Here is a 70,827-nt window from a genome sequence, read left to right as displayed (position 1 = left end):
GGCGTGCTATGAGTATGGAAATGCAAATGAATAGAGCGCAATACCTTCAATAGTACTACTCAATATGCGTTGCACGTCGTGCAACATAATCGTCATCTCTCCCCAAGGCATGTGGAAGGTGTTCGTATCCGGCTGCCACCTCTCGACGAACGCAGATATCAAAGCACAATCGATGTGCTGGTGCATAATGACCGGTAGTCGGCCGAGGGAAGTGGCAAGTAGAACATCGTTTAGCGCATCGGACATATCCTTCAGTCCGATGATGGACTCCACCGGTCTCTTCCTAATACGGCATTCTAGAATCGGAGGCGTACGCTCGGAGCCGTCATAAATAAGTTTAGCTATGTGCCCGCCATAGCTAGGGATCAGTCGCGTATCTGTCGGCCCACCGGGCTGGGGTGATGTCACTAACCAGTCCGTGTTAGTGGACTGTGAGGGCTGATTATCGACAAAACTACGTCCTGCGCGCTCAGATGCGGCAGAAGAACTCGGGCCGCCCCGCGCAAATCTGCCGTCGGGGCTGCGAACAACAGCCCAGTCCACTTGGCGACACTCAGTACCTTGGAACTGAACATCATCAGCATCATTATCATCATCACTATAAACCCCCCAACTACTCTGGAGGCTGTCAGCCTGGTCATCAATAGGAGTACGCACTTGGTTCAGCGAACTCGACCTTTGGGCCTCACTGTGTCTGACAGCCTCTTCATGCCTAGCCCTCCTAGCAGAACCCGTCACCCCCCTCTCATGCGGGTCCCCTTTAAGTAAAGTAGTCCTTGAACTATTACCTCTCAACAATTGCCTAAAAAAACTTTTCCTTTTTCTTGATTACCAGCCATTTTCTACAATTTTTACAGTTTTATTCAAAGATAAATAATAATTTAACAACAAAAAAATTAACATACAAATTTACACTAATAATTTATAAAACAACACATGAACATATTTATAATAATAAAAAAAATAACAATCACATTAATAATAACATAATTAATTATAATAACATTAACATATATTTAATAAAAAATTAATACAATCACAATAATAATAATAACATTAACAACAATAATAACATACTTCAAAATTTAAATTAATTATTCCTAAATATAACGAAAAAAAAAAAAATTAAAAAGGGAGGCGCCCAGATCTGGGCGCCTCCCTTTCAATTTTTTTTTTCTTTTGCATTTAAAACAATATATAAAATTTACTAAAAAATATAAAAATTACACATTACAACATACAAATTTACAATAATAATTCAAAATTTATATTAATTAATCCTAAATACACGAAAAAAAAAAAAATTCAAAACGAGGCGCCCAGATCTGAGCGGCTGAACCCCGGTTCAGGCGCCTAATTTTGGGCGCCTGAACCGGGGTCCAGCCGCCCAGATCTGTGCGCCTCCTTTTCATTTTTTTTTCTTTTGCATTCAAAACAATATATAAAATTTACTAAAAAATATAAAAATTACACATTACAACATACAAATTTACAATAATAATTCAAAATTTATATTAATTAATCCTAAATACACGAAAAAAAAAAAATTCAAAACGAGGCACCCAGATCTGGGCGGCTCTACCCCGGTTCAGGCGCCTGATTTTGGGCGCCTAAACCGGGGTCCAGCCGCCCAGATCTGGGCGCCTCGTTTTGAAAATTTTTTTTTTTTCTTTTGCAACTAATTAAATTAAAAATAACTTACCTCAATTAATAATTTGGGGATTGTACTTAATTTTTGCTCCGAGATTTAGCTTTAGTGAGTTGTATTTAGTTGTAGTGAGAATAATTTTAGGTGGAGTGTGGTATATATAGGAATTTCACCCTTAATGGCAATGTTGTTAATTTTTTATAAAGTAAGGGTAAAATGGTAATTTATTCAGGGGGGTGGCGATAAAATGAAAAGAGTGGCGGAATATAAGGATTGGGATTTAAAATTGAAATTGAAAATTTCGTTGTTTTTCTTAGTGGGAACGAGATTTTAGGAAGATTAGGGAAAACGACTTTAGAAAGCTAAAGTCCCACTCCCACCCCCATATATATTTTTGGAGAGTAGTGGTATTTGAATTGAGACTTGAGGATTGTGTAAATTTACATATTTATCATTAATAAAAGTAAAGGAAAAAAATAAATAAGGTTGAATTTTGTAATTTGATACTCCTAGTTTTTAAAAGTTTATACATATTAACGGGCAATTTCAATTTGTTTGTTTATATTAGAATAAGTAAAAAAGTAATTTTACGTGAATATCCTTGTTAGTTTATAAAACTAAGAATTTGCCCTCGATTGATTTCTATAAAAATTAATAAAAGTCTTAAAAATTTTCTTTTCTCTCCATTCATGTTTAAATTTTCTATCACTATTATCATATTTCTATTTTTTTTCCATTACTATCATCAAATATTTATAATTATTTGATATTTAATTAACAATCCCACTTTTATGTCATTTTAAAACTCAATTTATGGCATAAAAAAATTCTTCTTGTTCAAAAATAACGAATGAAACAAATTAGAAATTCATCTTTAGTTACATTTACTTTCTATAACTATAAATATAAGATTTTCTCATTCAAATTTCGTCTCATTTTTACATGTGAAAAAACAATTAGAAAGGTAAAATATGGAAAATTTGAAATTTTTAAGTCAAAAAATCAAAAAAATGAACCAACTAATTCAACTTTAAAACTTATTCCAAAAGTAAATGTGAAATTTTCAAATCTGAGGTTTGGGACTGTTCGCAGTTACAAAAACAGGTTAAAATAACTGTTCGCAGTTACTAACTGCGAACAACTATTTTGTCTTTTTTGACCTGTTCGCAGTAACCCCAAACCTCAGATTTAAAAATTTCACGCTTACTTTTGAAATAAATTTAAAAGTTAGATTATTTGGTTCAATTTTTTAATTCTTTTGACATAAAGATTTCAAATTTCTAAAACATGCTCCCTAGAGGCTGGAAGTTCCTCCTTCGATATAATGCCTCGGGCCGTAACATTTTTGAGAACTCTTGAGCCTGAAAAAAGCCGCGGGCTATTTTAATTGGACTACACATTGAATTATATGGGGCTGAATTTTGAATATAATTTGGACATAAATATCAGGTCGTAATCAAATAAACCTCCTGATTTTAGAGAAAATTTTGTATGAACTTAATTAAGACTATTTATAGTAAATTTTGTATGAGACCGACTCACTATAAGACAAGTTCAATAAAAATAATCTCACTGTGATGAGACCATCTCATTTGAGAATTTTTGCATTATTTTAATGTATACCAATCTTAAAAGATAGTAAAATATTAAATATTTTTACTTAAGAAATATAATTAAGCACAATTATCAAAAAACTTGTTATTATTAGATTGGTGCATACTAAAATAGTATAGACCAAGTCTATGTTGTCATTTAGAGTACATAATGGTCATCGAAAATTATAATTAATTAAATTAAATAATTAATTTAAATAAATTAATTTGAGAATATCCCAAGGTTGCAAAGTTTCTGTTTTGAGCAAAAAGTAGTAATCACGGATTGTGAAACAACTCGCGGATAGCGAGAAAGAAAGGAAAAACTAATGTTTTGTGGGAGTAGCAGGTCGCCCGCGAGTTTCACTCTGTGTTGCGGGTTTTTCTTTGTAAATTTAGTTTATCTGTTTTGTTAGTTATAATGTAACTACCAACGTTAAACATGGTTAATTTTAACCAGATATATTGGGATGGATTGATTGAAGCTAAGGACGACATTAGTTCGTGAATCGATTTTGTGTTTTATAGAGTAACATGTTTCTTCGTGAAATGATGTAAACTATTCTATAAATATGGAAGGCTTGTGTGGTTATTTTCTACATGCAATTTCTGATTTCTTTTCTTCTCTAGCACTTTACATCGAGAACTTGCAATCCTCAATTGTAATTTTCCGTATCTTCTTCCATTTAAGTTTCTCTTACATCATTCTAAATTTTGTGTGCTAGGAATTTAGTGTAATTCTTTGTATCTTAGAACATATTTCCGGTTTATTACCAAGCATCGTAGTAGGGAGGAAATGATGTTTTAGAAAACAACATCTCGCCTAGAATTAATATCAAGTTCAAACAAAATCTTCTTGTTACTTTGTTCAAATTGAAGATCATTTTCTCGGAGTTCTCGGTGGTGTACGTAAGTATAGTTCTTGATTGTCATATGTATTTTGTTTTCTACTATAAATTTATAACTTTATTTTATTGTTTATTTAATAAATTAAAGTAACATTTTACAACAGTCTATATAAGACTTTTACCATATTTTATTAGTTTTTAAAAATATAAGCAAGATAGAAAAAATCATGTATTAGTCTAAAGTCTAAGAACTTTCATTTCCAACGTTGTGATAAAGACTTGATTCTCACTAACTGAAAATAAAAAATCTATGATATACACTTTTATCCTTGCAAATATTTTTTAAATTTCAACATACATCAAAATTATCAAATACTTCTAATTTAAAGAAACGATGAAATATAAAAAAGGACTAACATAAAGCAATAAATAAAAAGGGATTTTTCAGTCTTGCAAAATTGCTAAAATAACTTTATTTATGTTGTCATTTAGAGCGTATAATGATTATCGGAAATAATAAATTATTAAATCAAATAAATTAATTAAATAATTAATTAATTGGAAATATCCCAAAATTGCAAAGTTACTAATTTTGTGGAAATTTTTTTTCACGGATCGCAAAAAGGCTCGTGGGTCTCGAGTTTTCAAAGCAAATTTTCTGTTTTGGAAAAAACACATTTCACGGGTCGCGACTTTTTTCACTGGTAGCGAGTTCGCGGGACGCGAAGTTTTTCACTGGTCGCGAGTTTCGTGCTGATTTTTTTCAATGTTTGTTTTTTTCGCTTTTGTTAGTTATACTATAACTACCTGCGGTTAATATGGTTATATTAACTGAAAAATTGGGATGGATTCATTTAATATTGACATTGGTTCGTGAATCGATGTTGCGTTTCATAGAGTGACATGTAACTTCGTGAAATGGTGTAAGCTCATCTATAAATATAGAAGGCTTGCGTGGTCATTTACTACATGTTATTTCTGAATTTCTTATCCTCTCTAACACTTTACATAGAGAACTTGCAATCTTCGATTGTAAATTTTTCCGTTACTTCTTTCATATAAGTTTTCTCATGTCGTTCTAATTTCCTTGTGCTAGGAATTTACTAATTTAGTGAAATTTTTTGTATCTCAGAACATATTTGCGGTTTATATTCCCAAGTACCGTAATAGGGAAGAATAATGTTTTAGGATAGAGCATCTCGCCTAGAATTTATATCAAGTCACATACAAATTCTTCTTGTTACTATGTTCGATATATGGTAATTAACGATGTTGAAGTTCACATTCAGTGTATATTAAGCAAAGGTTTGAATTTATCATATGTTTTGTAACCTACTAAGTTTATATAATTTTATTTTATATGTTTAATTAATAAAATTAAAATCACAAATTACAATAATTTATTTAATGACATTCAAAAGACAAGGTATGGCAAGGCAAAAAATAATGATCAATACTACTATTGTTTACCAACAAAGAAAAAATGCTAACTCCACTCTCAAAAGCATAGGAGGTAATGAAAATACGTCATACAAGTAAATTAAGTAATTTTTGTGTTCTAAATTACTTCTTAACATTAGAAATATTATACTATTCATTCATTACTCTTAATTTGTAATTAATTTTTATTAATCAATAAGTTAAAACATAGATCAAGTGAAATATTATTTGATCTATCTCAATGCAAAGTTTATTTATTTTTATTTTTTTTGAAAGTACCCACGATACAGTTAATCTCGGCCATAGGGTTAGGGGAAGGGAAAAGAAAGGGAGAAAGAGTGTGAGATGCACGTAGTAAGAATCGAAAAAAAAATTCTCCTAACCAAGATGGAGAAGTATACCAACTTATCCAACACATAATCCTTAATGTAAAGATTATTAATATTAAATTTTTATAATTTTTATCATATATAATTAGAAATATTAATAATTAAATTAATATATTTGAACTACGTGAAAAAAATAAATGCTCCACCTATTTGGAAACTGAGGAAATATATTTATTGGTTTATTTAGTGATATCACTTGCGCCTTTTAACCTAAAATGTGGGAGTTCAAGTCCCATAGATTGTCAAAGAGTTGACCTGTTTAATTTGATTTAGATTACCTAATCCACTTAAAAATTTTTATGCGCGGATAAATTATTCATCTTATTTGAAGAAAATTATTTTTCAAAATGACAAATGACAAATGTCATTTTTAAAAAGCCTTTAACTAATGAAATTATTTTAGTGGATAATAATTGATATGATAAAAATATATCCCTAATTTAGAATTGGGTTTTTTTAAATTGGAGTTAAATCATTAATATTAGTAATCATACCATATTATACATACTAATAAAAATATTGAAAAATAACAAATGTCATCTTTTAAGGAGCCTTGACAAATAGAATTATTTTAGTGGATATTGGATAATAGCTAATTGCATGAAAATATTTACCTAATTTTTTATTTGATTTTTTTAAATTAGCAATAAATTATGTAAAATATTTATATAATTTATTATAGCAATTCTATTTGCATAACCTAGAATTCGATATGTTTGATTGAATGAAAAAGTGACGTATTCCATAAATAATTTTAAACAAAATCAATATTTAATTTTTTTTCCAAAAATTATTTATTTAATAAATATAATAACGATAATATATACTTGTATTATTCACCAAATTTATATTTTTATATATTTTATACTAATAAATTCATATCATAAACAAACAAAGCACAAATTACATTTATGAAGATTTAGAGAATGCGGTGGATGTGATCACGTGGACATATTAATACAATGCATTGAGCCACAATTCTACATGCGAAAAGCTAATAAGAAGCACGCTCCAACACAAACACTTAAAAGTTACAACTTACAAGTTACAACTTAGTCTCTGGTCTCACAAAATTGAATCAAACGGAAAGATAATAACTTATTAAAACAATGGTAGTCCACATGAATTTTTTTTCTCTATTTATTATGATTTTCTACCATCTCAATTTGCATGTCTAAATCATTTGTATCATTTTTTACTCGTGTCTTCTAAATCATCTTAGGTCTTCCTTACTCTCTTTTCAAGTCTTTAGCAATATATTTTCTATCTCCCTTTCTAGCTGGCTGAAACCTTTTCTCTCTACATACTTAAACCATTTTAAAATAATTCTTTTTCATCATTTTCTCAATATTTATAACTCTTAATCTTTTCAAATATCATTCAATCTTTTTCAATCCACACGGATATTCGGACTCATTGTCAAAAGCTATGAGCATGTGTAGCATAAAACCACTTGACATTATTTCCAATTCTATTTTCAAAAACCTTTTACACTATCCGCCACTCTAAACTACTAAAGAATCTCTGCCAATTTATTATTGGTGATAAACGATAATAATACGAATGATTTGTATTGTGAATTATAATATGAAATGTTATCTACCAAGCCATTCTATTGTTAAAAAAACTTTGTATTAGAGTATATAATATATTCTAACATTTGGTTGAGTTGGTTCCTTAGTATGGTATCAGAAGCTAACGTGACAAGAGGTCATGGATTCGAATCTTAACCACCCCTCATTTAAAGTGGAATATTCATCACCTATGCGCATCTACATTTCTAGCCCAATGGGTTCTCGTGTGAGGGAACGTGTTAAAGTATTTAACATATTCTAGGGCCTCAACCATCAGTTTAAGTTTTTAATTGAATTGAAAAGTATTTTTGGTCAATCACCACCTACAGTCAGTCTTCTGAGAGATGTTTATAAGGCACAGCCTATTAAAGCTTAATGCCAACTCTTACTATACATTTTTCTTTATAGGTTAGTCCAATTGGAAATTGTCTCTATAAGAGACCATCTCTCACAAGAATTTGTGCGCCATATAATATTATACTTAGAGTTCCAACTTCAATTAGAATTGCAAATGGTACATGGGAAAGCACTTGGAAGTTGAGTGTAGATGAAATACGTGGAGGTTTATAGTTCGAAAGTTTAAGGTAAGCTAACGCGTGGATCAAAAGGTTTAAGTTGAATTTGGGAAACCTTTTTTTAGGGTGGTTATTGGTGGATGTTTTCCTCATTCACTTGTCATACTTCACTAAATTAAAAGTTTTAAATAATCATACCTTTTTTTGTTGTCCAATGTGGCATCTTCTTATACGTCCAAATTATTAACATACTACCTCCTATTCAGCTGAATTGTCCCATTTTTTTTTGGCACTATTCACTTATCACTCTTAATTTGTATTTTACTCTTAATCTATAAGTTAAAACATAGTCATATGGAATCTTGTTTGATTTGTCTCAATACAAGGATTATTAATATCAACTTTTTATAATTTTTAATTAAGCATAATTTGAGATATTAAGAGTTAAAATGTTGCCTCGGCAAGTGTGAAAAGTCAAATGGGACAGTTCAGCTGAATAGGAGGGAGTATTTATTTACACATAGCATTTACTTTTTTTAAAAAATTTTAATGTGACATCACCATCTTAGTATCAGAAAAGCAATTGCTTATAATGTGTCATCTTTAAAATAATTTGATTATGTGTAGTACTCTAATTATTTCAAACATATTTTTATTTTTCAAAGTTATATATATATATATATATATATATATATATATATATATATATATATATATATATATATATTGGATTTAAATTAATATTAAACAAAGTCAATTAAATTAAATTAAGTTTAAACTTCCATGTTAAAACAAAAAAACATATTATTAAAATATTGTGCGTTAACAAGGGTTTAACAGTAGTTAATTATTAATAGAGTTCCATAGAAGAAGATAAAATTAGTTTAATTAAGTTAGTGGCAATATTGAGAATAATAATTTATAATCAAGTTGTACTGAATAAAACTAAACTTTACTGATTGTAATTGATTTTTACAATTAAAAACAATTTTTACTCGTTAAATTTAATTTTTAGTAATTATTTATTTTTTTAGCTAAACTAAACATGCCCTAAACTTAACTAAATCAAGATGACGGGTAATACTCGGCTCTCTTTGTCTCCACTTGGACAACAAAAATTAAGTTCAAACTTGAGACATCTTACAAAACATTCGATGCAATAGCATATATATTACACTTGTTATTTAACTTAATTAAGTAGATTTGAAAACCAAGACCTCGCTCTTATAACAGATGTGGTACTCTAACGATTTGTTTTATACCTATATGATCAGAGTAGTTTTATTTTTTTTCCTTTATGTCACACTAAGCATAACCATTTATTAAACAGTTGATGCTTAAGTAAATCAAACTAATAAATGAGAATTATATCTGGTCTCAGTTAAAAGTCTTACTCTATTGTAACAACAAAGCTAAATATAATGTAACACAATAAGGAAACAAAATGGGAGATATCACTACCTTACAAATTTTGTAACTGTGTAATAGACTAGTTATTAATTATTATTACGCTTACCAACGGGAAACTCGTTGTGAAAGAACTCTTATAAAGTTAATTTGTGAGTAACTGATCACAATTCACAACATCATGAAATGCATTTTAAGTTTTTGACTAGGCGTTTTTTTAAAACAGTTTTTATTGGAATATAATTTTAAATTTTGAAATTATAAATAGGATTGAGTGTATTTGGTAAATAATTTTTATATTGATTTTTTGACTTTCGATTTTTTGATTATAAATGAAAGAGAAAAAAATTATTTGATAAACTAACTAGCTTTAAAAAAGTGATTTCAAAAATGAAACCAAAAAGCTATTAATATTAGCTTTTTATTGTGTTAGAATTTAGATAATGGGACTGCACAATTTAAACAAGGAGAAAAATAGGTAATTCACGTACAAATTTAAAGAAGATTCACTACTAAAATAAATTGGCATTAGTAGAAGTAGGGTTTATTGCCTTTTCTTCCTCCAATACGGGACAAGTCATATCTAGATAATAATAGGCACTTTAATACATCCCATTGAGAATGAACATTTAATTTAAAGCAACCTTATCGCACGTTTTGTGCAACTCTGCTGCGGTTCAGTCGCGTGTTTTGTGTGATTTTACCGCGGTCTGGTCGCGTGTTTTGTGCTACTAGGTCCATTTACGCGTGTGCTAAAAATCAAAGCAAACTTCAAACGATCGTCATTTTTTGCTTGATTGACTGAGCTGTGCATATAATATATTACTCTCTCCTATTCATCTTAAGTGTCCCATTTACTTTATGCACTCTATCCAATGCACTTATTCAATCCTTAATATATCGAGTTATGTATAATTAAAAATTATAAAAAGTTGATATTAATAATCTTTACATCAAAACGAATAAAATAAGATCCCACATGACTATGTTTTAACTTATAGATTAATAATAAAATGCAATTTAAGAGTGATAGATGAATAGTGTCTCAAAAGTAAATGGGACACCTAAGGTGAATAGGAGGGAGTACTATTTTATCCATTTTTCATCACTATTTAACCAATTGTTTCACCTCTATAACAATCAAATTGCTTTAATAAGCTATCAATGTTACTTAGTTTTCCTACTTCAACTTTTATTTATCCCCTTAAATATTTACATTCAATTCAAGCTAACTTAATTATAAAATACTCCCTTTACCCCTCTCAATTTGTACCTTTTTCTTTTTTTGTTTGTCCCACTCATTTTGGACTCTTTCTTTTAAATCTCACCCACAAACTTATTTTTTCTCTTCATTTTAACAATTTATTTATGTCATTCACTTGTTTTTGTCTTATTCTCCAATCAAATTTCACTTTTTACTAAATTTCATTCAATATAAATTAGGTGTAATCTCATAAGGACGGAGGAAGTATTTTCCAACTTACCCTACCATAAAGAACATGAAGAGATAAAGGCAAGCCACCTCAAGGGAAGATAATTTTAACTTTGATTATAAAAAGCAAGTGTTAACTAGAAGGTCCCCAAACACAAAAGACCTCCAAAGAAAAAAAAAAAAAAACTAGTGGTTTTCCTCCGCTTGACACTTCCTTACTTTCTCTCTCCCTCTGTTCATTTATACCCACAATTCATTACCTCCCTTGCCCCTCTCTTTCTTTCTCCTCCTTTTGGGCCCACACTACTTAAACCTTCTCTCTCTAAATGGCCTGTGGGCTCTCCGTCTCCGGCAGTTCCCAGGCCCAATTCCTCCCTCCTCTGCCCAATTCCTTAACCGGACCAATATCCGTTTACCTCCGTCCGACCCGCCGTCAATCATTGGGTTATACGGCGACGAGGAGAGAGAAACGACTCACAATTTGCTTCGTTCTTGAAGAACGTCAGTTAGCGAGCTTTGAAATTGAAACAGAGAGTAGAAGTACAAGTACTAGTGGTAAAGATGAGGGATATGTTAACATTACCACTATTGATACTGAAAACGGTGACAGACAAATTGCAGCCGCTCGATTATCAGAGAAATTAGCAAGGAAGAGATCTGAACGGTTCACTTATCTTGTTGCTGCTGTTATGTCTAGCTTTGGTGTTACTTCCTTGGCTATCATGGCGGTTTATTACCGGTTTTATTGGCAAATGGAGGTAAAATTATTTGAAATTTGAATTTTTTTTCTTAATTTCATAGAATTTTAATGTAAATTAAATTGAATTGATTAATTATTTTTTCTTTTTTTTTTGTTGTTGTGGTTTTGGGGTTTAGGGAGGAGAAGTGCCTGTAACTGAAATGTTGGGTACTTTTGCTCTTTCTGTTGGAGCTGCTGTAAGTTACTACTACTAATTTACTATTTTTCCTTTATCTTAATTAATATTTGTCTTTTTTAATTAATATTTAGTCATACGTTAATCAAGTGATCGAGTGTTCTTTAATCCTTATGATTCTTATAGTCCATTTAAATCTTTTGGAATCTTTGGTATTGAGGAGGTGAGATTATTGCATTCTTATCCGAATTAAAATAAATAAAATAATTGATTATCATTTAGTCGTAATTGGTCAATTTAAATTAACATTTAGTGATAATTAGTTGTATTCTAATGTTAATTAATTATAATCTTACTTTTGTTAAGTCTGCACGTAGCAATTTTTAATTTGCCACCGACCTATTTAAGAATTTTTAAATTGTTTTATTTATTTAAAATTAAAAAATGTATTGAATGTTTATTATGAGATGATTCTAACTTTATTTATTATATAAACTCATCAAAAGACTCTAATTAGTTCATTAAAAAATACCAAAAAAGTCAATTTTTGATCTAAAAAGAAAACATTCTTCCACATAATTGTAATTAGTAAAACATTAGCAATTACGTGGACGAAATGTTTTCTTTTTGGGAAGTAACTTTCCACAAGTTTTTTATAAAATCAATTGTTCCATTTAGCTAACTATTGTAGATTTCAATTATAAAATTTTAAATGAAGAATTTAAGAATGACAAAGTATGGAAAGTCATTCTCAAATTCTCAATTTTAACTAGCTTTAATACAATAGTAGAATTGATACAAATCTAAATTTGGTTTTTATTAATTTACCAAACACTAAATTTAAGTCAATTGTAAATTTCCAAATGAAATCCTTATTCCCAAACATAGCATAATAGAATTATCCTTCATTTTTTGGTAATTTAAATATTTCGACTAATACGTATGAAAAAAATAATCATATGAAATTTTATTTTATTTGCCTTATCACATATATTTATACTATCAATTTTCTATAGTTTTTTATTTAATTATGTACAATTTTAAATATAAATAATTAGATTAATGCATTAGATTGCATAAAAGATATTTAGACTTAATGGATGGGTGATTTGTGAAGGTTGACCGTTGAGTCATAGGGTACTAATTAATAACGGTTATTGTAAGTGTTCTTCCATTAAAAAGGGAGAACCCCACGCTAAAAACACTTCTATTTTTATTAGTACGGCTAGGATGACAAAATTAATTCTAATTATTGTACGTAACGATTTTACCGTGAGACATGACTCATATTTAGGTTAAATAATCCGGTAATATAAATTTTTAGTTTATGAGCTTCTTATTTTGAGGTTGTCTCACCGTGAGATGGTCTCATACAAAACAAGCTGTAAAATTAATTTCAGAGCTTATTCTTATTTAGAAAAAATGACACATGCTCCAACTATTATATGACTTGATTTTCTATTGATTATAGATTTGTTGAAATTGCGACTTAAATAACAATTTTGATTGAAATTTAAATGGTGGAATTTGAAGAGTGCTGTAGGTGGATGGAAAAAGGCGAAAATTATCTTATCATATAATACATTTATCTTTATTCTAAATAATTTTTATAAAATTGATACAACTTACGACTTAATAAGTGATTTTTATTAATATAGCATGCATATTTCATGTTTTATAATTTGCATATATAAAACCTTTTATATACAATTTTATTTAGGATTCCTAAAAGTCAAGAACTAAATGAAGTATAACTTTTTAATTTTCTTGCTTGGTTTCCTTTTTAGGTGGGAATGGAATTTTGGGCAAGATGGGCACATAAAGCTCTCTGGCATGCTTCTTTGTGGCACATGCATGAGGTTCATCTCTTCACTTTTTCTTGTTTACACCCCTTCACAATGTAGAGCATTAGCAAAACAAATAGTATCATGTAAAATTTAATTTTAAAAAATATAATTAATTGTTTTATCTCCATTATGATCTTTATTTTATACCCTTTTTCATTTTTTATTTTTCCGAGGATAGATTAGAGAATTTCTACCGGTAGGTAATGAGAATCGAATTATTGTCACAACTCACAAGGGTGAAAGTGAATACCCTTGACCACTAGGGTAACCCACGATATTCTTTAACAACCCATTTTTGATTATTAAACTAAATAGCACATTTAAGAAAATCCAATTGGTATATTTATTACGTGGGATATAGGATACAAAACTATTAGCTAAAAAAAGGCTGAACAACAAACCTTTTTTCATTTTTATTTTTTTGGAAATAGGATAGGGAATTCCTACATAAGTAGTGAGAATCGAACTCTTATCACAAATAAAGACTGTACTCTTATCACAAATAAAGACTGTCAAGAGGTGAAAGTGAATACGATCAAGGCTAACCCACGATTTTTTATAATAAACCATTATTGATTATTAAACTAAATGGCACATTTAAGAAAGTCTAATTGGTAAATCTATTTTGTGGTGTATAGGATACAAAACAATTTAAATGCAAGTATAAGGTATCATAAGTGCACTAGTTTGTACTTTGACCATATGGACCATGTGAACTTATGTCATGCATATTTAGACTTGTAGTGGTTTACAAGTTGCAGTTACATACAAATGAGCATATGTGTACCATATTAATTTGGAACTTTGTGGTTGTAGTCTCATCACAAACCAAGAGAAGGACCTTTTGAGCTGAATGATGTGTTTGCCATCATAAATGCATTTCCAGCTATTGGACTTTTGTCTTATGGATTCTTCCACAAAGGCCTTCTTCCTGGTCTCTGCTTTGGTGCTGTAAGTTTACTTCTCAACCCTCCTTGGAGTCAATTTACTTATTCATTACATTATTGTGTTGCTCCAACTCTTCATTTTACCTCAAATACCTTTGTGTCAGAACCTTGACACTCGTATATAGGTAAGACACTTGAAGAGCAGGGGTAGATCCAAAATAAAATTAAACAATGTTAATGTATTAAGTTTTCTTTTTAAAAAATGTTAATAGTAAGGCCTAAATGTGGGACAATGTTGTCATACACAAATACTTTAACCAACTTAAAATGTACACTTATTAGCATATTTAAAGATATAACTTTTTTAAATGTTATTAGTTGACAACATTAATAAAGACTACATCCACTCCAAAGAATTTTTCATAAAATAGACAAGTTGAACGTTGAAGATATATCTGCGCCCGATATGTATATACTAGTTTGGGTAACATGGTACGATTATACTAGTGCTCTCTCCCCTAGGACTCAAATTGTCTCTTAGAAATGTGATCCGAAGTTGACATAAGGACCATGTAATTCAGGGGGAAATGTAAGTCTGGCTAATCTGATTAAAAATCCTATTAATATTGAATTGTATAATATATAAAAATAGAAAAATTGTAGTTGAGTTATTCTATACATATGTAGCGATGAGCGTTCGGTCATCGTATACTGGTAGTTTTGTATTATATAATATTTTTGCACCTACATGTTCTCTCAATTGTATTCAAGGGCGGATTCTGACCCGTCAATGTTGTCAACTAACAACATTCAATTTATATAAAAAAACCATATACTTATAAATATTAATATATGTACTGGCTAAGTTGGTAAGAGTTTTGCTAAGTGACAGCACTGACCTAGATTCAAACCACATGTAGCACTTTTTTCTTTTATATCATCAACATCATTTGATTTTGTTCTATATGAGCCCCTGATTGTATTCAAATTGGATGAAGACCTTTATATGGATTATTCACACTGGAGTTGACATTTGAATTTATGCAGGGACTTGGAATAACAGTATTTGGGATGGCCTATATGTTTGTGCATGATGGTCTTGTTCACAAGAGATTCCCTGTTGGTCCCATTGCTAAGGTTCCTTATTTCAGAAGGGTAGCTGCTGCCCATCAGGTTTGCTCAATAACTTTACCTCTTTTTTTTTGATAAAAGAACAGAAAGGTTAGCAATTTGACCATTAACTATGCATAAAGTCGTATGTAGACCAGGTTAATAGGCAGGGCGGTTTGGAACAAGTGAGCTCTTAAATGGGCCAATCCGGATAACAATAATATCTCATTACGTCAATATCATTATGAACTTTTACCTAAACAAGGTTTAAGTGGTCTGATGTACGCAATTTTATCTTTTTCGTAACATTGAAAATGTTTCTTAATAATGATAATCATCATCAACCTAATATCCTGCTAAAAATAGGGTCTATATGAGGAAAGATGGCGGACAATTCATAACCGTACTTCCTTCAAAGAAAGAACATGTTTTTTTATTAATAACAAACTTTATTTGTAGTTTTACAATATTTTGATAAACATGATTTTTCTTCATTAAATTATTTTCAAAGTAAAAAGATGTACTTTACTCTTTAATAATCGTTTTTCATTGCTAATAATAAATCAATGAATAAACAATAAAGCAAAAAGATCTTAATTTAATTTTTTAATTCCACCCTTTTTATCATAATCTTGAGGGAGATTTGATTCTCATTAGCCTTTCTATATTTTTAAGGGTTCAATGCATCTCAAAGATGTCCTTACTAAATTTAGAAACTCTTTTACCTAAACTTACTAATAGTAGAACTTCAAACATGTGTTAAACTGTGTTATGTTGCTTAAGTCTCAACTGCTACATATATTTAATGATTAATTTTTATAACTGAATCTAACGGTCAGTGTCTTCTTTGATTTTGATGTCTGGAATGTCAGCTACACCACACAGATAAATTTAATGGAGTACCATACGGCTTGTTCTTGGGACCAAAGGTGGGCCTAACCTTTCTTTTTTTTAGTTTGCTTGATTAAATATAGTTGAGTCATGATTCTTTTTACCAATATTATTATATTTATGTCCAAAAAAAAATAATTAATATCAGATAATTTTTATCTTATAATACACATATTTATAATATATATTAATGTCTCAATCCACAGTTAAGAATAAGATAAAATAAAAGGATAATAATACTACATTTGTAAGAGGAAATAAGAAAACAAAATAAAAGGATATAGATAACATGAAATAGTATATTTTGATGCATGATTTGATGATAAATTCTAAAATTTATATGTACTAGGTAATATAATTCTAAATGATTCATAGTTTATTATTTAAATATGTCATTATTAACAAACGCCCAAGATTTTTGATATAATTATATAATTGTATAATTGTTTTTCTATTGTCCAATTAGTAATTACTTTTTAATTATGTTTTATGTGGTGTAGGAGCTAGAAGAAGTGGGAGGGCTTGAGGAGTTAGAGAAAGAAATTAGCCGTAGGATCAAGCTATCCAAGGGCTCATCAAGATGATGTATGCTAGATTTGCTCCATTTTCCAAAAACTAGAGCTTTAGTCAAAAAGTTTTCTAAAATCTAGATTTCCTTTGAAGGAAGGAAAATAGGAGTATAAATTAGGATGACTTACATGTGCATTATTTTACATGTATAGCTGCAGATTTTGAGCCCTAATATATCATGCCCAAGTAAATTTTGGGTATGAACAATGATCATTGATCATTGAGTTGTATAGATTTCAAAGGGCAGAGGATTGTATTCATAGCTGAATTATGTGTCCCTTTTTGTGGCTTTTTGAGGAAAAAAAGTTATCAAACAAGTTTTGTGGTAATATTATCATATATGTGCATGATTGATGTGTTAATGGGCTAAAGATTAACTTTTAATGGGTTTGGATTTGCGTTTGAGAGACGTCTCTCGAAAATACAGTCTCTCAGGAGATCCGCTGTAAAGTAAAATGACTATAATCATATACACATCTTATTTATGTGAAGTTGACAAGTTGTACGTGATGTTTGCTATTAAGAATCAATCAAAAATAATTTTTTTTTAAGTTTTCTCATTAACGAGGATAAGTTTGCATAGGTCTTACTCTTACATAGTCTTGGGTAATGGAATGGAATTGATGTGTTACATTAGGAACATAATAACGGTCCAAGTTAGCAAACGGAATCTAAGAATTTTCTAGTTTTAGCTCATTTATGTGCTGAATTTTCTAGTTTTGGTCCAAATGTATACCTTATATCTTCAAGCGTTAAAAACATGTCCAAATTCATAGATTTTCTTGTGTGAAGACAAACAAAACTTTAAACAAGTGTAAAATACAATGAATAGACAATAAAATAGTATGAGAATGGACAATATAAATACTAGAAGGGAGCAAATAAAGTGTAATAATTATTGTTATTATTTGTAGTCTTACTGATTTTTCTAAAGCATATTGAGCTATCCTAAATAAAGATATAAATCTGATAGTTACTAAAATTGTAAGTTGATAATAATTATAGATTATGTTGAAATTCAACAATATCACCACAAATTAAAGGTAAAGGACGAAATTTTGGTTAGGTGTTCTTATCCCACATATTCTTTTCATTTGTCTTATTTATCATTGCACACTTGTCGATAAACTAATTCAATTCTTAATATTTTTAACTGCGTGTAAATCAAAATTATAATTTTGAAACTAATAAACTTTACAATGAGTTGAACTAAACAAAATTTCACTTGACTGTATTTAATTTAACTTATACTCCCTCCAATTTTACTATCATCTTTCCATTTGTTTTTGCGCATATGTCAATATTCAATGTAGTATTTTAGTTGTAAATATCTATAATCGTACGTAATTAAAAATAATAAAAAATTAATTTTCATAAAATTTATATTAAAACGAACAAAATAAAATTTCACAGGTCTACATTTGACTCCATAGATAAAAATAAATTACAAACTATAATCAATAGGTAAATTATGTCAAAAACAAATGAAAAGATAACTATGAGAAGGAGTATTTAAGAAAGGTATGAGAACGATCAAGACAATTTCCCAAACACAGATATATTATACCTTTGATGTTACAATCCACTATAATTAATTTGTATTTACATTGATGATTGAAATCTAGTAATAGTATAATGGAAGTGTACGTTTCAATATGTGGTAGAATTAAAATAAAAATAGAAGGAAAAAAAATAAGTTTTTTAAAAAATGATTAAAATATATTTAAAATAAAAATATTGTAAAGCTATAAAAAGAACTAAAAAAAATCCTAACAATTATTTAGGATTGGTAATTAAATTAATAAACTTTTTGACAAGATAATAAAGGCTTTTGACAAGATAAGGTAATTGAGTTCTACTTTTTGACAAGAACTAAAAAAAATTGATTGAAGAAGTGCTGCCGTCTCATTTACAGCTAATGAATAAGAATTGACTCCAGCTTCATTTCCAATCATTTAATCATTTGTGTATTTATTGAATTATTTAATTTATATTATTAAACGTATGATGTTAAGTTGTGATAATTTATCACATAATTATTTTGTGGGTATATTTTTGTGGACATACTTATGGGGCACATATGGGCTCGGGCTTGCAAACTCTCGGTAATAAGCATGGAGTTGCATACACACTTATACAATATTCATCCTTTTCAAAATTCATATGATATTAGGAAAACTATCCATCAAAAATTATACACAAATCTATTTACCAAAAAATTACCTTTGAATGAAAATGCATCGGAGTGTTCGGTACTTTTTTATGTATAAGAGTCACAAAATATATTAAATATAATCAAATTATAACAGTGTAAAAATTGATTATAGTGCTAGTAAAAAACAAAAAAAATTATTGTAACTTAAGGGGGTGTTTGACATATGAAAATGGAAATTATGAGACTATAATTGAGACTTAGAATGAGACTTTAAGATAAGATTTGAGTTGAAACTTTGAAAATAAATATCTCATGTCCTTATTTGACAAATGATAAAAATAAATAAAAAATTAGATAAAAATTGATTATATTTGCAAAATTATCCTTATAACTTTTACATTTCTTTACTTTCATTAATAGCAAAATTATTATTTTATAAATTCTCTAAGTCTCATCCCTAAATATCACCCTTCTTTAAGACTTTTTTTGTGAGACTTTTTCTTTTTACGTCTCAATTCATCTCCAAGTCTCATCCTTTGCAATTTTCCAATTCTCTTAAATAAATAAGAAACTTTTTATAATTTTACCTTAAAATTTCAATCCCTAACCTTAATTTCTTTTGCAAAACGCAACCTTAAAATGATTTAAAATAAAAGACATTGTTATTTCTCATTATGACTAATGGGAAAACATGAAGTGGTCAACGCATTTTCTGGCTTTCTGCCTGTAGTGATGTCTTCTCCACTTACATATAATTGCATGTTTTTAGTGTACGTGTAAGGAGATTAACTATTTTCCTTGCACAAATTATGAATTGTATACCCACTTTAATTTTTTAACAAAAATATCTCTAAAAAGTCAATATGGACCATCTTAGCCAGGGGCGGACCCAGCTAGGGGCAAAGGGGGCGGTGGACCCCCCAATCTGAAAAAAATAAATGAGCTTTAAAAAAAATTTTCCGTCGCTAATTCGTCGCTAATTTACTTTTCCATTTGGCGACGATTTTTTGCCCTCGCCTTTCCGTCGCCACAACCGATATCCGAAATTTTGACCCCCCAATTTGAAATTCCTGGGTCCGCCACTGATCTTAGCAAAGGGATCATGCATTATCAAGTATTATTATTGTTCCTCTAAAAAAATATATAGTTGAAGCGGAAATAGTGATAGTATGGTGGTTGGTCGGAAATTCTTAAATTTCCTACAAAATAATATCAAGAATTACTATTATTATTATTATTATTATTATTATTATTATTATTATTATTATTATTATTAAATTCTTAAGTATTATTATTCTTATATTGTTTCTACTGGAGCAGTTCTTTTAACGTTAAAATTAGTACTCACATATTAACTCACATATTACCAGTGGCGAATTCAGAGTTGAAACTTATTAGGAGCACAATTGATAAAAAAAATTCAAAACATCATAATATATATAGTTAAACCTAAAAAAAAAGATATTTAAGAAAAATTAATTATGTTTTAAATAGGTATTGAAAAATGTAACTGCATTTAATTGACCTTTATTATATATCTCTGAATACATATTAAGTGCAATTAAAACTACTTATTAGAAAAATGAATAGCACAGCTGGTATGGGTCTTGCCTCACAACCCATAGGCTAAATTAATGACAAACTTAAATTAATGACAAATTTAAATAAAAATATATTAAATAATTAAAATCTTAAAGAAATTCAAAATTTTAATTATGGGCTTTTAGATGGATTAAATTCCATTGATTGGTATTACAAATTTAATTAAATTTCTTAATATTCATGCAAAATAATCTTTATTGGCATTTCTAAATTTCTTAATTTATATTTAAAATGGAATTCATAATTTTACTTTTAGGGTACAGAGCAAACAAACATTTCTTCTGCCCTACCCTAAATACGACCCTAATTATACTTGATATAGTATGGAAAATTTAAGCGTTGATGATTTATATATTAACCACTAAAGCATAAATAATTTCAACATATGATAATTGGGATTAGTATAATACAAAAAGCTAATGCTAAGCAATATGAAAACATAAATACTAAAATGCTTCCCAATCTGAATGATATTTTTAAAGCTTAAACTTGAATGATTTAATTTTTAATTGAATTAATTTTTTGAGATTATATGAAAATGTATATGGTGATATTTTTAATTATTTTCATTATCACTATTTAGTACTAATAATCAAACGGGTCATTAAGAATTTACTTTCAACTTTAAAATACCAAAAGTAAAGTCTAAAAGGCACTAAGCATTATTTAGTAGTCGTATTTCACATTTTGGATAATGCGTTGTATTATTTTCATTGATGTTAAGAATTAAATTCAAACTTTGTATTGTGATTATATTACTTGTTTGGAATGTCTGTTTGGATCTTAAGATTGTATTTTGTATTTTTTATATTTTTCATATATGCTCGTTTACTCACGGATTCCGCTCGCTAAGAAAAATGCAGATGACAGCAAAAAAAATAGATTCACATTAACAGGTGAACTTTTGAAATTTTAAGTTTGTAGACAAATATTTATAAGCATGCTGGATTTGTTATCCTCTAATTGCAATGTTAAACATCATTAAAATGTTGAATAATGCTTTCTCCGTTTTATTATACTTGCTAATTTCATTTATATATTGAATTATACACATCTAAAGTTATAAAAAGTTAATATTATGAAAGTATATGATTAGATGATTAAAACAAAATCTCACTTGAGTATAATTTTACTTACACATTAGCCACAATATACAAAGTAAAATTAAATGATAAATAGTGCTCAAAATAAAAATGGAGCAAATAGGAAGTATTTGGGAACGTAGTAGGGTGACGTGTAGGTGTATTTATAAGAGCACGATTAGGTAGGTTTCCATCTATCGAATTATCTGAAGTAGCTTTTTGTATGATCGTGATGCTTAGCTAACTTTACTTTGTAGATAATGCTGTTTTTCTTTAGAGAAAATTACATTTATTTATCCAAAAATCATGCTAAGTTGTCAACGTCATCCCGGTATTGGTCGGCAGTGGGTACTCGGTTTTGTTGATGTAACATTATTATTACTTTAATTTGACATTTTTGCTTTAGTGGATTATCATTTATTTTATTACATTAAAATTATTGTAAAACTACTTATCTTAAATAACAATAATAGGAATATCCAATTTTAGCAATTATATTGCTAGGTTCAGCGTAATCAAGGGCTATAATAAATAAAGACTAATTTTTTTACTATTATAACTTTTATTTGAAAAAATAATAATTTTGACAGATAAAAGCGAGAGGATAAATTATTCTATTTGATCACTTTCATAAACTAAAAAAATAAACCCATTTGACTAGTATTGTGTATTATTTTCTCGTTCATAATTTAATTTATAGATATTTTAGAGTCATTGTAATTTATTGATTTTTTTTAGAATGTTTTTTTCCATTACCGTTAAAAGCCAACTCCTTTGATATAATCATAATATGCAATTCTTATATATATATATATATATATATATATATATATATATATATATATATATATATATATATATATATATATATATATATATATATATATATATATATATGATTATGAATATCTCTAATTATACATAAACTAAAATTTATTAAAATAAATTTACTATAATTATATATTGAGACAAAACTAATAACATTCCACATAATTTAGTTTTTGGAAAAGATAATTGACCGAAAAGGTCTAAGCAAAATTTTTGTAAATAGTATACGGGCTTTAATAATGGGCTGAAAAATTAGAAATGTATATGTTTCAATTATTGATTGGGCTTTCTTGGTTTAGGTGATTCGATGTTCAAGACTTTCCACAACGTTTGACTCACGTCGAACTATGTCTCTCATTAGTCATTATAAGTATAAAAGGAACAAATTGTTGTATGAGACCATCAAACTGTGAAATATGTTCTGTGTACCATACAGTAAATAACAGCTAGTCTCTTGAAAGACCGTCTCTTTGAGAGACGTATTTCAAGCCCAGCCCGTTAAAAAATTAATATCTACTTGCCGTATTCTTAATGCCTACGTATATTATCCTTAATGCTTACTTACCGAGTTACCGTATCCTTAATGCCTACTTTCAACATCTTAAATGTCTACTTACATCATTCTAAATATCTACTTACAATATTTAAAAAATATATAATAGATCAGCCCAATTAAAAATGATCTCTCAAAAAAATCGTCTCTCATGAGAATTTGTGCAGTAAACAATGAACAGAAATAAATCTATTTAGTGATACTGAGCCCGACCTGAGGCTCAAATTAAACATTGAACCTGTTCGTCCCGGTTTTTTTGGGCTGACCCGTGAGCCTACGGTTCATTTTATTGGGGTTTGGGCTTGAATGAAATAAGCCTTTTGATTTTTGTGCAGACTTGGCCTGTGTTTGATTATGTTCGTACTTTATTTACAAATTAAGGTATTTCTGTGCGATTAATTTTCTCACGAAATTCATATATTAATAATTAATATTAGTTAATATCTTTAATTTATATATAAGGTGAGTTTCACGCAATCCAATATACTAATTTAATCCTTAATATCTCTAATTATGTATAATAAAATATTATAAAATTTTGATATTAATAATCTTTGCAATAAGACGAATCAAACAAGATTTCATTTGACTATGTTTTAACTTATAAATTAAAAATTGATCACAAATTAAAAATGATAAATGAATAGTATCATATTTTCTAATGTTGCAACTAATATGGAACGGAAGAAATATAAGAATATGTGCAACTAATTTGAAAACTTGTAGAAGAATGGTTTAAAAAAAACCAAAAATAGTAACATAAAAAATTGTGATTAACAAAAGTAAATGATAATTAATAGTATTTTTGTGAGATATGATAATTAATAGTATAGATGATGGAGGAGAATATATATAGATGATAATTAAATGAATTTTCATAGTTGTATATTAGTAGTAAACAGAGTAGTAAAATCTTTTTTTAAAATCGAAGTCAAATGAGAGACTTTGTTCCTATTTGATATTTTGATTTTGAATATTCACATAGATTATGAAAAATTGAATTTTTTAGATGGTAAATATATTATTTTAATAAATAATAAATTTAATGAAAAAACAAAAATTATAAGCATTAAAATATATATTTAAATAAAGTTAGTAAAAAAATATTAAGCTTACAAACATTAAAATATTAAAAAAAAGTTAGTGAAAAATGTAATGACCATAAATATTACTCATAAAAATATTAAAATAAAGTTTGTTAAAAAACGAGAGACATAAGCATTAAAAAAATATTAAAATTAGAGTAACTGATGATAATTAAGTCCGAAAAATAATATGGATGAAAAGATTCTTTTAGCCAGAAATAAGAATTAAAAGTGTATAAAATAAAAAATGAAAATATAAAATAGAATCCAAAGAGACAATAATCAAGAAGTGATGACATTAGCAATCAGTCCGTAAGTTAAGGTTGCTGAAGATTGAAAACTTCAAAACATGGAGTTTAATTCTATGAAGATCTTGGAACCTCATGGACGTGCATGCAATTACTCCTACATATTAACTTTAAGAATAACATCTTGCTTTGTTGGAGTTACCAAGTATTATTTCTCACTCATTTAGTCTTTTTTGTATCATTAGAAATTAGAATTAAATAAAACTCAAGACATTGTAATTCAAAACTAATGGAAAATAAATACAACAAAGGAGTACATTTTTTATTGCATGCTTTTTCAGTCCCATCGAATTTGAAGTATTTTTCATTTTGATTCATCCTACTTAATTTGCATTATTTTTATTTTTGGACAATGATCCACCACTTTCTTTTAATCTCATCCATACACTTTAACTCTTTTTAAATTTCATCCACACAATTTATTTTTTCTCAACATTTATTACCATTTTTGTTTAAAATCTTCCTTTTTCTCTTTGATTAAATTCTATGAGGACATTTTACTAGGGAAGTCAAAGCTTTTGTATTAAAAAAAATAACTATAAGCGACCTATAATAAGAACTCATCTATAATAAAATGGTGAATCGGGTTTTATCTCACAATAAATACCACCAATCTTAAATAAGATCCGGAAATTGATTCTCACCCAATTATCGTTCTCATTCAGTCATCTCGCTTCATTAGCCTACCCCTTAAAAAAAAACAAAAACCACTTATATGTAATGAAATTAATTATGTCCACGTATGGATTTTATGACTTGTTTTCTGGGACGAAAAGAAGTTGGGATAGACTAATTCAGGAATTAAATTGATAAATAAATACTTCAATTAATTTGACAATAAGTTTGCTAATACAATCTATAAATTTTGATATCTTTGACTATTTTGCATTTTATTTTACTAAATTTATCGATCTGTTTCAATCTGCTGGACTGCTATGTACTATTTTACTACTATTTTTCTTTACATCTTATAACCATGAAAAAGTATGTTTTTATTTATAGTGTACTCATTTGTATGTCACTCTCATATAACAGTCATTACTTTTAGCTAAAAATTAATAGAAAAAAAAAATTAGATTAAAAAATAAAATAAAAAAAAGTAGAAGTAGATGATAGAAATATGTTGTTAAGATGGAAAAAAAATATAAATTTATGGATAGAATTAAAAAAGAGCGAGATATTAACCATTTCAAAAAACAAAATGGTACAAAATCAATAAGATAAACTTAAATAAAAAGTAGTGAAAAATATCAGAGACGAATAAAGTATATTATATATTATTAATCCCTCCTATTCTAATCAAATTTTCTATTTTATTTTGCGCACTTTTCGGTGCATTATTTTAATATTAAATATCCTAAATTTTGTTTGGTTAAATGTTATAAAAAGTTAATATTATTTAAACTTACATTGTCACGAATGGTCAAACAAGTTAAAATCAAATTTAACTATGTTTTAATCTATAATTTAAAAATAAAATACAAACTAAAAGTGATTGATAAATAATACTAAAAAATAAATTTGACATTTAATCATCAATCATCAACAATTCAACATTATGTTGCTCTAATGAGTCTTTAATTAGCCCTTTAATAATATAAAGGCGGCAAATCTTGTCAAACTATATCTTCACCGTCCATATAACTTTGATCATTTAATTTACATATACGAGAATTTAAAAAAAATAAATTAACAAACACAATAAAACATAAAAACTTGATCAAATTATTAAATAAATGTGATGAAAAGTTCTTGAATCAAGAAATGATGCTTCTTTGAATCCTCCATGATTAGTAAAATTGTACCAACTAAACTATAACATGAAGACGTGCATAGGTGGGTCCCTTTGTTTTTCCCATTCAATGGCATGAGTTTTGCTGTTGTTGTATTACCAATTATCATCATCTAATTATGTATCCTTGAATAGTTTTTAGAGAACATAAGACAGCTTTAAATTGTGCAGAAAGGACACCTAAAGTTTTACAATAACTCAAGAAATTGGTATGTTTCACTACTCTTTGCTTCATTTGATTGTCTCTTCTTTATTTCAATTCAAGTTGTTTTACATTCTCCTTGTTTTTTTACACTTGCAATATTGATCAAACTCGTGTGATTTGTAAGAGATATTTTGGTTTTTATCTAAAATGTTGCAAACTCAAAAGGATACACTTTGTAACATTCATCAATGTTCATGCAGTTATTTGCATTGGTCATCAATGTTCATCATTGGCAATAGATATTGTTATTTGTTGGCTGATAATTGAAATGTTTAACCAGTTGATAGCATTGAGTTTTTTGTTAGTTGTTTAAGTAGTTAACTATTATATAGATGCGGGTATGAATTACTTATTTAGTGTTGCTTTATTTATAAAAATAAAAATAAATCAAACAATCAAAAATCAATCAAAAAAGTTCCTAGCTTTTTTATTTTTGTTTAATTGCAACTTTTGAGTATTAGAATGAATCATCAAAACTTGTAGATGAGTGTTTATTGTGATTGGCATTGTGGTGCTTGATAGACAAGAATTCAGGACGGTTGTTTAATTGACATTTTTTGCAATTTAATATTATTAGAGTTTTTAATTAAATGATTTAGATTATGGTGTAAACAAGCTCGAGTCAGGATTGTCTCTTATAGTTAAATTTTCTCTAAGAGAGAATTTGGTATTGTCAGTGTTATAGAAAATATCACTTCTCTAAGCAAATCTTGAGTTTGATTTTCACTTAACTTTCTCATTTTCTCGACTTATCTTATAATAAAAAAAATTAATTCAAATAAACATTTGGAAACTTCAGCCAAAAAATAAAATTTGTTCAATGCACAGAGTCAATAATTGTTCAGTGTCAAACAATGGCGGAGAGGAAAGCCGGTGATGATGGTCAACTTCTTGTTGGAGTGGCGATTACTGGAAGCCGTAAAAGCAAGTATATTCTCAAGTGGGCATTGGATAAATTCCTTCCAGAAGGCAATGTCACCTTTAAACTCTTACATGTGTACCCCAAAATAACTGTTGTGCCTACACCAAGTGAGTAGCAAATCTCTTAATTCACAACATTTTAACACATTTCCAAACATGGAAAGGATTTCATGGTCTGTTTGATAGTCGGTAATAAATGGATATTTACGGCCCGTATGGTTAGTGGTACTAAATGGTGGTAATGTGAATGATTTATAGTGTAAGTTTTCATCAAAAGTTTCATATCATTCCATGATAATGAAACGAAACTTTGATCACAAAAAATTTTTTTTTACAAATTTTCATTACCACCTAATACCACCTCTCCCAATGGTAATGCATTGGAATGAATTTTATGAAGAAAATGAGTTGATTGACGTTGGACAAGTATAGCCATCAAGGTAGCCAAGAGATTTTTCAACCAAAATTACACTAATTTTTCATTCCCATTACCACCATTTATTATCACCTATCAAAGGGGCCGTTAGTGTAATATTAGTTAAAAAAAATTGACAAAGTTTAATGATATGTTTCTTCTACCGTAAACATCTCATTTCTTGTACAAAATTCAACATTTAATAAGTAGTATTAAGTGATAATGAAAAATTTTTAAAAGTTAATTATGATTAAAGTTTCACTACTATGAAAATATGACGGTATATTTTATGCAAATTTAAACCAAAAATCATATTCATTACTGTCATTTAGTACCAAAAATCAAACGGACTCTTAATGTCTTAAAAATAGATAGACAAAAATCTAGAAAAATCTGACTACTAAGTTGAAGTTTTTGTATCGATTGTTTTCAGTGGGAACTTGGCTACCAGTAGCACAAGTTAGAGAGGATGTGGTAGCTGGTTATAGAAAAGAAACTGAATGGAAGAAACAGAAGAAGCTTCTTCCATACCAGAAAAATTTGAAGGCACAAAAGGTATAATTTCTTCATTATGTTAAAAAATATAATTTTTGATGGAGCCAAATATTTATTATCCTTTGGTATTGTATACAATGGATTATTTTAGAATAGTTCATTTAGTAGTTTCAATTTAGGTAGTGTTTTGAGTGATTAGTGTATTAATCATTAGTTTAAACTTATGATTTATCTGATTTATTGAGACATTGATATGGTATCAGAGGAAAGTGACACATGGGTCACGAATTCAAGTTTCACTCATCCCTCATTTTAAGTAAAATATGTGTTGCATAAGAATTCTAGCCCAAAAGACTCTCATACTATGAAAGAGTAAACATATTTATGCTTCAACCATCAGTTCAACCTTATGGTTGAACGAGTCTACTAACATCAAATATACAAAAATAGTACCCTTATTAGAGATAACCAAATGATTATTTCGAATCTATCCTTATAAGCAAACATATCTGCAACTTCACGTGATTCAAACTTTTTATTATCCTAATCATTTACAAACCTCTTGAAAAGTGCAGATAAAAGCAGATATTGTACTACTTGAATCAGATGATGTAGCAATGGCATTGTCATTAGAGACAGCTAAACAAGCAATAAGACATCTTGTTATTGGGGTTTCAAATACAGGCATATTTTCAATGTACTAAACAAACAAGACATTATTTTAATTATTTTACAATTTATTTAATGATAAATATGCTTACTTAAAATATTTTCTGCAGGAAAAATTTATCACAGCTGGTCAGAGGAGAGGATTTATCACAAGTGATCTCAGAAAATGCACCAAGTTTTTGTTCAGTTTATGTTGTTGCTGATGGAAAACTTCAGCAAGTACGTCCTGCGGATTCAGAACCGAATGTAATCACCATGGATGAATCGAGTAATTTGTCAAGCACATCGACTGATAGTTCTTCTAGCTCGTCTTCACTTACTATAGGTGGGTCAGTTTGCACATTCCATTGAAACATGTTCACTATTTTTGGTTTGTTTTGCAAATGATTGTTGGTCGAGTTGTTCACTATTTTAAAAAAAGAAACTATATGAACAGCAGCATATAGTGCAACATTATATGATGCGGTTCTCAACGAATCGCTTTATATAATGCCTTTTATGCTAGGTTATAAACCAGAGCAGCAAATAAACTAATTTACTGTTATTACAAGTGCTAGGGGCCTAAATTGCAACATATAAGACCCTAAAACCGTAGTAGATGAGGTTTTTTCCAACAGTATTCCTATATGTTAAATTAGTTGTTAAGAAGATGCTTGGTAAAAGTCAATTGTTAGATTTTGGTTTTAGCTTGTAGTGTTTTTAAGTTGGTTTAAAAAGTCAATTACCACACAATTTTTTTAGTTGTTTCACCGACTAAAAAGACAAAAGTCAAAGGTAAATCAAAATCTTAATTCCAAAAGATTAGAGTCAACTACATGAACTAATAAACCAGTTTCACCTGTCATGCACATGAATTCCTTTTCAAATATCCATTTATTTGGGCTATCTATATATTTATTTGAAATATTGGGAGTCAACCTTTTATAACTAGCACAAACTGCATCAAGAGTTGAGGACCAACTTCCCACAAGCTTCGAAGCTTGTCAACTTATGTAAACTTTAGGTGTCATGTGAATTTGCCTTAAAAAAGACACAATGCAAAAAGAGAGCAAGGCCTTAATGAAGAAAAAAAAGCTAGTCATTTTGACCCACTTTGAATGTTGTACAATGACTTTTGAAAGAAGTGTAGATATCAGTTGATAATTTGAATAAGTTGGAAAAAACAGTCTTTTGTATGATTCGATTATTTGATTATGAAACGAACTAATTAGTCACTTAAAATGTGTATTCAATTGTGATCTTATATGCTGTTTCTTTGATCGTTTGTTATTCAACAGGTCGTCTTTTAAAAAACATACCTTCATCACCAAGATGTGAGTATTTTAACTAGCTATATACGTATAAAAAATCTTCCCATACCTAGACCCTGGTAAGAAAATCTAATTGTGTCTTGTTTCGACAGATCATGGAGGCTTTGCCGTTGGTTCCAATTCCTCCAACGCCTCTACTCAACCAACACAACCCAAACCAAACCAAAAGCCCAGCAATGGAGCTAAAGTATTAGCAAGGGAGACGATAGAACTTAAACATTACGCGTTCAAAGATACAAACTTCAATTTTGGCAATGCCAGTGCTCGGAGTCATAGTTCTAGCAGCGACTCTGGATCATGGGTTTCTGATCGAACTACTCCTGAAGGTTCCTTTGCCGGAAATCAATCTGATGCCCCGTCCCCTATAGGCACTCCGCCTCCAAGATCTTATCTGAGTACTCCACCTACTACAGGTGGAATTAATCTTGTTGGAACTCCGCCAACAAGTTCTTATATGGCCACTCCTCCTGCAGTTTCACCTGTAGGAACTCCGCCAACAAGATTGTATAAGGCCACTCCTCCTGCAAGTTCTCCTATAGGAACTCCCCCAACAGGTTCATTTATTGGCACTCCACCTGCATTCTCTGGTGCAGGAACTCCACCAGGTGGTTCATATGTTGGAATTCCCCCTTCATTCTCGAAAACAGCTTCTCCCTCTGTTTCCTTTTTAGGCGTTCCAACTGCTTCAGAAATAGGTGTTTCTACCAATCAGGTATTACAACATCCTATAATGCCATAAACGTGATCAATTAGACTTTTTTTCTTATATGGTTCTTTGACAGACTTACATTATCTGGTATATGCAGACATCTGAACTAGAAAAGCTAAGGATGGAACTAAAGCATATAGAAAAGATGTACGAGCTGACTCAGAATGCTGCGATTGATGAAAAGGTAAGCTCTTGTTGAACAACATGTAGTTTTAAATACTTATACGTTGTGTCTCAACTCGTCATAAAGAAGAATCTGGTAATTTTCCAGCTGAAAATCTATTTTTTTTCAGAATTGAAAATCTAGCTTTTACGCTTAAACAAAAAGGCTCTTTTTGATACACTTTTTCTCTAATAATCAACCAACACTCAACAACTATTTTTTGCCAAACATCTTCATAGCAATTGGTGTAAACTAGCTTGTCAGCCTATACTTCGAGATGGTGAAACTAAGTAACAACTTCAACCAACAATTATTTACCAAACAGTATAAGAAGTTGCTTACATGGATTTTTGGCTAATATTTGTTTCAAATTGTAATCAGTTTAGATTTAGTTCCTTATCATAAAATATCAAGAAAGTGCGATATATATTTTCATGTCCTGCTTATGTTATTTCACCTTTGTAGTTCCTCTTTCCACTTGATCAGCTAAATGAAATAAGCAAGGAGCGATTGGAAGAAGCACTAAAACTTAAAGAGGGAAGGGGTAAAGAGATAGAAATTGGCGAGAGAAGCAAATCCGAGACACAAAGTGAAGCCAAAAATTCATGGGAAAAACCCGAAAGAAACAATCACACCGACAAAGCAGACATTAAAGCTGCTCAAGAAGCGGAAGACAATAGGAAAAAACTTACAGAGTTGTTTGCAAGTCCTGCAGTTCATTACCAGAAGTTCACTTGGGAAGAGATCCTTGCGGCTACCTCATCGTTATCAGAAGAGTTTAAGATAGGCGTAGGTGCATTCGGGACAGTTTACAAGTGCAAGTTACATCACACGACTGTCGCGGTTAAAGTCCTCCATTCCAAAGACAGTGTCACGAACAAGCAATTCGTTCAAGAGGTACAATAGATTTTAGAATTTTATAAACAGATATTTTTTTGTCTTTTTGAATCTGCTACATAATTTCAATCGAAGTTTGAGTTTTTACATATAATGTAGCAGACTTAAAGAGAGTGATGTAGTAGTGTGTTTTTCCAATTGTGATCCATATGATACCCAAAAAAAATGGTTAAAAATGGTGCTATAAACTACTATCTGATCTGTTTTTATGATGGGTGTTTTAACAGCTCGAAATTTTGAGCACAATTCGTCACCCACACTTGCTGCTGCTGCTTGGTGCTGTTCCAGAAGAGAGTTGCCTTGTATACGAGTACATGGACCATGGAAGCCTTGATGATAGATTGTTCCGGAAGAATGATAAACCTCCTCTACCATGGTACGACAGGTTCAGAATTTGTTGTGAGGTGGCAGGCGCGCTTGCTTTTCTACACAGCACGAAACCAAGACCTATTATACACCGAGATCTAAAACCAGCTAACATCTTGCTCGATCATAACTTAGTTAGCAAGATTGGAGATGCTGGTCTCGGAACAATGATCAATGTAGAGCCCACTAATCTGTCTTTGAAAACAATATACAAGGAAACTAGTCCGGTTGGTACACTTTGCTATATTGATCCGGAGTATCAAAGGACTGGAAGAGTTTCAACTAAGTCGGATATTTATGCCTTAGGAGTAGTGATCTTACAAATATTAACAGCAAAACCTGCTGTTGGGATAGCCTATTTGATTGAGGATGCTATAGATGAAGGTACTTTGTTGGAAGTCTTGGACCCGGAAGCTGGCGAATGGCCAAATAAGGAAACACTTGAATTGGCTATGTTAGGACTACAATGTGCTGAGCTTAGGGGTAGAGATAGGCCTGATCTGAGGGAGAAAGTTCTTCCTTTCCTAGAGAGATTGAAAGAAGTGGCTGATAGTGCCCGGGAATCAGCCTCAAACGCTCAATCAGCAACACCGGCACACTTCATCTGCCCCATTCGTAAGGTAAACCTATCACCCCTCCACCCTCGACAATTCAATCAGTTAAAAAAGTACTTGGTAAATGGCTTTGAAGCCAACTGGAAAGTTGGCTATTATCAAAACCAAAGGGTTAAAACGAGTCGCTTTTTGTACTGGCTTTTAGCCTTTTTATTCACTTTTTCTCTAATAAATAACCAACAAATATCTTTTACCAACCATTGCCATAATGCATTCTATACATATGACAATTAAACTCCACCTAAGTTGACTAACCAGCCAATAATCTTAGCTGGTCAAACCAACCAACAACTGCAGTCAATTGCCAAACAAATCCATAATGTTATCATAAAGATAAGGTTATATACGTATGACATAAGTCTAGTTACTAGCATTAGAGCAATAGAGTATTGTTGTTATCAATCTTATGTTTCCTAACATCGCATTTGCAAGTTTCATATTGCTTTGATGCTTTCTAATAGCTCAAAATGGCTCCAGCTAAAATTGTTAAAGAGACACAACCCAAGATCTCATAAAATCCCATTGTATAACAGGATATCATGGAAGACCCATATGTAGCAGCTGATGGATACACATACGATCGCAAGGCAATAGAGCAGTGGCTAACAGAAAACGACACATCGCCTACAACGAATCAAACACTTCCTCACAAGTTCATTATGCCAAACACCACCCTACTTGAGGCTATTAAGCAATGGAAGTCCAAAAGACCCGCGAAATGAGTAATAGTACTCTTAGGATCGGAACTAAGACTACAATGTAACGGCTTGCGTGTTTTTGTGGAAGAGAGCATTGTGTATAGTATATGAAACTACAGCAACTACAACTATTCTAGACCTTCAATGGTCTACAACAAAAATTATTAACAAAGAGAATGTATATGCTAATATGAATGGCTTTCAAGATGATATTCTTGATATTGTGTACGAGATCCATCTCGCATTTGATGGTTTTATTTGCTCTCTTTTTCCTAATTCCACCACTGTTAACAACTGACTAAAATAAATGGTTAATAAAATGACCTATAACAAACTCGTTTTAGGTATTTACGAATAGTTGATAAAGGGATCCTATAACATTTCATTATTCCGATGTCAATCAATGGCTCTCACTTAGGTAGGGCTGCTTGGGATGAGAATCGGATGTACGCAACCTGAAGTTAATTTGAACGTGCAGTGGGTGCAAAATTAGCCTCAGTCCCAGTAACTTAAGATGAAGAAAAACAATCAAAGCATTTTCGAACATTCTATCCTTCAATTGTGCCAAAATCCACAAATTAAGTGAAAAATCTGGACACGTCAAGCAGGCACTGGCTAAACAGTTTGCTACCTACATTGTTCCACTCAGGTTTCCTCATCTCACATTCAAGCATAAATCGAAAATATAATAAACCTCGACATGTATCTTCTTGGATCGTTAAATTCATAGTATTATATAGTTGTTCAATCACCAAATAATCCCATACCTAACATCTGAGCACAATCCCAAGTTCTTCAAAAGTATCCTCGATTATAACTAAATTGTCCAAATTTGCTTCATCCTTCAAACAACGAAAAGAAACCATGCTTCTTAGGCTGGTATTCAACCATAAAAAAGGTCACAGAAAACGCTAAATCTATCAATCTATCCCATCATAAAAACATGCACGGAGATATGAAGGTTTGGAGAGCAAGATAAGAAGAAAGCCATTCTCATCATCCACAATTGAATTTAAGGCAAAAAACAAACACCACTCCAATTTTTTGTTCTTGTATATTGACCAAATCTCGCATAGCAACCTAAACAAGTACCAAAGAACTATTATCTTATTCTCAGATTTAGTAAAAAAAAAATCCCTTACAAAACATCCTTCATATAGCTCATACCATACTCATTATTACTAATCTAATCACGCCTAGCAACCTAAAAGAGAGCCAAAGAAATATTGTCTATATACTCAGATTTAGTGCAGAAAGAAATAGATGTCTTACAAGTTACAAATATATTTGTAACATGCGCATTATGAAGGATAAGGCCGATCAGACCTTCGGCTTCTCCAAATGAAGTACAAGCTATAAGCCTCGTGTTGTGTATGTAGAGAAGCCACATCATCAACTAAAAGACATCCACGTCCTGGATATCTATAATGTTCGAGCTCTAAAATTGGTCTCACTCCAAGTAACATCACGTATAAAAACAATCATACATTCCACAATATTATCCACTACATAAAACCTTTAACCATGCCATACAGCAGTGTAACATAATTTGCCGGCTAATATGCCTTTTGAATTCGGAATTCGTTCAAAATTGTTGAAAAAAGCCTAAAACCAACCATGATTCACTTTTTTCGAGTCATGATTTGCGGGGAGATTAACGAATCATGTGTCATGCGTCATAGTTGCTAATTACATAGATTTGTAACACAACAAGCAGGCCGTGGCTAGACTAGTAGACTACTTGTATGACAGGCTAAATGTGAAAAATTATATGCCAACTACATTATTTCAAACAAGGGATTCCTCGACAATCATCATCCCTAACATTCACGCGTAAATGGAGAGAAGAACAAATCTTACAAGCTTATGTCTTTCTAGGGCCATTGAAAATTCATCATAGATAATACCGAAATTAATCTAATTAAACAGCATGGATATATGGCAACAAGCAAAAACAAATATGTCAATCAAGGCCTACTAATGGATCAAGAAACTTAACCATATAGCAATACACAAGTAACAGAACATTCCATTAAACAAAAGTAACCAGAGGTGCAAATTTTTTCAAAAATCTAACTACTTCCATTAAAACAAAAGATTGCAAAATCAAAACCATATTGACTTTTGATCAAAGAATCCATACCTAGCATCTGTACACAAAATCCCAACTTGCTCTCAAAGTATCCTCATTTATAACTACATTGTTCAGGACTCAGGTCATCCACCAAATAACGAAAAGAACCCACGTTTCTTAGGCTGTTCTTCAACCATAACCGCGGTCATACTATCCTGTTCTACAAGCCTCCAAGCAGCTTGCTCGAATGCTAACCCGGCCAATGTAGGAGGCCGATTCAAAACCAAAGGATACCCACGATTCGTGCTACGAATAACCTCTGAATCATCCGGAATAACCCCTAAAAGTGCCAAGCCTAGCATTTCTTGAACATCCAAAACCGACATCATATCCTCCCCTTTAATCATATCAGTCCTAACCCTATTAACCATCATCTTGATATCCTTAATTCCATCACATTCCAGCAATCCAATAACCCTATCAGCATCCCTCAATGCCGTAATATCCGGTGTGGTAACCAAAATCGCCTCATTTGCAGGTGTGATAGCAGTAATAAACCCAGCATCAATTCCAGCAGGACAATCAATCAAAATGAAATCAGGACAACCTTCATCTCTATGTTTTAATGCATCAACAAGCCAAATTAGGGCTTTTCCCCCAAACCCTAATGGTAATTTAGACCTAGGTTTAGAAATACAAAGAAGCTCAAAGTGTGACCATCGTTTATCCCTAACTAATGCTTGATCAAGTCTACAATCGCCATTAAGAACTTCAAGAGCTGTATAATTGACACGATTTTCAAGACCCAGAAGCAGATCCAGATTCCGAAGACCCACATCAGCGTCAATTGCAACTACGGAAAATCCATGGCGGGCAAGTGAAATGCCGATATTTGCAGTGGTGGTAGTTTTTCCGACGCCTCCTTTACCGGAAGTAATGACGACAACTCGTGGAGAAGTGCCGGAAAATTGGGGTTTTCGATTGTATTGAAGGATTGATTTGATGGTTGGAAAATATGGTTTTTGAGGAAAGTAGGGTTTAAAGAGGGGTTTGAAGAGAAATGGGTTGGAAGAAGGAGAAAGGGAGGAAGTGGAAGAAGGTGGTTTTAGGGATAGCATTGTTAAGGATTGAGAATGAAAATGGTGGATTGAGATTACAAGTTAGAGTTGAAATTCATGTTTGCTGGGAAGATAAGTTGGAGTAGGCAAGAAGGTCCTCGATGTTGTGACAAATATTTGTCCAAAAGACTATCAACACAAAAATATCATGAACTAGTACATGGACTTTATAATCTAGGGAAAAATTGTCCAAATTAATATTTCCTCCGTTTTGTTTTATTTGTTCTTCCAATTTATTTTTTATTCAGATTTCAACGCAAATTTAAAAGTCAAAGTTGTTTTAATTATGAGTTTTTAAAAATTCTAAAAATTTAATATTTAAAAATTATATATTGAGACGAATCTATCAAGATCTCACGTGAATATGTTTTTTCATATGGATTGATGAGAACCCGTAATCAAAGTTCGACACTAAAACTCGTAAATTCTATTTGAGAATAACATATGTAAATTGAGGGAATATAATTTAAATTTATTCACTAAGAATAATATCATTTATTGATTATTTTTTATTTTAAAGGACTTGTTCGCAACATGCTTATTACCTGGTGTAGGAGGAAAGAATAGAGTTATGGTGGTTCAGGAGGTGGGGTTGTGGAGGTTCAACTCACTATTTCGAATATTAGATTAGTCACAACGGATACATATAACGTTGGATTATTCTCAACAACTTTTTCATATTCTAAAGTTTTGCTAAAGACAAGGTGAAAGAGGAATTTGTCGTTTCTACAAGTATGAATGAAGGTCATTTAGATAAAGATCGTAAATTAAATGAATCCAAACTGAATAAGAGATATGATTTCGACTTTTTTATAAATTGATTTTTCAAAACCCAGAAATATTTTAACTTTTGGATTAGGCTTGAGCATATTAATAACCGAAAGTTGAAATTTTAAATTAAAATAAGAATGTACTTTTTACATTAAACTAAACTACTTGTTGAGTGAATTGAGCAATTCTACGAGTATAAAAAAAAGACTTTAATTTTCATTATTAACAAAAAAAAAAACTTAAGTGTTTCTACAACAAACAAAAGCCTTAATTCAATAATTCAAGTTTCATTTCATACTCTTTATGCTACTATAATTTATATTCTTTTGGGTTTAGATTCCACAAAGTGTTGTGAATGGGGCAGTTTATTATATATTTTTTAAAAAAGCAAAATGTAGTATGCTTAATTGGTAGGGTTTTTGGATACATCATGTAGGTATTTAAAATGCGTCGAGTAGGAATTCAAAGTATGTCGAGTAGGTGTTTTTAGCATATTGAAGTTGTCAAGTAGTGTTTTTGATTGTATGTTTCTTGTAAACCTCAAACACCTACTTGGTATATCTAATACCTCATAACCCCTATTTAACATACTTCAAACACCTACTTAACATACTTTAAATACCTACTTAATATAACTCAAACACCTATTTGACAACCCAAACACATATTGGTATATCTCTAATTCATATTTGATATACCTTCAAAACCTTTTGATATGCCCTAAATCCCTAATTGGTATGCCATAAATTCCTACTTGGTATACCCTTAATCCCCACCATAGTGATGTTTAAAAGATAATTCATCAATTTTGTTAGTTGGGCATTGAGAGTCGTTTCTCAGAAAAGATTTAGTATCTCAAGAGAGTTATTGTTACAATTTTGGTGTCTAATTCAATTGCAATTACATGTGTTTTTTAATTGGAAATTTATTTTGGATTGGATTGAAAAAATCTAATCAAATTAATTTGGTTTTATTCGATTTAGGTTGCAAGTTTGATTTGGATTAAAAAATCAAAAACTAAAATAAATTTGATTTGATTTGGTTTTGAAAAATCAACTTGCCATCTTTTACTTTATATTAACTGAGTTTCATTTTAAGGTGCAAACTCAAATAAATAGAATAAATTTTTAAGAGATCTTTTTAAATAAGGTTATTTAATTGATGCAATTAATCACTCGAGTCTTGACATATGCCTTTTGTGGCATACATTTGATAAACCATAATTAAAATCGTTTGGTGTGAAAGTTTCGAAAACAATATATATATACTGTACTGTACTCAGTTGTTATACAATATACTCCACCCGTTTTTAAAGAATCTCTCAATTGCCATTCAGGATATTTCACTTATTGTTCTAATAAAAAATATTTCTATTACATTATAAAATTATTCATCTTTATTATAATATTTTAATATTTCTTATGGTTTACTTTAATATTTTTATTACATTATAAAATTATTCATCTTTATTATAAAATGTAATTTTGAACTATATATTCAAGACAAAAAATATTTATGTGGAATCTTGTTAGATTCGTCTTGATATAAAGAGTTTTAATTTATAATTTTAGGCGCGTGAAAAAAATGGACAAATAAAAAGGAACTGAAAAAGTATTATTTTACTTACTAATAACTTTATTAAAACATTTTTTATATTTCTGATGATTTTCACATATTTTTCATTAATTTTATAAAAATATTTTCTTATTAATTATGATCTAATATTTTATCACTTTCTTTAATACTATTTTTATGTTAATAATCTTTACTTTTTTCCATCAAACTATTATTCAATAAATTAATATATTTATTATTTAAAATTATATTCTTATTAATTCACACTTGTAAGAACTTTAATAAAGGACAAAGAAAGTTTTCCCAACACAAGAAATCTTGTAAATAACCAATATTATAATGTAAAAACACAAAGAAAAAAAATAAAAGGGGACAAGGAGTAGCTAATTACTTTTGAAAAAAATATGTAAACTAAAATCAAAATGTTTTTTTGTTGAAATTAAAATTAAAGTATCATTGATCTTGTATATGTTTACATGTTTCTAAAATAATTTTCCAAGTTTTATTTGAATATTTACATCATAGGATCATGAAATAGCAGTGCTTCAATATAATTCTACTTGTTAACATTAGTATGTACATCAAATTGTAATGCCCAATTCTTAACATCTTCAATCACTTCCAAACCAAAATCACAGAAATCAGATCTTAGACAGATGATCATTAGCCCCTGTTCATCAAAAACACCAACTAAACCTCAAAACATTCAAGTTAATTAGGAAAAGTACTCCTGTCATTTCTATTTAATATTCTCATTTTTATTTTTATTTTAGGTCATTTCAATTTTTCTTAAAAATATCACTTTATTTATAAAAAATTCAAAAACAAAAGAATTTGAGTATATTACATTCTCACTTACTTTTGCTATGATTTTGAAAACTTGAAAGAACTTAAATCCTAAAAACTTTGGAAATAAATTGTTTTTTCTTATTCTTCTCATACTAATGTAATTACACAAACTTTGGAATATTAAAATACCCACAAATATGAAATTAAAAAACAATTCTATTTTTAAAAATACTTTCTAGTAATTTTTCCTTATTATATCACATTTTTAAACATACTTTAATCACTCTAATATTAATATTAAATCTTATCTAATAGTACTTGTTTAGAATAATTTGCCTAATTGGTGCTGAAAAATAAAAAGATTCTTAATTTGAAATTTAGTAAAATTTATTTCCCACACTAGTATTTATTAAGAAAATAATTAATTAAATCTATTATAGTTTGGAAATTTCCAAACCTCTTAGATCTCTCCCAAGTAAAACTAAACTAAAACTAAATTAATTTTAATTCCAACAAAAAGCCTATTTAATTTTTACGAAACAAGATGGAAAACTCAATACGAGTCACATGTATGTCATAAAAAAGGTCAAAATAAGCAAACATGTCCTTCAATGCATGTGTAATGTTAAAGTATTATAATATTCAATGTATTACTTTTTTATATTAAAAATTCATTTGATTTTTATGATATATCACAAAGATACACTATCTTCAACAAACCTCTTAATTGATTTTGACTTTTGAATTTGATTGAGATTTTTAATTGTATGTAAAAGAATTTTTTTTGATATTTTACTTATTCTGCTTTATTTTAAAAGCACATATTTTCTTGACAAAACGGTTTTTATCCACTTCCAGGTTTGAAACTACCAAACTAAAAAAATATTGCTTAATAAAACTATTTTATTATATGAACACTATTTTGAAAATTAAGTTTTAAAGAACATCAAAGTTGAAATTTTTTTATGTTTCAAGACAAAGTATTGAAATTACTCACTTAATTTTACACCCAACTTAATTTTACATTATAACATTAATTCAATCTTTCTTAATATTTATAAATTCCATTTTTTCCCATTTCTTATATTATAAAATATATTTTCTAAATATTTACAATTCCCACCCACTCTCCATTAATTTTATAATATAATCAAATAATATCTACAATTATATGTATTTGCAATTAAATGCTCAGACAGCCAAGGGTTTGTCTTCAACCAAAAGGTCAGAAACTCTAGTCCACAATTAGCTTCATCACAGCAATTCCCACAAACATTTACAAGCTCCAAAATCCAACTAACTCTAGTCCACCCACATACATTTGCTCCAAAATTTTAAACGGTGCAAAATCAAAAAGATTAAATTCATGAAAAGCTTTCATACTGCAAGTCTCCAATCTTCCATTAATGATACCAAATTTTGTTGCAATATTAATTAATTATGAACAAATAAATTAGAAATATATGTGGCGTTTCCAGGATTATATGACACAAAAAACAAAGTCACCAATCAGGATATACCACACTGCTAGATTGATTTAGCGCCCGAGCCATTATGCCAAGAGGAACTGCATCATCCCCCAGAATTGGTAATGGGCGCAATTAATTTATTTTATGTAATTATCTAAAATACAAAATAAATTAATAAATATTGAAGAAAAACATTTGAGATTTAAAATAGATTTATCTTTGAGTAGCTCAGTGGAAGGAGAAGTCGTTAATTATAAGGCTCACGGCAAAACACAATGGAAATTGAATCTTGTCCACTGCCCTGAACACCGAAGTGTTTCATCTCATCATCGCATCAAAGATTAAATTGTGAAATTATTAGATATGAAAAAAAAAATTGAATTTTAAATGTATAAATAGGGCGTAATTGTGTGACATTCAGATCATGGATTATTGAAGAACAAATATAATTAAAAATATAAAAAATTAAAAAAGAATCATCTATGATTTAGCTCAGTGGAAGGAGAAGTCGTTAATTAAAAGGCTCACGGCAAAAACCAATTGAAATTGGATCTTGTCCACTGCCCTGAACACCGAAGTGTTTTATCTCATCATTGCACCAAAAATTTAATTAGATTTGAAAAAAAATAAAATTGTAGGAATAGGGCGTCAGTGTGTGTAACAATCAGATCATGGATTATTGAAAATATTAATAATCTCACTGAAATCCGCTAAGATTATTTTGATTTTTCATCATTTGCCCGATTCAAAACTACGATGAAACAAATATTAAAATCTCTATAAACCTAAAAAAGATTGCAAAAAATTAATAAAGAAAAACGAAGAAATTTGCTCAGACAGCCAAGGGTTTGTCTTCAACCAGTAAGGTCAGAAACTCTAGTCCACAAATAAGGCTCATCACTGCAGTCGTAAATCTTGAAACAGTTTTGAAATATCGGAAAACAAATATAGCTTTGAAATTTAATAGGTAAGGAAGAATTTCATCACCTGGGAGATTATGGATCTCATGTTAGAACAGGATGATTGGTTTGAGAGGAATTGAAGAAAGAATATGATGGGGAAATGGAGGAGGCGAAGGGTTTTTGTAAGGTGAAATTAGGGCTTAGGGTTTTGTGGAGTATGGAGCGGCGGATTGAATGGGTTTCTAACTACTTTCATGGGTTGTTAGTGGGCCTTAACGTTCATGGGTTGATAATGAGCCTTAACTACAAGCAACAAACTAACGGTCAGGATTGAAGTCATTTTAACAAGAAGTCTTTTGAAATACCGTCTTTTTGAGAGACGAATCTCCCAACCCATTAAAGATTAATGTCAACTTATCGTATTTTTAATGCCTATTTAAATTATTCTCAATGCCTACTTATATTATTCTTAATGCTGACTTATCGTATCCTTAATGCCTACTTTCAATGTCTTAAATGTCTGCTTACATCATTTTTAATGCTTATTTACAATATTTTAAAAATAAATAATGAGTCCACCCAATTAGAGTGGTCTTTCAAAGAGACCTTCTCTCACAAGAATTTGTTCATTTTAATTTCAATCATATCCAACTTCACTACTTCATTATTGAGACTGTCTCACCGTGAGATGGCCTCAATTGGACTGCCTCCAAACTCTTTAAAAAAGAACCACTGCCCTATATAATTCAAGTTTCATAGTTTTATTTTTTTGTTTTTTAATGAGCTGTTTGTATGGGCTCGTCTTATGGTGAGACGGTCTAATACAAGACTCAACTTTATACCCCAGTGACACTGCTTTTTATTGTAATGATTATTTGAGAGAGGAAGATGAGATCTTAGACGGAATGAAACTAGGCAATTAAATAATATTTCTATAGATCATTAATATTTCTATAGATCATTTGTTCGATGATATTAACAATAAACATATAAGCAACTGGTTTAACCAGACACGGCTAGTTTAATAAATAAGAGAACAAGTCAAAACAGTCAATCTTCTTTTGTTCGTTGGTAACAACGAACTAATGGGTGAAAGAAAGATGCTTATTTCGACCTTAGTTTATCGTTTGTTGTTACTAATATCAAATAAAGTTGAGATTTATTTTGACCTCGATGTCCTTTGTTTTTTTAGTATTAACAAACATATAAAGACTGTCAAGTTTATTTTGTTCCTTGTTAGTGAATATCTATCACCTTAGTTTGGGACTGAAAGGTAGTTATTCTCAAACTTAATTTTTTACCTATCCTTAATAATAATAATAACAAACTATAAAAAGCGTCTAAGGTATCGTCACTATTCATTTTGCAAAAATGAACAGTGAATCTACTGTTACATTTACATTCTTCTATTTTCAAACCTTCTGTTTAGTATCAATGCTGCTCCCTCATCTTTCCTTACTCCTCTATCAACAAAAGAAACCTTATGTGATCGAGCGAAATCATCCCCATGCTTCACCTCCTTCTTCCTTAAACATCATTTTTCGTTGATTTAACCCTGATTTCAGGTTTTGCTTGCGAAATCCTCAAGCAAAGAAACCACTTTTTATGACATATTAAACATAAAGACTCGCTTAGTATTATTGTTGTTTTTTCTTTTTTAATTTTTTTAAATTATGCAAGATATGTCATATAATATATAATGAATAAATAATACTTTGGGTTAAATTTATTAAAATTATGGTGATTATAAAACATACATTTCAAAATGTAAAAGCCAACAAAAAAGTGAACCGAAATGCTAAAAACCAAACACTCGTCATAGTAAGATTTAGAAAGGTCGAGGTATCTAAATTACCAAATATGACCTCAACTTCCCCAAATTGGGATCCCATAAGGGCACTATTATTGGTGACCTAATATTGGGTCACATGACCCAACAATAAGAAAAATGCTAAAAATGGTGATCTATTTTTAGGTTGGTCATGCAAAAGGTTGGGGGAAAATATTAATGGATGACCCGTTCATTTGAACGGTCATCCCAATTTTTTTCAAAATTTAATGCCACGTGTCGCGTTCTGATTGGGCATTGAAATTTAACAGCCTGCTGCCCCCTGCATGTCTCTGACGTGCGTCAGCTGCAGGCCACGTGGCGCGTTCTGATTGGGTGAGAAAAAATAGCCGTTTTTTGCCTTTAACGGCTATTTTAGTATTAAAATAATTTTTTAAAAAAAAAAAAAAATTATACCAACGGTCATATTTTTTCGAGATCTATAAAATGAGACCCATATTGATATTTTTTGACATAATTTTTTTTTTACATATTTTGTTCTTATTTTCCTACTTTTTTTGGTTTAAAAAAATACCAAAGTAATCATTTCAAAAATCCCAAAAAAAAAATATGGATTCAAATAACCCAAATTATGGAAGAAATCCATGTAAAAAAAACCAAGGAAAAAATCTTCTCACAATCAAAGTGCTCAAATTCAATATCAAAATCCTCCGTTTAATCCTTCATTTTCTCAAAATACTCCAAATTCTTCTTATTATATTCCTCAAAATATCCCAAAATCATCTTATTATGTTCCTCAAAATACCCAAAATTCTCAAACTATGTTTCACCACCATCATCAATCTCACAATGTCAACTCTAATATTGATATGTATTCAACTCCAATAAGGGGTGAAAGTTTAGATGAAAATGAGATGGAGTATGATGATGATGATGATGATGATGATGATGATGAAAATCAAGGAAATGATCAAGATGTTCAATATGGTGAAGATGGAGGAAATTCTGTTCATCATGTTGATGCTAGTCTTTACACGCAACCATCATTTCAAGATCTAGTTTCACAATTTGGTTCACCACCGAGCTTCACTCAATTGGTTCAACCATCTCAACAGCTACCTAATAATAATGATGAAGCCCCTATACATTCAAAGAAAAGTTGGGATTTGATTGAAGATATTGCTCTCATATGTTCAGTCATGAACACAAGTACAGATCCAATTGTGAGCACCAACCAAAAGATAAGAGTGAGGTGGCAGAAAGTTAAGGAAGCTTATGAAGCAGCGAGGATGGAACGACCCCATCTGATCCCACGAAGAACCGCCGACATGCTTAAATGTCGTTGGGGTAGAGTTGCTCCAGCATGTTTGAAGTGGTCTGGAAGTTATGATGAGGCTGTTAGGAGGAAGAAGAGTGGCACGACAGACGAAGATGTGCTTAAAGAAGCGCATTTAATCCATCAAAGAAAACACGGTAACTTTAACTTGATTGAGCAATGGAAAATTTTAAGAAAGTATAACAAGTGGAAGCAAGTGGTAAAAACTAATCAAAAAAAACAATTGGATCAACAACCAACTGATGATGTTAGTAGTAAAAGTAGTGGGAAAATATCAAGGACCGAAGAAGATTCTGAAACTCCAACAAGTGAACCTCAAGGAGGATCATCCACGCGCCCCGAGGGTGTGAAGAAGGCTAAGGCTCGCATGACAAAGAAGATGGTCGCAGATCAATCAATTCAAGCTTTGAGTGCATTTGGAGAGAGTCTTCGACTTAATTCAGAAATAATGAAAGAGAAGACAGAACTTCAAAAACAAAAAGAAGCCCGAAAACAAAAACAACTTCAACTGGAAGAATATCGAATGAATTGGGAGATCTATGAATCATTAAGCAAAAAGGAAACTCTTCAGCCATGGGAAGCTGATATGATGGTTCAACTCGGACAATACCTTCAGAATTACAATCGTCAGTAGATATTTTAATTATGTAATGTCTTAATTATGTTTTAATTATGTATTGTTTTTAATGATGGTTTAATTATGTAATGTTTAAAAATGATGTTTTAATTATGTATTTATTTGATGTATGTGCATTGTAATATTTATTTGAAGTTAACGAATTTTTCTTAAATATTAAAAAATATTTATTAAAAATTATATTTATATTTATATTTATTAAAAAATATTATTTTTATTAAAAGAATAATTTTTTTTAATTATAAAATAGTAGATCTATTTTAATCAAATAAAAAATTATATTACCTTTGTACATGAAAATATTATTATAAAAAAATAAAGATAAATGTTAGATAAATTAAGGGAGAGAAATTATGGTGGGGTAGAAAAAAAGTAAGAAAATGAGGATGATGACCTTTTAAAAGAAGTCATTGTTAATAAAATTAGGTTAAAAGATAAAATTTTAGGAGAGAGAAAAATTGTAAAAGAGTGTGATGACCTTTTTTAAAGGTCACCATTAAAGATGGCGTAAAGAAACTTGTTTTCAAATCCACACTGGTTGGCACACCAATACCCTCTCACGTGTCTGAAAATTCTAGATTTAACTCTCATCATACGCAATCAGCAATCGACACGTGCTTAATTTAAATTACTAAATTACCCTTCCATACCAACCAATATCTTTGTGATAATCTCTTCATTTTTCTCTTCTTTCCCTTTTCCTCCTTTAGTTCTCTCTTTTTTTTTCTCCGCATTTATATATATTTTTTAATCTTAATTTTATTTCTGGATCTATTAGTCTGGGATTTTAGTTAATCGATGTAAGCATCTGGGTTAAAAAGGTTTGGGATATTTCTTGAATTTATTGATCCAATCAAGGTAAGAATTTATTTCGTGTTAATCATAATAATATTTTTTTTTTAAAAAAAGTAAAAAATTTTGATTTAGATTGTTGTCTTCTATGATTTAGGATTAATTTTTGGAATTAGGGATCCGTTTAGTTGTTCATAATTTTAGATTTTTAAGGGTATTTATGTTGATTCCAAGATAATTGTTTCATTTAATTTCGTGCGTCAGATCTAATTTGCCCATTCATGCTTTTTTGTGGGATCTCTATGTGATTATATCGTGGATGATGATTTTTGTAGAATTATTTAGCCTGTTGATGATACTAAAATGAATTTTCAATTTCCCCTGATTATAAATTACAATAGATTGAAATTAAACATCAATTTTTTATAGAATTTTCTTGTTTGATGGGAAAATTTTAGTACAATTAAACAAATGGTTGGTATTTCTTATATTGAATTTTTTTTGATCTGGTGTTAATTGTTGAAAAATTGAAGCTAGAGTGATGAATTATGTTTATTTTTTGAGCAAAAAAGTTGTAGAAAAGAGTTAGTGTACCCAAATCCCCAATTCAGTGGTTGAATTCTTATAGTTTTAGTTGTGGACTTATTTCTTAAAAGGAGATGAATGTTTTTGGTTTGTTTGTTTGGTTGTTAAGACGGGTTTCTTAGCCTTGATGAGGGTGGTTAAATCATTTAGAATATTTTAGTCCACAATCATATTCTAAATTCAGGATGTGGAGAAGTAATTGAGGATGCGGTTAAGATGGGGTTCATTAGCTTTGGTTCATTAGCTTTCATTTAGGACGAGGTCAAAATGTGGAATCATTTCATTGGGATGTTGTATCTAGATTCTTGTATATTGTGGTCTTTAATGTCATGTTTAGAAGCAATAAGCATATATGTTTCTGGATAGGCTTACAGTTGTCGATACTATTGTTGTTCTAGTAAGCTTATAGAACGTCGATTGTGTAATGTGTGCATTGTTTTTTCAGCATACACTTATCTGCTACCTTAGTACTTTGATGTTTGTGTAGATGGTTATGGGGGTTATGTCCTGATAGTATATGTGCTTTCACATTTTTGGTGATTATTGGGACTTTAATGTTTTTTTGCTTGTGCACTTACATACTAGAAGTTATCTGTGCATCTTTCTCAAACTGAGGTACTCTTTGGCCGCACTCTCCTTTATGGGTATGAGTTGCCACCTTCGTTCCCTCCCCAGACCCTGATCATAGTTTTCTATGAACGGGATATACAGGGCATGATGATGACGACGACTTATATATTCGAAGTTGAAGATGATGTTTGTCGCCAAACGTCAATTAAAAAACAACCTCTTTGTTATCACTAACAAGAACAAGTTTGCTGCTGCGGTGTGATTTGTTGTTGCTGATGATCCTTACCTTAATTTCATGTTTCATTACTGCAGTGAGGTGATGTAAACTTCTTGAGCTCCTGCTGCCGTATGTGAGTTAAATTGTATCTACCTCTGGTGTACAACAAATGGGTGAATGCGACTACTGTGGTAACTTGAGGACGATGATACTGCAGAATGAGTTATCCACATCTTACCAGTTTGATCTTCTCCTTTCTCCCATTGTCTCATTTTGGGGTTGTATTGTTCGTAAGATAAGGTATAATTACAGTCCCGAGTGGGTGTAGTATCCAAAGTCATCATTATTGTTCAAAAAGTGTGATAATATAGAGAAGATAGAATAAAACAGGAGAGTAATTGTTGAAATAAATGAGTGATAGTTAAGAGTAAATGTACACTCCGTAAAGTAGTTTATATTTTAAAATCTTACTAACATACTACAGTCAAGAGATTCATCGGACTTAAAGGCCGAAGATGGAGTCAGAAAAACCCGCACACGTGAAAAAGCCAAAGAAGAAGCAGGTGAAGGATGAGTTCGATCGCATTAAGCAAGCCGAGAAGAAAAGGAGGAGGTTGGAGAAAGCTTTGGCGACTTCTGCTGCCATTCGAATGGAGCTCGAGAAGAAGAAACAGTTGAAGCAAGAAGAGCAACAGAGGCTCGATGAAGAGGGTGCTGCAATTGCTGAAGCGGTTGCTCTCCATGTTTTACTTGGAGAAGACTCCGATGACACGCCTAGAATCGTTCTTAACAAAGAGGAAGACTTCGGCACTTGGCATCGTGCCCTTTCATCCCATCAAAACCGAAAGTGCTCTGTTGAGAGTTTTGGCTGGTTTCCAGGAGCTTACGGACAAGAGCGAGAGTGGAATCACTTTGGAGAAATCCGTCAGCCACTTTCTTTGTTTCCTCTCGAGAAAAACTTCCGCTTGCCATGCTTTGAGGATGGATCTTGGAGCCACGATGATATCTCTGCCGGGCTCATCGCAGCACAGGCTGTTTCATCCCTCCAGATCGAAGACGATGCACGTGTCGACGGTTTTCTTCAACCGATGTTGAGATGGCCGAATTAAGGGTTTTAATTATATTCAATATAGAATGAGGCAGAATAGCACTGAATAATCAATGAATGTGTATATACTGCTGCCCTGATACGCCTTTTTTTCTTTTTTTAGTACCCAAGACTTTGATTACTTTGTTGTGTCGATCGTGATTCCTTTCTTTGTGGTTTAGTTCTTTGTGTTCGTTGTGTTTTGTAGAGGATGAATTGAGTTGTTTTTTGTCGAGACTGGGAGATACTGATTACTGATAGATTGACAATATATTTGTGATTGTGCTTTAAATGGGTTATGTTCGTGTTTGTTTAACTATCATTGGGTTCTTTAGATGATCGACTCGAGGTTTTTGCATTCGCATGGAATTCTGGAAAGAAATGCCTTGTTCTTTCATGACCAAGGTTCTCTTGATTCAATTCAGTGGGAATCAAATTGTTTAGTAGCCTTTTAACTCCGGCAAAGAAAAGAATCTATAGTTTATTTCTCAAATATTGTGGAACAAGTTCTCTATTTGCTCGTTCTCATAAACTTGTACATGATTTTCATTGGCATTTACCAGTTAAAATAAATTTATTTAATCTTATTAGATTACTTTTGTAATTGTTTAATGAAATGCATTAGGACTATCATTCTAAGAATTATTTTCAAGTCGATGATCACATCCTCTTTTATGGATATAGGTTGTCGTGACCATAATAATTTATGGGTGGGATGCACTACAGCACTAGATATAATGATGATGATGATTAATAGATATTTAATGTCGAATATATGCTCTGAGAACGGTGAAAAAAAATAGGATCATGAAATACAAGGGAATATAATTATATTGTTTAGATATAAAACCTATTTGTCCTTTACAATCCCAAATTGTGGGGTCAAATAATATAAATAACATTTCATTACAAGATCGAAGCGACTAACAAATTTTCAAGTCATTTGAGTCGATAAAGAACACAAGTTTTAAAGCGATAAATCAGAGCGAATTTTACAAAGATACAGTTTCAAAGCGATAAAATTCAAGTTACTCAGCTGTCACGACGTGAATTCTGTCTTAGAGGCGGTGATGCTTCATCACCAAGTTGCTGCTGTTGCCTAATAACGTCCTGGTTTGGTCCTTCTAGCACTGAACTCGTGGAAGGTTTATCACCAGCAGGAATGAGATTCTTAAACCAAGACACTTGGAGTCGGGGTGAATTCCTATTAGAGCTCTGGTTGTCCGGGGATCGTTGTGAGTTAGATGCAATTCCTGCAAGAAAACGGTATGCAACCTTGCTTGCCGTGACAATCTCCGTCTTAACTTGTTTGAACTGCGGTAACATAGCATCAGGAATTGGTCATCATGATATCGAACAAAATACTAAATCACTAATGATACCAGGTTTAAATGAAAAAGGACATAGAAGATCATCCATGAAGTACAGAACTAGGCGTTGGAACAGGACAAACATTGACGATAGTCTAAGCATCAACCATATCATGGAATCAACTAAACTTTAGCACTCTTTCTGATGCTATCTTCTTCTACAAAACCACCAAAATTCTTTACAAAAATCTCTATTTTAAGAAGACAAGTGACATATATCTCCCATATCACTAATGCAGCTCTAAGCCTCTAAGATGTAAAAGAGCTGACAGAACAACGGCAAATAATTTTGAAGAAAATAGCTTTGCTCTCATGCTATACTCACTCTAGCAACAAACATCCTGACAATACTCCATTGGGTATAGTTCTTCAGAGAGGAAAAGACATTGGAGTTTTTGATGATTATGTAATACGTTTGTTAAAATGCATACATGGAACACCAAGATAATAAAAACATAGTCTTAAATACAAAGTTGAGCAGTCATCTTACACGATATGCAGTGTTTCCTGCTATTTCAACTGCAGCATCACCAGCATGTGCAAATCTGTTTACCCAACCTGCAAAACCAGAATAGTCTATTATTACATTGAAATTTTGTTGGGACATCAGAAGCATTCAAATAGTAAGAACTGAAATAATCATAGATCATCACAGCAATCAGCTTAAACAGAAATTACTGCTGCAAGTACATCTATATACATGCAACAATGATGATGGCATCAGACACTTGATGTTAACCAATTGTTAAAATGACATTTATGATGACACATCTTGGACTGCATTACAGCATGATTCGATATTGGAACCCTACAAGCAGAACTGACACTTCTAATTGGTATGTCACTTCATATGATCACATCAGCTCAGAAATTTCATACTAAATCAACACAATCCTATAAATGAACAAAACAATTCATTATATCAATATATCCGAAAATATGCACATGCAGAGCCAACAACAATGTTCTTCATTCTTGAAGCAACGGAGTACTAAAAGAACTGGCACGATGTTTTATACCTGGAAGTTTTGGAACATCAAGCCTTTCACATAACTCATCACAAAAGTGATTGCAATTTTTTGCTAGCAAGTCATAGGAGAACCCAGGCCACTCTCTACTGAGTTCCCTTAAAATCTGATTAACCTTAAAGATAGAAAGATTTGTTTGTCCCAGAACAATTTTTTCACGGTATGTATACATGGGATTTTTTGTAGCAGGGCAGCTAAACACTCCACTTCCTTGCTCACAGTATCCAAAAGACCACTCATCTTCTCCATACACCTGAAATCATGGCATGAAATTTTTCACCAATGACCCACGGTTCATTTCATAAAAAAAAATTTGATCATACAAATAGCCAATTACTCAGTGATAAAAACTGTATCAAAATAAAATCCCAAAGCAGCACTACCATAGTCAACGAAAATTATAATGATCATGAGTATTTGAATTTTGCAGGGAAAAGACTATATAATTCACATAACAAAATTCCAACCCCCTGCAACCATAGTTCAATAATCATTTAAATTGTTTTAGTCCACAATCATAGTGTGGGTGGTAAAAAGAGTGATGCTGATGCACTATGATAAACAGTTCAGCAGCTGAAAGGTTGCCGGTTGCTAGCACAAACAAACATCAGAACAAAGGACGACAATTCAGCACCATGACTAGGACAACTATGAATTACCAGATAGGGCAAGCTCCCAGATATACAACAGATACATGTAAAACCAATGAACACTGCAACAAGATTTATGATCCCTGATTAAAATCACAAGTACATTGTGGGAGTTCCAACAATCTTGCTGCTCGTAAATTGACAACTAAAGCTGGTAACCTAGAATTCTAAATACTATATACTGTAAACTAAAAAAGAACAAAACACCCTCCAAATCATTTGTAATTACGTTGTAGTTTAAAATATTAAATCCCGATATCTATTCAATTATACACTTAAAATTTTCATATTCACCACCCATAACGAGCCATATATGTCCACTTGGGCAATTGGTCATGGATATACCCACCTTAAATCCACTCACATTCGCTCCATGATCGTGTTATACTCTACATATAATTAAAATTTGTTACAAATTTAATTTTGTGTATAATTTTATATAAATCCTACAATGTAATAAGAAAGATGAACATCCTCGATTTTTTGCCAATAGTATACATAAAATATTGTAGCTATGATGCAGAAATGTATGAGGCGGGTCAAGTTTGTATCGGGCAGGGCAGATGAATATACGACGAGTAAGACTTTATATCCACTATCTATCCACTACTTATGACCGAGACTTTTCATACTCATATTCTTTCACTATTCACCAAATTTTGTAGATATATCCGCTCAACACCTCCGACTAAGGCTAATGTTGTGCAAAATCCATATATTTTTAGTTTTTACCCGTATATCATCTCTGGTCATTGAAATAGTGCTTACAACCCGTTTGGTAGTAGGTATTACTCAATATGGTGGGAATGATGATGAAAAAGTAGTGTAGTTTTGATAAGAAAATCTCTTTTCAAATTAAATGATTATGTTTCCTCCAATCGTCTCATTCTCTTTATAAAATAAAATTAATTCTGATATATTATCATACGAAAATAAGATATTAGCTGACAATAAAGAATTGTGAAATTTTTTTATAATTAAAGTTTTATAATACATTTTATAAAAATTTATACTACAAATTATATATATTATCATTTAATATCAACAATGAAATAGTAGTACTACTTTAGTAAGAGTAGTTACTTTTCCATCCATAGAGGCTACAGCCGTCCGATTGTAGTTAAGTTGTAGAGAGAACAAAACCCAGAATTCTCAGACAGTACTTAAACCATTTTTTCTGCTTACGATAACAAGTTTACATTTGAGAAAGAAAAGATTGAGACATTTTCGGGGTGATTTGAAATTTGGGTTTTGTAATTGAAGAATTAGGGTTTGTAAATTGTAATTGCATCTTTTTTAGGGAAGAGATGACGGATGTCATACTACACGTTTACGATGTGACTAACAGTGGTTCAGAAAAGACGAACAACACTATTATGCAGATCAATATGATCTTCAAAGATGGTATTGGTTTAGGCGGCATTTTTCACAGTGCTGTACAGGTCTTTTTCTTAGTTTGACTTATTTTGACGTTGTACAATTTTATCTAGATCTAGGTTTTAGCTTCTTACTATTGTTTATTATTGCTTTTTAATTTAGTTTTGTATTCCGTGCTTGATTTATTTGCTCAATTTGTCGGTTTGATTGATATTTTTTTTGTATTTTAAGGGAAGTTTATAGAATTATATTTATAGTTTCAAGCTTATGGCTTATTTTTGGAGGAGGAAATTTTAGGTTAGATTATATTGGCGAAGTAATTTATTTTTGCGAGCAGATGAATGATGTTGAGCTGCAATCGTATTGGTAGTTCAATTGGATTTAGCTGGACTATATTTATGTGAAGAATATATTCACATATATGAATTGATATATCTTGAGTTTGGAGGGTGTTTTGTTCTTTTTTAGTTTACAGTATATAGTATTTAGAATTCTAGGTTACCAGCTTTAGTTGTCAATTTACGAGCAGCAAGATTGTTGGAACTCCCACAATGTACTTGTGATTTTAATCAGGGATCATAAATCTTGTTGCAGTGTTCATTGGTTTTACATGTATCTGTTGTATATCTGGGAGCTTGCCCTATCTGGTAATTCATAGTTGTCCTAGTCATGGTGCTGAATTGTCGTCCTTTGTTCTGATGTTTGTTTGTGCTAGCAACCGGCAACCTTTCAGCTGCTGAACTGTTTATCATAGTGCATCAGCATCACTCTTTTTACCACCCACACTATGATTGTGGACTAAAACAATTTAAATGATTATTGAACTATGGTTGCAGGGGGTTGGAATTTTGTTATGTGAATTATATAGTCTTTTCCCTGCAAAATTCAAATACTCATGATCATTATAATTTTCGTTGACTATGGTAGTGCTGCTTTGGGATTTTATTTTGATACAGTTTTTATCACTGAGTAATTGGCTATTTGTATGATCAAATTTTTTTTTATGAAATGAACCGTGGGTCATTGGTGAAAAATTTCATGCCATGATTTCAGGTGTATGGAGAAGATGAGTGGTCTTTTGGATACTGTGAGCAAGGAAGTGGAGTGTTTAGCTGCCCTGCTACAAAAAATCCCATGTATACATACCGTGAAAAAATTGTTCTGGGACAAACAAATCTTTCTATCTTTAAGGTTAATCAGATTTTAAGGGAACTCAGTAGAGAGTGGCCTGGGTTCTCCTATGACTTGCTAGCAAAAAATTGCAATCACTTTTGTGATGAGTTATGTGAAAGGCTTGATGTTCCAAAACTTCCAGGTATAAAACATCGTGCCAGTTCTTTTAGTACTCCGTTGCTTCAAGAATGAAGAACATATGATCTTTATCTACCATTATTAGGGGGCGTTTGGTTCGCACAAGGGAATCGGAATGGAATGAGGAAAGGGAATGAAGGAGAAAGGAATGGATTCCCCTAATTTAGCCTAGTCGTTTGGTTGTGTTCAGGAAACGGAATCAATCCCTTTGTGACTGTTTGGTTCAAGTTGGATTAATTGATTCCCTTTCAACAGAGATTAGGAACAACCCAGAAAAGGAACAAAACAATGGCGAAGAACTTCAATTCACTCGAACAACAAAACGATGTTCATCAATGGCGGTACAGAAATCTATGTAGAACAACCCAGAAATCCAATTCATCCTACAAATCCAATTCATCAAAAATCAAAAACGCAACAGAAACGAAATTACAACAAGAATCAAAAACGCAGGCTTTCATCAATGGTGGTACAACACAGATTCAACAAGAACACGAAGAAGAATGGAGGCAGCAAAATCGAGATTGAGAAGAAGAGAAGAGAAGTTGAGGAAGATGAACGAGGCGTGAACAGGTGAACGTGCCACCCCTCACTGATGTTCACTGAGCGAATCAGTTCGTTGTTCGCCTATTCGCACTTCGCAAAGCCACTGCTGGCTGCTACTGCTGCTTCCGTGAACAGGTGAACGTGAAATCAAGACCACCAGACCCATCAACGCCGACGGCCCACCACCAAATCAACCCACCTTCAATTCAAGTTTTGTTTTTATTTCAAGTTTCAAATCTCTTTATCTGTTCCTTGTCTCATCGTCGTAGCCTCAACCGAGCAGCCGCCGCCAGCACCGGCCAAATCAACCCAGCCGTCGCAGTTCAGGAAGGATGGAGGCGCGAGGAAGGAGAAATATGGTGAGGAAGGAGGCGCGAGTGAGAAAGGGAAGGCAGCAGCTGTGGGGAAGGGAATGGAATGGGAAAGTGGAGGGGGAGGGAGGGAATGAGGATTACCTCATTTTAGGTAATCCAAAACCTTAATATGGGGAAAGGGAATGATTCTAACTGCGAACCAAACAACATCAAAGGGAATGGGGTATTTCCATTCCCTTTCCCTTTCCTTAATACCCCCAACCAAACGCCCCCTTAATAGTGATGCCAATTGCCAATATAGTGGATTAATTACCATTATTAAATGATCATGGTTTGGGTGTGTGGGGAAATGATGGGTAGGATTAGGAAGGCTGGGAAATGGGCCCAGTCCAACTATCCATGTCCTTCATCCACCAACCTTACTTTTCACCAGTAACTACTCTCATTGCTTTTCACATGTCATATTATTATCAAGGTAATAGAAGTACTTAATCTAAAATTTGTCCAACATATGATATCACTATTTTTTATTGATTATTTATTTATTTAATATACTTATAAGTAATGATAAAAAAAAGACGGAAAAAATAAAAAATATGTAGAAAGAATAAAGAAAAAAAATAAATATGTCGATAATAATATGAGAAAAGAGAACATGAAATAACTTCAAAATTGTAGTAAATTCATTGAAACAAATGATATATATTAATACATCATAATCTTTTCCTTCCCTTGTGAATGGTGTGAGCAAAAATTACACAAAACTTTTTTTAAAATTCATTACAAATTTTAGTTATCTATTTAACAGTTATTGGAAGGACCGTATGATTATTATTTTTTACTATTTATGTTATTGGTTGAATGACTGTTTATAGGGATTTTAATATTTAGTGTTAGTTATTTGTAGTATTTTGTAAAACTCATTACTAAATGTTGATTAAAATATATTGGACAAACCAAAAATAATAATAATAAAATATTTGTAGCAAATGAATATGATTAGCAGCAAATGAATATGATTTTTTTTCCTAACCCTACGTTTCCAATTACACGTGCTTTACATTTCAACGCTAAGACAATATGGTTTAAAGTCTCAATTAAATACTCCAAATTTCGAAAATTTGAATAAAATAAGATGTTTTAACAACTTAATTTCAAAAATAAGTTTCGTGAAAACTTAATTTTCAAAATAAGCGTCCGTATATCCAAACCTAGCCTTGGAGTAAGTCGTTATTAGTAACAGCGACTTAATGCGTTTTAAGGTTCCAGTTTTCAGTTACTTCCTCGTTCCAACCTAAGAGATTAAAGAGTTCTCAGTTCTCAGCGACTTATGGCTTTTATTTATTTATTTATTTTTTGTCTTTCGCTGTTAGTAACAGCAATTTACTCCAAGGCTAGGTTTAAATGTACGGACATTTATTTTGAGAATTAAGTTGTTAAATAATCTTATTTTATTCAAATTTCCCCAAATTTCTACATACAATTTACAACTTTAAGCAAAAAGTCTAAAACTTACTCTTTTGAAACTCTTTCTTGAACATATGTGAAGTATTTCATCCAAAGTCTTGTTGGAATTGCGTACAAAATGGAGCTGGTTAACAATAGGCGAATAAAAGAAAGGTGATTTTATTTGACCAAGTTTAGTTTGTTCGCTATATATAATATCGAACAAAAACTTTTTGACTGTAGTTGACTTTATTAGAACATTTTCTATCTTGTTTGCTATGCTAGCAGCTAACAAGCCCCCACCTTAAGCTCGAATAAACAAACAATTATTTTAAAAACACAAATTCTTGTGAGAGACGATATCTTTGAGAGACCATCTCTAATTGGAAAGGCCTATTATATATATATTTTTAAAATATTGTAAGTAGGCACTAAGAATTATTTTAAAAATATTGTAAGTAAACACTAAGAATTATGTAAGTAGACATTTAAGATATTGAAAGTAGGCATTAAGGATACGATACATAAACATTAAGGACAATATAAGTAGGCATTAAATATACAATAAGTGGGTATTAATCTTTAATGAGCTGGACTCGAAATATGTCTCTCAGACTAGCTGTTTTAAAAATTACTTATTAAAAACTTATCTTTAAAATTTTTTATTATAAAAAAGCTAAAGTTATCAAAAAATAATGAGAGACTATCAAGTTCCGTTGACCAAAAGGCCATATCTTTGGGCCTTTGTCTATAAGGTGAAAACAACACCGATAATTGAAAGATTGAAATAAATAAGATTATTTAGCATTTTAATTCCAAGTATAAGATTGGGATAAACTTATGTCCCAAAATAAGCTTTCGTACGTCCAAGTCTAGCCTCGGGTAAGTCGCTGTTAGTAACAGCGACTTAAGGGAAAAAAAAAAAAAAAAGTTGAAAGTCGCTGTTAGTAACAGCGACTTTTAGCTTTATAATTTTCCAGAATCCTTCTTCCTCCTCACTTCATTTCGCGATTTAGTTTTTCTCCCGCAATTCTCTACTTTCTCCTTCTTCATTCGAACCTTGTAAGGATCTTCATTCCTTCAACTAAGGTCATCAAGTTTCAAGTTTGTACCAGTAATTAGTGCTGTAGTCTTCTTAGATTGACCTAAGGTAATTTTTTTTGGTTTTTTTTCAATATTCGAAAAATTAGGGTTTGTTGTGTTTTAATCAATTTTCACATTAATGTAGGTTGACAAGCTTCCAATTACGTAATTCTTCTTGATCTACAGCTAATTGAGGTTCGTTTTTATTATAAATTTTTTCATTTGGTGGTGAATTTAAAATGTATGTCATGTGTAGTGGGCATTTACACTTGAGCTCTACGATTATGTCAAATGTAGTTGTTATTTACATTGATCCTCACTTTTAAAAGTTTGTTCCAGAATTATTAGTTGAATGTAAAATGTATAGTGGTCATATATTTATGAAGTTGATGGTGATGTTGATTTTTTATGTGTTGTTGTAGAAATGGCTTCATTTCGTGTCACCGTTGTATGCTTTTGGAATGGTTCAATTCGATCAACTAGTAATAATGTTAAGTATGTTGGGGGAAAACGTAAACTGTTTGCATGCAACTCATACATGGATTTGAATGAATTTAAACATTTTATATGCTTTAGGATTGGCATTGACACTACAAGAAGTACTGTTAATTTAAGTTTTAAATACAATCTGAGTGGAGATTTGTTAGCTTTTCCGGTTGAGGATGAGGAAGCTATAGATGCAATGTGGGAGTATTCAAGGTCTACCCCTAGTCCTTCTTTAGAGTTATATGTAGAAGAGGTAACCCTAGGGAACGAAGATGTGAACGTAGTGGAAACAAATGCATTTATGAATATAACTCCTTCTGCTCCTTCTCATACGCCCTTCCCTACCCAAGAAACCCAAAATCCCTTTATGCCATCTTCCTCTTATCCTTCTAATGAACCCAATCAACTTCAATTTCAAGTGACAAATGATGATACTTGTAACTTAGAAGATACAAATGAGCCTTGGGATGATGTTATTAGTGAGAGTAATGAATTCGTTGAAGCTCCTTCTGAGGATGATGTTGGTATTGACGAGGAGGCTTTAGCTAATGACATGACTTTAGGAAACATTCCAACAATCGTTGCCCCTACACCTTATGCACTGGTTCCCCCTCTAGATGAACACATTGAGGACAACTCTTGGAGGTCTTGGGATTGTGATACAACCTACACCGACGAAGGAGAGTTTCAAAAGGGTATGATGTTTGACAACAAGGATGCCTTGTTAGACGCTGTTAGATTGTATCATATTCGTAGGAACGTTGAGTACAGAATTGAGACTTCAAATCAAACCGTGCTCACGTTGAAGTGTAAGAGAGGGTGTGGTTGGAGGCTTAGGGCTAGGAAGACCTCCTATTCACCGTCATGGGAGATAATTACTTATAAAGGGAAGCACGGGGGTTGTATTTTAAGTACTGAAAACGTGTCAGCTGGGCACATTCATTTGACATCTTCCGTGATTAACAATCGTATTAGAAATTGTGTTGCTCAAGACCCATCAATTAAGGTTTCTGTTGTCCGGCAAATGGTCAAAGACCAATTCGGTGTGGAAGTGACCTATAAGTGGGCTTGGTGTGCTAAACAGCAAGCCCTTCTCTCCATCTATGGTACGTGGGAAGATTCTTATCCTCTTCTTCCACGCTTCCTGAAGGCACTGCAAATTTTAAACCCCGGTACCGTAGTTGAGTGGTTCTTTAAGGAAGATAATGATGTCGGTGTGTATGTCCGTCCTAGTATTAGAACTTTCCAACGCGTGTTTTGGGCTTTCCAACCTAGTATTGAGGGATTTAAGTATTGCAAACCCGTTATTGCCATTGACGGAACACATTTGTATGGTAAGTATCGCCATACGTTGTTGACTGCGATTGCCCAAGATGGGAACAAGGGAATATTCCCGCTTGCCTTTGCTTTGGTCGAAAAAGAATGCATAGCCGCGTGGTCTTGGTTTATAGGCTGTGTTCGTAAGCATGTGATGCATAGTCCAGGGTTATGCGTTATTTCCGATAGGCATGCGGGCATTCTAGCAACTATGGAGGAGCCGGAATGGCAACCTCCAAACGCCCATCATAGGTTTTGCTTGCGGCATTTGTTAAGCAACTTCAATCGTCAAATGGGTAATGTGAAGTTGAAGAGAATGTTTGGTAGGACTGCAGAGCAAAGACAACCCAAAGTGCGCCGATCGAGGGCTGCAGGCGCACCTACTACGGCGGATTACATGCCGTGGTTCCTCTCCATTACTCGCCGATGGATGACACCATGAGGTATCTTGGCGGCATCCCAGTACAATCCCGCAGCACCGACGATGACACACTTTGTAAGTATTCTTCAACTTTAATTATTATCCATACAACTTACACTTTAAACATTTCATTAATAATTAAGTCTTACTGCAGGCACAGGGCATTGCATCAGTCATCGGCTCCTCCCAAGAGGAGCCCGTACGGGAGATTGCCCAAGGCATACTCCTAGGCACGCAGTTTCAACACTTCATTCCGGAAGTAATTGCGCCCCACACCACTACGTACGCGTACGAGTCATCTGCTCATCAACCCGACGTTCATCTTGAGGAGGTTGACTTAACGTGTCCGGACTACGGTGGCGGGTCCTCACAGGGTGCCACATCATCAAACTATCAATCCCCTCCCCTACCCGAGCGTCATGCGACTGCATCTTACTATCGTAGGAGGCGTCGTAAACCGTCACAATTAGACAGGGTACAGGAGGAGGATTAGCATTACAATAGTTTTGTAATTATTTAACATTTGTACATACTCATTTGTAACTGTTGGTCTTTTGTGTGTAAATTGTAACATATATGTACATGTATATATTTTTACCGTAGTATCACACGTTTATTATGAGTGAATTGATGTTAACTACTCAAACTTTTGGGCGATGAATCATTCCGCGAACAATGCAGCATAAATTTAATCAAAAACATACAATCATATTCAAATAAGGATGTTGCTATTCAACATTCAACACAATTTCAAGCAAGTTCAACAAATCCAAATCCAATTACATACTTCATGCATTAAGTTAAACTAGCGTCCGTAACTAAGAAGGCTTAGTTAACTTTCTCATAATTCTTTCAGTCTCTTCTTTCCTATGTGCCATATCATCCATTTGTCTCTTTAGATCAAATACCTCATCTTTAAGCTCTTGTTTTTCCTTCTCAAGCCGTATTATTAAGTCTCTCTGCCATTTTGTACCTTCCGGAGCAATCCAGCGAAAGTATGTGCATCCTAATCCGTCAGCCAAGTAGAAAGGGTAAGCAACAAATTCACGCCCTGGATCGAAGTCGCTCCAATCAGTATTAATCTCAACTTCATAACCACATTCACAAAGCTCTTCAATACAATGCTCCTTTGACATCTACATAATACATATAATATATTAACGTTAGTGAACTTTCAAAAATAATGTTTACATTTACAATAATAAAACTAACAAAATACCTTATGTTAACTTTAACAATTGATGGAAAAGAATAAGAATGATGTAGAATGGATAAAATGAAGTATAAGAAATGATGGACCTATTTATACAACAACATTACAACGGCTATTTTCACATTCTAACGGCTATTTTTCTAATTAACAACGGCTAGTTTAGTTTTTAAATTTAAAAAAAAAAAAAAAAAAAAGCTAAAAGTCGCTGTTACTAACAGCGACTTTCAACTTTTTTTTTTTTTTTCCCTTAATTCGCTGTTACTAACAGCGACTTACCCGAGGCTAGGCTTGGACGTACGGAAGCTTATTTTGGGACATAAGTTTATCCCAATCTTATACTTGGAATTAAAATGCTAAATAATCTTATTTATTTCAATCTTTCCCAATAATTTAGCCCAAAATTATAAGTCGGCCTTCTTTACATACTCCATATTTAAGGCGGCAAAAGCCCATATAAACCACGTTCTCAAGTTTCCTTTTCCAAATTTCCTCTCTCCATCCTATTCGCTTGGTCTCCAAGAAATTTTTTTATAATTTCTTTAAATTATTTTCATAAAAATAATAAGAAATTTCTGGATATTGTATAAATACATTTCGGTCATCGCTGTATGGCTGTATTCTAGCAGAGGACCAAAACTAGGAGTACAGATTCTGCTTTAACAGGGTTTTTCTCTCTCCGTGAATTTCTTAATTTATACTACATCAAAAGGAAATTAAGAGAGAGAAGAAGAACAAGCAAGAGAAAGTAGAACTTTCCTATTTCCCACCTTTTTGTTAAGGTGATTTTATTTGCTTGTTTATTGTTTTATTTGATTAATTTCTACAATCAAATGCATAGAGTATGTTGTAAATTATTGATTGATTATTCTGCTTCTTTTTATAATCTTTGATGGCTATTTAATTTTTTTATTAGGGTTGTGAAATAGGTTTCTATTGTGATCAAATTGTTTAATTTTTACTGTGTTTTGGTTTTTAAAGACGTGGGTTCTGTTTATCTTTTGTATCGAGAAGTTTGATTATATGAGGGTATTGATTTTGTTTGATGGGATCTTATTTCAGGGGTGTAAGAAAAAACAGAAAAAAGAACCCAGAAATCGAAGTTTGTTTCGTAGATTTTGGTGAATACTCAATTTGATTTGAAGGGTTATTTTTACTTGGTGGTGGGTAGTTCCTTTGATTTGGGATTATTTCTGGAATCATGACTTTTCAAGCTCAGAATGAACGAAGAGATCGTTCTTCATTTTCTGGCCAAAGTGGTCGTCAGCAGTGGGTTGCTAGAAGTCCTGGAATTTTGAGTTCCCAGCCATCACGTTTTAATGAAAACCCGGATGGATATGCAGGTGATGGGAATAGTAGGCCGGGACAAATTGATGGTAGGTGGGGTCGAGGGTTTAGAAGAGGTGGTAGTGGTGTTGTTATTGGAAGGTCACAGCCATTGGGTTTTAACGAAAACCCCGATGTAAATGCTGGTGATATGAATGGTAGACCGGGGCAAATTGATGGTAGGGGGGATCGGGTGTTTAGAGGAGGAGATAGTGGTGTTAGTGGAAGAGGTGGTCGGAGTTTTATGGGTCGGCCTGAGCATTTAAGGAGAGATCGAAATAAAATGAGAGAGGGGTTCGGAGAGAGAGGGAATGTGAATAGGGATAGAAGTAATGATCAAAGGAAAGGGGGAGGAAAAGGTGGGGATTTTTCGGATTTGCCTCAGTTGGTGCAGGAAATTCAGGACAAGTTACGTAAAGGAACTGTGGAATGTATGATTTGTTATGATATGGTGAGGAGGACTGCTCCTATTTGGTCTTGCTCGAGCTGTTACTCGATTTTTCATTTGAATTGTATCAAGAAATGGGCTCGTGCACCTTCATCCGTTGATACTTCTGCTGAGAAGAGTCAGGGGTTTAATTGGCGGTGTCCTGGATGTCAGGCAGTGCAGCTTACAATATCGAAGGATATCCGTTATGTTTGCTTTTGTGGGAAAAGCCATGATCCGCAGTCAGATTCGTACTTGACTCCTCATTCTTGCGGTGAGCCTTGTGGGAAGCCATTGGAGAGGGATGTTCTGAAACCTGGTTTGAGCAAGGAGGATATGTGTCCTCATGTGTGTGTGTTGCAATGCCATCCCGGTCCCTGTCCCCCGTGCAAAGCTTTTGCACCTCGTCGGCCTTGTCCTTGTGGTAAGGAAGTTATTACAACAAGATGTTCTGAACGGAAGTCTGTGCATACATGTGGTCAGGTCTGTGATAAGGTTCTCGAATGTGGGCGCCATCGCTGTGATGAAATCTGTCATGTGGGTCCATGTGAGCCTTGCCAAATTCCCATGGATGCCTCTTGCTTCTGCAAGATGAAGTCTGAGACGGTTATTTGCGGAGATATGTCATTGAATGGAGAGATAACTCCAGAAAATGGCGTTTTTTCTTGTAGTTCTTCATGTGGGAAGAAATTAAGTTGTGGAAATCATGATTGTGTCGAAATCTGCCATCCGGGTCCTTGTGGGGAGTGTGAATTGTTGCCTAGCAAAGTGAAGACTTGTTATTGTGGTAAAACAAATATAACGGATCAGCGAAGGAGTTGTCTAGATCCGATCCCAACATGTTCGGGTACTTGTGGGAAGCTGCTTCCATGTGGAAAGCATTATTGTAAAGATAAGTGTCATTCTGAATCTTGTTCTTGTTGCTCTGAGCTTGTCACTCAAAAATGCCGTTGTGGGTCAACTTCTCGAACAGTGGAATGCTATAAGACCACTCTAGCTAGTGAGGAGTTTGTCTGTGATCGGCCTTGTGGGCGTAAGAAGAATTGTGGAAGGCATCGTTGCAGTGAGCGCTGCTGCCCTCTTTCTGATTCTAGTAACACTGTATCCGGTGAATGGAACCCACACTTTTGCTCTATGCCTTGTGGAAAGAAGTTGAAATGCGGGCAACATTCGTGTGAAGCATTCTGTCATTGTGGCCACTGCCCTCCATGCATGGAAACTATATTTACTGACCTTACATGTGCTTGTGGAAGGTCTTCAATCCCGCCACCACTACCATGTGGAACCCTGCCTCCTCTATGCCAATATCCATGCTCAGTTCCTCAGCCTTGTGGCCATCAATCTACTCACTCCTGCCATTTTGGGGATTGCCCGCCATGTTCTGTCCCGATTGCGAAGGAATGCATTGGTGGTCATGTGGTGCTCCGCAACATTCCTTGTGGGTCAAAGAACATAACTTGTAACAAACTTTGCGGAAAGACGAGACGATGTGGACTGCACGCGTGTGCTAGGAGTTGTCATCCGTCATCCTGTGATCCACCTAATGGCCCATCAGATCCTGCTGCAAAGGGTTCTTGTGGGCAAGTATGCGGTGCCCCAAGGAGAGACTGTAGACACACTTGCCAAGCGCTTTGCCATCCTTCGGCTCCTTGTCCCGACTTAAGATGTGAATCGCCAGTGACAATTTCATGCTCTTGTGGGCGAATTACTGTAACAGTGCCTTGTGATGCTGGGGGAAGCATTTCGACGACCTTTAATGCTTCTAATGTTTATGAAGCTTCTATTATGCAGAAACTTCCAGCACCACTTCAACCTGTGGAAGCAAGTGAAAAAATAATTCCACTAGGTCAGAGGAAGCTTACGTGTGACGATGAATGTCTCAAGCTCGAGAAGAAACGTATTCTTGCTGATGCTTTTGATATTTCTCCGCCTAATCTGGATGCCCTCCATTTTGGCGAGAATCCGGCTGTTTCACAAGTACTATCTGAATTACTTCGACGTGATCCAAAATGGGTCCTTGCAGTGGAAGATAGATGTAAGCACTTAGTACTTGGAAAAAGCAAAGGAGGCAGTAGCAACATTAAAGTTCACGTCTTCTGTCCGATGATTAAGGAGAAGCAAGATGCGATTCGGTTTATAGGTGACAGATGGAAACTCACTATTAGTGCTGCTGGTCGGGAGCCTAAGCGCTTCATTGTGGTTCATGCTACCGCAAAATCCAAAGCCCCGCCTCGTATTTTGGGACCAAAGGGTTCCGCTGCTGTGGCTGCACAACATCCACCTGTTTTTGACCCTCATGTGGATATGGATCCTAGGCTTGTTGTTGCCCTGCTTGATCTCCCGAGTGATGCATACATCAGCACATTGGTTTTACGGTTTGGCGGTGAATGCGAACTCGTGTGGTTAAACGACAAGAATGCCCTTGCTATTTTCAGTGAAGCTGCTCGAGCAGCAACTGCCATGAGAAGATTAGATAACGGATCGGTTTATCAAGGAGCTGCCGTCGTTCAACATAATGGTGCTGGAATTTCTGCACCATCTGCATGGGGAGGGACTGCGGCTTCTGCTCTGAGAAGTAACCCCTGGAAGAAGGCCGTTGTGAAGGATGCTAATAGCTGGTTTGAAGATTCATGGGGTGCGGAGGAATGGACTAATGGTAATGCAAGTGCGGATGTGGGTTCGACATCATCTTGGAAAAAACCCGAGGCTTCAGCTACAACCACAACAACGAACAGATGGACTATCCTGAATTCCGATTCCTTCTCAAGATCAACAGAGTCATCGGTGAGACCTGTTGACAACTCTCAAAGAACTGTGGCCGCTGAAAGCTCCTCTGGAACTGGATCTGAAATCAAGACTACAAATACTGCAACTGTTCAACTTATGGGCTTGCCTGAGGACAGTGAAGTTGTGGACGATTGGGAAACGGCTTTTGAGTGAAGTACCTTAGTGATATTATATTTCGTTTACATTCATAACTCGTATTTAATTTCTCCGATATTTGGGGAAAGAATTGCTGCTTTTTTGTAAATTAATGAATAGTAATGTGGATGTGAGAATCGGGTAGGAGCAAGTACCACATTCCGCATGGCTAAGGCCGGAAATCGCCTTACCTAGCTCTCATCCCTTTGCCTATCTTGTGCTTTAAAAAAGGAATCGTATTGAGGATTTATTTTGGGCTGCCGGACTGCGTCCGCGAAGTTCAGTACAGATTTTCATTTTTGACAGCTCTTTATTTCTGTTATATGCTTCCTGAATGAAATGAAGCTCTTTATTTCTGTTATATGCTTCCGGAATGAAATGAAGTACGTGAAAATTTTCTTTTGTTGTGAGAATTTTCTCTCATGCTCTTCTGAGAATGATTCCAAAGGGAAGTACATTGTCTTGTACGCTTGTTGCTGAATCAAAAGGTGATCATTTTCGACGATTGCTTTTTATCGTATAGTAAGAGCTTAAAGTTTTGTCGTTTTATCATGTGATTGCTTTGAATTTTGAGGGTCATTTCTGGTCTCAGTTAAAGAGCAGTTATTACTTTTCTTGTATAGTTTTTGTTATCAAAGGGTGAATCAAAATACCACTTTCTATCATATGTAGTTTGCAAGATTTTGGCGAGTTTTTAAGGATAAAGAACTAATATCGGTGAACACGTATTTTAAGCTCAATTAAAAATCGAAAACTAATTTCATACAATTACCAATCAATATGCAATGCAGACGAATATTATCTAAATAAGACACGATGTACTACATTTTAGACTATCTGCCATCGTTGGTCACCAACTGTGAGAAAACTTCACTGGTCGACTTGCCTAAATGCTCATCACTGGTATCCCGAATGGAAAGTATACTGGTATGAGCATGAGGAACAATTCTCGATACCGAAATATCTGTAGTGAATGTGTCGCTTGTATCGTCTGCGTCCGTTGTAGTTTTAACTTCTTGAAGCTGCAACGCATGTTCTAAGTTCCACAAAACATCGCCCATAGTCGGCCTATCTACACCATATTCTGCTAAGCATTTTTGTGCTGTATCCCCAAATTTCTTTAGAGATCTTGGCTTTATCTCGCTCTTGAGACGGGGATCAATAATACTCTCCAGGAGGCCATTCTTTTGGTACTCTAGTGCCCATTCAGCTAAATTTACTTGTTCCCTTGCAAGCATCGGATCTACTGCTGGTCTAGCACATAGAACTTCAAGCAATACAACTCCGAAGGAATAAACATCGGACTTATCTGTCAGCTGCTGTCTTCTGAAATATTCAGGGTCGAGATAACCGAAACTACCTTTTACGCCAGTGCTGACATGAGTCTGATCAAGGTGTGGGCCCGATCTTGACAACCCGAAATCAGCTACTTTGGCAACATAACTTTCATCGAGTAGAATGTTGGTCGATTTGACATCTCGATGAATTATTCCCTGTGCGAAACCTGTATGAAGGTAATGAAGACCTCTAGCCGCACCAATGCAAATATCAAGCCTCTGCTTCCAAGATAACAGAGGCAATCCACAACCGTATAGATGCTTGTTTAATGGCCCTTTCTCAACGTACTCGTATGCAAGGATCATCTCCGACTGCTCTTCGCAGTACCCGACCATAGAAACCAGGTGACGATGTCTGATTTTCGATAAAATCGATATTTCAGTTTGGAACTCGGGAAGACCTTGTCTAGACCCCGGCATGCCTCGTTTCACAGCAACTTTCGTACCATCTCTAAGAACTCCTTTGTACACCATCCCAAACCCGCCAGTACCGATTACCAAAGTCCTGTTAAAATTACTCGTTGCATACTGAATTTCTTCGAAAGGGATCTTTAATCCACTCCTGTGAGGCGAGGTACTCCTTTCGGTGCCTCGACTATACATGCTGCCTCCCATGGTTCGTAAATTTGTCCAAACAGAACTTTCTGAATCCGATTTTCGTTTCTTCCTGCAAATTAGTACAACAAAAACACCGACACCCACGAAACTTAACAGCACAAAACCTCCAACGACAGAACCCAAAACGATAAACACTCTCTTCTTCTGTGATCCCGATCCAGCAACCTCACTGTTAATTACCTTCATAATCTCAACCCCATTTAAGATAGCATTCTTCTTCATTGAAGTACTCAATCCAGACGGACCAACACTAACCTGAACAGGTCCCGACTGATCCATCTTCACAACGAAATCGAGATAATAAGGAGATGCAAGAGTATGAACCGTCAAAGACGACAAATCCAAGTCTTTATACGCCATTAACCCGTTAATAAACACATTAAAATAGAGCTGATAAAGCCCAATACTAACAATATCACAAAAATGCAGCCTCACAACATACAAAACATGATCAAACACAGGAAAATTCCATGTTATATTGAAATTAGCAAAGGCAGTAACATTATCCTTATCCATCTCCTTAGCAGTCATATAAACAAAATCAGGTGCAATCTCCCTATTAACACCACCAGGCTTGTAATTAGGAGCATGATTAGTACTAACCCTTTTAGCAGCTGATTGTAAAACCAAATAATCATCATCTGGAATCCAAGTCCTCCAAAGGGTATCATTAAAAGGGCTTAATTTAAACCCACCAACATTAATCCTATGAATAGTCTCTAAAATTTGGTAAGACAGATTCTTGTACTCCTTAACACCATAATTATCAATATTAATCACCCCATAATCAAGAATTAAGTAATCAGGAGCTGAAATTACCTCAATTGCATTAACAAAAGCAAAATTTGGTTCACTAACATCAGGAATAAACACAATTTCAAGGTTATCATTGTTAATTCTCAGTGTAAACTCTCTTAAAGACATCATATTAGGTCTAAAACCATTAAATAATGAATACCCATTAATTGAAACACCAAATTTTGCTGAACTAAGATTATAATTTTGAGATTCAAATGGGAAAAAATGAAAACGTACCAAATGAATTCCCATTTTTTTGATGCTGAATTTGTAAGTACTAGACCCATCTACGAAAACCCTTGCTGTGTTGTAAATTGGGAGTGAATTTGAAGATGGGTTAGGGTTAGAAACTGAAATTTGAGATGATTTAGGTGAAGAATCAAGTGAAAGAAATCTGGGTTTTGTTAAATCTCCAATAAAAACTCGATTATCAATTGTATTATTAGTGTTGGAACCACAGTTTATGAGATAATTATCAGATGGGTTAAAAGAAGAAACAGAATAACAGGTTAAAAAGCACAAAAATAGTAGAGAAAAGAAGGAAATGGAAAATTGTGTATCCATTATTGACAGAAAAATGTGTCATTTAAGTTAATGTTAGTTCATGATTGCTAATTATGGTGGATATTGTTTTAGTGAGAGTGATTACAGAAGGAGAAAGTGAAGAAATGATAGTGGAAAACACTGAAGGAAGAACTTGAAGTTGTTTGATGTGACAAAAAGTATTCTTTGCATGTGAATTTGCTATAGTAGGAAGTATTTCTATATCTAAATTGCATATGTGTATTCTGTGTGCCTTTTATTTTTGTTTGGATTTGATAGATTTTTTAAATAAGTACTTTCGTTTTTTAGATAGAAATTTATTGAGATTTTTAAAAAATTTATTGATGCTAAAATATGTTTATATGAGATCTTATTGAATTTGTTTTGATGTAAAGTTTTTTAATATTAAGTTTTACAATTTTTTATAATGTGTACTTAAAGATAATAAGTCTCAAAATTTACTTTAAAATGCGTGCAAAAAGTAAAGTGAACAAACAAAAAAGGAAGGAAAGAGTAATTGTAATTTGTACGTTAGCATTGTTTTATTTTGGATTCTTTTTTTTATTTTCTGTTATTTTTTTAAAATTAGAAGTCATTACTTTTAAAAATTTAATTTATATTCCCTCCAATTCTTAATAAAATTAATATTCATGGGAGATAAGAAAAATTAAATCTTTTGATATTGACATATTAT

General features: G+C 32.4%; 9 protein-coding genes and 6 non-coding genes across 20 annotated transcripts; 6 read left to right on the top strand and 9 right to left on the bottom strand.

Annotated features, from left to right (window-relative positions):
- Positions 1–10,953: 10,953 nt before the first annotated feature.
- Positions 10,954–17,354, top strand: LOC130806171 (beta-carotene hydroxylase 2, chloroplastic-like). The gene is made up of 7 exons (XM_057671125.1): positions 10,954–11,603; positions 11,722–11,781; positions 13,508–13,579; positions 14,384–14,518; positions 15,502–15,627; positions 16,437–16,493; positions 16,956–17,354. The coding sequence occupies exons 1-7, from the start codon at positions 11,172–11,174 to the stop codon at positions 17,037–17,039; spliced, it is 966 nt and encodes a 321-aa protein (XP_057527108.1). The 5' UTR covers positions 10,954–11,171; the 3' UTR covers positions 17,040–17,354.
- Positions 17,355–27,468: 10,114 nt separating this feature from the next.
- On the top strand, positions 27,469–34,059 carry LOC130805913 (U-box domain-containing protein 35-like). The gene is made up of 10 exons (XM_057670750.1): positions 27,469–27,664; positions 28,405–28,526; positions 29,042–29,163; positions 29,246–29,460; positions 30,413–30,448; positions 30,538–31,157; positions 31,252–31,338; positions 31,783–32,214; positions 32,442–33,200; positions 33,728–34,059. Exons 1-10 carry the CDS (start codon positions 27,490–27,492, stop codon positions 33,914–33,916), a joined length of 2,757 nt encoding a protein of 918 aa, XP_057526733.1. The 5' UTR covers positions 27,469–27,489; the 3' UTR covers positions 33,917–34,059.
- On the bottom strand, positions 29,235–37,231 carry LOC130805912 (septum site-determining protein minD homolog, chloroplastic). 5 transcript variants are annotated; one of them, XR_009040239.1, is made up of 2 exons: positions 36,036–37,218; positions 29,235–29,361 (listed from the first exon to the last, which is right to left on the bottom strand). XR_009040239.1 is itself a non-coding variant. In XM_057670749.1 (1 exon), the coding sequence occupies exon 1, from the start codon at positions 37,082–37,084 to the stop codon at positions 36,110–36,112; it is 975 nt and encodes a 324-aa protein (XP_057526732.1). In that variant the 5' UTR covers positions 37,085–37,218; the 3' UTR covers positions 35,874–36,109. The 5 variants fall into 5 exon arrangements, 1 of the variants encoding a protein (XP_057526732.1); XR_009040237.1 differs by lacking the exon at positions 29,235–29,361 and adding an exon at positions 31,034–31,170 and having other exon boundaries at positions 36,036–37,231; XR_009040238.1 differs by lacking the exon at positions 29,235–29,361 and adding an exon at positions 32,488–32,639.
- A 4,171-nt stretch (positions 37,232–41,402) lies between these two features.
- On the bottom strand, positions 41,403–41,486 carry LOC130807107 (small nucleolar RNA Z157/R69/R10). The gene has a single exon (XR_009040479.1). It is a non-coding gene; the product is annotated as a small nucleolar RNA Z157/R69/R10 (small nucleolar RNA).
- Positions 41,487–41,676: 190 nt separating this feature from the next.
- On the bottom strand, positions 41,677–41,809 carry LOC130807128 (small nucleolar RNA snoR80). The gene has a single exon (XR_009040498.1). It is a non-coding gene; the product is annotated as a small nucleolar RNA snoR80 (small nucleolar RNA).
- Positions 41,810–41,911: 102 nt separating this feature from the next.
- Positions 41,912–42,024, bottom strand: LOC130807114 (small nucleolar RNA Z152/R70/R12). Its single transcript, XR_009040485.1, has one exon. It is a non-coding gene; the product is annotated as a small nucleolar RNA Z152/R70/R12 (small nucleolar RNA).
- A 151-nt stretch (positions 42,025–42,175) lies between these two features.
- LOC130807116 (small nucleolar RNA Z152/R70/R12) lies at positions 42,176–42,288 on the bottom strand. Its single transcript, XR_009040487.1, has one exon. It is a non-coding gene; the product is annotated as a small nucleolar RNA Z152/R70/R12 (small nucleolar RNA).
- A 43-nt stretch (positions 42,289–42,331) lies between these two features.
- LOC130807113 (small nucleolar RNA R11/Z151) lies at positions 42,332–42,430 on the bottom strand. Its single transcript, XR_009040484.1, has one exon. It is a non-coding gene; the product is annotated as a small nucleolar RNA R11/Z151 (small nucleolar RNA).
- Positions 42,431–42,512: 82 nt separating this feature from the next.
- On the bottom strand, positions 42,513–42,598 carry LOC130807108 (small nucleolar RNA Z157/R69/R10). The gene has a single exon (XR_009040480.1). It is a non-coding gene; the product is annotated as a small nucleolar RNA Z157/R69/R10 (small nucleolar RNA).
- A 4,338-nt stretch (positions 42,599–46,936) lies between these two features.
- Positions 46,937–49,895, top strand: LOC130805940 (uncharacterized). Of its 2 annotated transcripts, XM_057670794.1 has the most exons (3): positions 46,937–47,210; positions 48,612–48,816; positions 49,001–49,895. In XM_057670794.1, exon 3 carries the CDS (start codon positions 49,032–49,034, stop codon positions 49,623–49,625), a length of 594 nt encoding a protein of 197 aa, XP_057526777.1. In that variant the 5' UTR covers positions 46,937–47,210; positions 48,612–48,816; positions 49,001–49,031; the 3' UTR covers positions 49,626–49,895. The 2 variants fall into 2 exon arrangements, with proteins under 2 accessions (XP_057526777.1, XP_057526776.1); XM_057670793.1 differs by having other exon boundaries at positions 48,612–49,895.
- Positions 49,896–50,405: 510 nt separating this feature from the next.
- LOC130805941 (uncharacterized) lies at positions 50,406–52,260 on the bottom strand (the record flags this gene model as incomplete). Its single annotated transcript, XM_057670795.1, has 3 exons — positions 50,406–50,917; positions 51,464–51,531; positions 51,993–52,260. Coding segments are annotated over 3 exons (618 nt in total), but the record flags the coding sequence as incomplete, so codon positions are not given.
- Positions 52,261–53,696: 1,436 nt separating this feature from the next.
- On the top strand, positions 53,697–58,831 carry LOC130806265 (deSI-like protein At4g17486). The gene is made up of 2 exons (XM_057671277.1): positions 53,697–54,093; positions 55,082–58,831. Exons 1-2 carry the CDS (start codon positions 53,959–53,961, stop codon positions 55,391–55,393), a joined length of 447 nt encoding a protein of 148 aa, XP_057527260.1. The 5' UTR covers positions 53,697–53,958; the 3' UTR covers positions 55,394–58,831.
- On the top strand, positions 55,257–61,570 carry LOC130806264 (uncharacterized). The gene is made up of 4 exons (XM_057671276.1): positions 55,257–55,343; positions 58,874–58,923; positions 59,151–61,027; positions 61,107–61,570. The coding sequence occupies exon 3, from the start codon at positions 59,153–59,155 to the stop codon at positions 60,971–60,973; it is 1,821 nt and encodes a 606-aa protein (XP_057527259.1). The 5' UTR covers positions 55,257–55,343; positions 58,874–58,923; positions 59,151–59,152; the 3' UTR covers positions 60,974–61,027; positions 61,107–61,570.
- A 1,083-nt stretch (positions 61,571–62,653) lies between these two features.
- Positions 62,654–67,339, top strand: LOC130805011 (NF-X1-type zinc finger protein NFXL1-like). Its single transcript, XM_057669611.1, has 2 exons — positions 62,654–62,944; positions 63,225–67,339. Exon 2 carries the CDS (start codon positions 63,364–63,366, stop codon positions 66,853–66,855), a length of 3,492 nt encoding a protein of 1,163 aa, XP_057525594.1. The 5' UTR covers positions 62,654–62,944; positions 63,225–63,363; the 3' UTR covers positions 66,856–67,339.
- A 212-nt stretch (positions 67,340–67,551) lies between these two features.
- On the bottom strand, positions 67,552–70,381 carry LOC130805013 (probable receptor-like protein kinase At5g24010). Its single transcript, XM_057669612.1, has one exon. The coding sequence runs from the start codon at positions 70,152–70,154 to the stop codon at positions 67,671–67,673; it is 2,484 nt and encodes an 827-aa protein (XP_057525595.1). The 5' UTR covers positions 70,155–70,381; the 3' UTR covers positions 67,552–67,670.
- Positions 70,382–70,827: the final 446 nt, after the last annotated feature.

The sequence above is a fragment of the Amaranthus tricolor genome, chromosome 2 (genome assembly GCF_026212465.1).
Source record: "Amaranthus tricolor cultivar Red isolate AtriRed21 chromosome 2, ASM2621246v1, whole genome shotgun sequence".
Taxonomy (NCBI): Eukaryota; Viridiplantae; Streptophyta; class Magnoliopsida; order Caryophyllales; family Amaranthaceae; genus Amaranthus; species Amaranthus tricolor.
The sequence above is the reverse complement of the archived record's forward strand: the minus strand, read 5'-3'. Positions and strand labels throughout refer to the sequence as shown.

Coding starts and splice junctions, on each gene's coding strand:
- LOC130806171 (XM_057671125.1), top strand. CDS start 11,172: ATGGCCTGTGGGCTCTCCGTCTCCGGCAGTTCCCAGGCCCAATTCCTC. Junction 13,580..14,383: donor CTTTGTGGCACATGCATGAG/GTTCATCTCTTC, acceptor TTGTGGTTGTAG/TCTCATCACAAACCAAGAGA. Junction 16,494..16,955: donor GCTTGTTCTTGGGACCAAAG/GTGGGCCTAACC, acceptor TATGTGGTGTAG/GAGCTAGAAGAAGTGGGAGG.
- LOC130805913 (XM_057670750.1), top strand. CDS start 27,490: ATGGCGGAGAGGAAAGCCGGTGATGATGGTCAACTTCTTGTTGGAGTG. Junction 27,665..28,404: donor AACTGTTGTGCCTACACCAA/GTGAGTAGCAAA, acceptor GATTGTTTTCAG/TGGGAACTTGGCTACCAGTA. Junction 31,339..31,782: donor ATGCTGCGATTGATGAAAAG/GTAAGCTCTTGT, acceptor TCACCTTTGTAG/TTCCTCTTTCCACTTGATCA.
- LOC130805912 (XM_057670749.1), bottom strand. CDS start 37,084: ATGCTATCCCTAAAACCACCTTCTTCCACTTCCTCCCTTTCTCCTTCT.
- LOC130805940 (XM_057670794.1), top strand. CDS start 49,032: ATGGAGTCAGAAAAACCCGCACACGTGAAAAAGCCAAAGAAGAAGCAG.
- LOC130806265 (XM_057671277.1), top strand. CDS start 53,959: ATGACGGATGTCATACTACACGTTTACGATGTGACTAACAGTGGTTCA. Junction 54,094..55,081: donor TTTTTCACAGTGCTGTACAG/GTCTTTTTCTTA, acceptor CCATGATTTCAG/GTGTATGGAGAAGATGAGTG.
- LOC130806264 (XM_057671276.1), top strand. CDS start 59,153: ATGGCTTCATTTCGTGTCACCGTTGTATGCTTTTGGAATGGTTCAATT.
- LOC130805011 (XM_057669611.1), top strand. CDS start 63,364: ATGACTTTTCAAGCTCAGAATGAACGAAGAGATCGTTCTTCATTTTCT.
- LOC130805013 (XM_057669612.1), bottom strand. CDS start 70,154: ATGGATACACAATTTTCCATTTCCTTCTTTTCTCTACTATTTTTGTGC.